The sequence below is a fragment of the Scyliorhinus canicula genome, chromosome 14 (assembly GCF_902713615.1).
Source record: "Scyliorhinus canicula chromosome 14, sScyCan1.1, whole genome shotgun sequence".
In the NCBI taxonomy this organism is placed as follows: Eukaryota; Metazoa; Chordata; class Chondrichthyes; order Carcharhiniformes; family Scyliorhinidae; genus Scyliorhinus; species Scyliorhinus canicula.
The window spans coordinates 111,329,458-111,401,546 of NC_052159.1; positions in this window are offsets into that span (position 1 = coordinate 111,329,458).

Consider the following 72,089-nt stretch of genomic DNA (forward strand, 5'->3'; position numbering starts at 1 on the left):
GAGTGCGGGATGCACCGAGCGGCAGCCCGGACCAAGCAGCGGGGCCTACCACCAAACCCCCCCCCCCCCCACCCCCAACCCCCTATCCCGGCAGCGTCCACCACGAGACAGGAACAAAGAGGGACTCTGTGGTGATATGATCTGCATACCTGTCTGCCATTGGGCCAGAACGTCGGCTTACCATTGGCCCTGGTTGGTCATGTGCTTCTCGACCGATTGGCCGAGAGGCTGAGTTAACCACGCCTCTATTAACGAGGTATAAATGGTCAGACGCCTGACGATCGTCCTTTCCACTGTAGACGATCGCAGAGCTGTGTTCTAGTCTATTAAAGCCGGACTTTGGTAAATCACTCACCTTGCGTACAATTGATGGTACATCAGACTCCCGACCAGAAACCTCTCTCTCTCTCTCGACCCTGGGTGAGTGAGGGAAAAGGAAGGAAAAAATAACAAAAACAAAACTTTGAAAAGAAAACTTTTAAAGAGAGTCCGGGGGGGGGGGGGGGGATTCTTTTTTCACTTTTTTATCTCACCGGAAAGGAATTCCATAAAAGAGGAAAAATAAAGTGGTAAAGGAGAGAAGGAAGGGGAAAAGAAAAAGGGAAGAAACAAAAAAAAATAAAGGGGGGGGAAAGAAAGGGGGGTAAAAGGAAAAAAAGAAAAAAAAAGAAAGGAAAGGGGGAAAAAAAAATGCCAGAAGGGAGCCAAAGCAGAGGGAGAAGGGGCACCAAAGGCAGACGGGGCAATGGGCGAGCCAGTTCAGACGAGCTAACCTGCGCATGAAGTGGCAGAACAGAAGTTTTGCCGCATCAAAAAGAACTGGGCAGACAGGTGCATTCTCCCTCTGGGCCAGGGGGGAACTGGAAATGGGAGGAAGCCTTTGCCGAGGCGCTGAGGGAACATCAGCAGGTAGACAAGACAGAAGCTAGGGCAGACATAGAGGCCGCAGTGCAGGCAGCAATGGCCAAGGCCCTGACGGAGGTGCAGCATGCCCTGGGCAGAGCAGAAGAGAAACTGGAAGCCAAAGAGGAGAAACTGGATGCCTAAGGAGCTGGAGAAAGCAGCGACTGACATGAGCGACCGGATCAAACTCTACAAAATTATGAGAGGTATGGACAGGGTGGGTAGCAACAAGCTTTTTCCAAGAGCGGGGGTGTCAATTACAAGGGGTCACGATTTTAAGGTGAGAGGGGGAAAGTTTAAGGGAGATGTGTGTGGAAAGTTTTGTTATGCAGAGGGTGGTGGGTGCCTGGAACGCTTTGCCAGCGGAGGTGGTAGAGGCGGGCATGATAGCATCATTTAAGATGCATCTAGACAGATATGTGAACGGGCGGGGAACAGAGGGAAGTAGATCCTTGGAAAATAGGCGACTGGTTTAGATAAAGGATCTGAATCGGCGCAGGCAGGGAGGGATGAAGGGCCTGTTCCTGTGCTGTAATTTTCTTTGTTTTTTTGTTCTTTGGATCACGGCCCTGGAGAGGGAGGCGGTGAGACTTGGCACAACACAGGGGAGCCTGAAGGGCAGAGTGGACGACCAGGAAAACCGCTCGAGAAGGCAAAATGTCAGAATAGTGGGCCTACCAGAGGGGGTCGAGGTTAGAAACCCCACGACATACGTGGACGAGATGCTGGGCAACTTAGTGGGGAGGAACACCTTTCCCAACCCACCAGAAATGGACAGAATACACCGGTCGCTGTGCCCGAAGCCCAAGGCAGGGGATCACTCAAGAGCAGTTATAGCTTGTGGTGAATGAGATTCGTACGGCATTATAAGTTACCAATGTCACTCTGTTCCCATTGTATATACATACCGATATTGTAAGTGCAGTTGCACTACCTGACCACCAAGGGAAGTAGCTCTTGGAGTACTCGAGAGTTTGTACTGGGCTCCCCCCTTGGCTCCGCCCAGAACTCCTCCCCCTGGAGCTGCTGTATAAAGATCCGTGCCACAGAGCCAGCCGACCAGTTCATCGAAAGTTCAACGGCGACAGGCTGGCTCTGTTGTCAGTATATTAAAACCGCTATTCTAATCCTACAAGCACGTGTCCGTAGAATTGATGGTTCCATCATAGCTAAACTGCACCGGTACCAAGACAGGGAAACAATCCTGCGCTGGGCCAGGAAAAACAGAACCTGCAAATGGGAAGGACATTCCATTAGAGTTTACGAGGACACTGGGGCAGACGTAGCCAGGAGATGGGCCGAATTTAATAGAGCGAAAGCAGCTCTTCACAAGAACAACGTGCGTTTTGGTAAACTGTACCCAGCGAAACTCAGGGTCACATATCAAGAAAGAGAATACTTCTTGACAGCCTCCGCTGAAGCAAACAAGTTTGTCGCGGAACGCGGGCTGGAAAACCAGCAGCTAGGGTAGAAATAAGAGGCCCCTGGCAAGGGGCAACAACACGCTGATGGCGAGGAGGGGACGGGTGAGGCAACACCAGGTCCCACCGCCCCCACCACGGCGAGCGCACCCTGAACAAAGAGCAAACCACTGCCTGAGGGACCGTTCCAGGTGGGAGACAAGGCCCCAGCACGAGGGAACGAGAGTAGCGGAGAAGGGAGAGCAAGCAAGAGGAGTGCATGGTAGGATGGGGGAAGAGTGGGCAGAAAACCGCAGAGGCCGGGCAGGGGAGAAGTGAGACAGTAACTCCCTAGAGGGGTGCCACCGCACTAGCAGGAAAGCTAGCGCCGGGGGCACGCAACAAAGCAGGGCCGCAGCACACCCCCAACAGGGGGGAAGGCGCCAGGCAGGGGATGGGGGGAACCACTCGACAGAGGCGGGAGTGCAAACGGGGATAGGAACAGGAGAAAGAGGGACAAAGGAGGGGTATACGGGAGAGCAGGGGAAAGGGAGAGACTGGGGCGGGGGACACAGGGAGGGAGAGACCAAGGAGGGGGTACACAGGGAAGGAGGGACAATCAAGGCTAGAAAAGGAATATGGCTACAAAGTGCCACAATCAAGGGCTCAAAACAAGGAATCGCTGCAATCACCCACCCAGTACAGTCTCTGGGCGAAGGGAGACCCCAGAGTGCAGGGGAGTACCTGTGTGGCAGACACACAGTGGCCGACCATGTCGGGTGCCCCCGGGAAAAAGGGAAACACTGGAGCGCAGGGACGCGTTTTCCCCACCACAAATAAGTCAATTCTGGTGTAGACGTTGTGTACTGGGGGAAAAGAAGTAGAATTCTTTCTCCCCTGGGTGGGCGAACCTCCAGGGGTCCACCGCTCCCATCAGCTCCGACCGCATGGAGAGTGCAGTGACAGCGGCCATCCTGGATGGCCCCCTAACAAAGGGAAACCCCGGAGGGCAGGGGCGAATCCACCAAGTAAGTATGGTGAATCCCACAGGAGCGAGGGGGCAGAAGCCCCCCACCAGGATAGTCACCTGGAACGTAAGGGGACTCAACAGCCCAGTGAAGAGATCCAGAGTCCTCACCCATCTCAGAAATATGAGGGCCGACATAATCTTCCTCCAAGAGACACACCTGAGAGAGCAGGACCATCTGTGGGTAAGAAAGGGCTGGCTGGGACAAATCTACCAATCCTAATCCGCAATTGTGATATCAGACCACCGTCCACACTACATGGATGTGAGGCTGGAGACAGGCAGGGCCCAACGCCCCACATGGAGGTTGGACGTTGCCCTACTAGCTGACAAGGCCTTCAACGAAAGGATATCGCGGGCCATAGCAGAGTACAAGGAGAACAACCAAAACTGGGAGGTCTCACCCTCCACGTCCTCGGAAGCGCTAAAGGCCATACTAAGAGGGGAAATCATCGCTTTCAAAGCGCAAAGAGATAGGGAGGAAAGGGCGGCTAGGCAGCAGCTCCATGCAGGCGGGGAAGGAGCCGGGACCAGACGGGTTCCTGGCGGACTTCTTCAAAACATTTGCGACAGCACTGGCCCCACACCTGCGGGAGATATTCACAGACTCGCTAGCCAGGGGCACACTGCCACCCATGCTAGCTCAGGCCTCAATCTCGCTGATACCTAAGAAAGACAAAGACCCAACGGAATGTGGGTCATACAGACCCATCTCACTGCTGAACGCAGATGCCAAAATACTGGCCAAAATCCTAGCCAAAAGGTTAGAAGACTGTGTACCTGAGGTTGTCGCAGAGGACATTGATGGACTTTGTCAAATGGAGACAGCTTACCTCGAACATCAGGCGCCTGCTGAACGTGATAATGACCCCCTCCGGGGAGAGAACACCAGAGGTGTTTGTCTCCCTAGATGCTGAAAGGGCCTTCGACAGAATCGAATGGAAATACCTCATAGAGGTACTGGAGCGGTTCGGGCTTGGAACAGGGTTCACCTCCTGGGTAAAACTCCTATACAACGTTCCCATGGCGAGCGTACGGAACAACAATACCAACTCCCGATACTTCCAGCTGCACAGGGGCACCAGACAAGGATGCCCACTGTCCCTGCTGCTGTTTGCTCTAGTGATCAAACCGCTAGCAATCGCGCTCAGAGCAGCAAAAAGCTGGAGGGGGATCCGAAGGGGAGGCAGAAAGTATAGAGTCTCACTCCATGCAGATGACCTGCTCCTCTACACTTTGGACCCATGGACGGAATCATTGCGCTCATGAAAGAGCTTGGCGCCTTCTCGGGCTACTAACTCAACATGAGCAAAAGCGAGATCTTCCCAGTACACCCACAAGTAGGGGGAGGGGGCAGCACTAACGGGACTGCAGTTTAAACAAGCCCAACACAAATTCACAAATTCCCCTACCTGGGGATCCAAATAGCCCAGGATTGGAAAAGGGACCCACAAGTGGAACTTCACCAGTCTGACAGAGGAAGTAAAAAAGGACCTGCAAAGATGGAACACACTCCCACGCTCCCTCGCGGGGAGAGAGAGTCCAGATGATCAAAATGAACGTACTGCCCAGGTACCTCTTCCTGCTTAAATCCATTCCGATCTACATCCCCAAGGCCTTTTTCAAAGTGCTGGACAAACTAATCATGGTGTTCGTATGGGGGGGGGGGGGAAGAATGCTAGGATCTCAAAGAAGGTCCAACAAAAAACAAAATCCAGCGGGGGGCTAGCCCACCCAAACCTACAATTCTACCACTGGGCGGCAACGGCCGAGCGAATAAGGGGATGGATCAAGGAGCCAGAAGCCGAGTGGGTATGTGCAGAAGAGGCCTCCTACATAGGGACCTCCCTCCGGGCCCTTGCCACGGCAGCACTCCCATCCCCACCCAGAAAACACTCCAGCAGCCCGGTGATAGCCAACCTCCAATCCTGGAACCAACTATGGCAGCAATTTGGCCTGACTAAAATGTCGGACAAAGCTCCCATCTGCAACAAGCATAGGTTCACGTCAGCACTGACTGACGCCACCTTCAAAAGGTGGAGGCAGGACGGGGGGACACTGACAGTCAGGGACCTACACATGGACGGCAGGATCGCAACACTGGAAGAACTGACAGAGACATTCCAGCCAGCCAGGGGGAACGAGCTAAGGTATCTACAGCTCAAAAACTTCCAACGAAAGGAGACAAGGACGTACCCACAACCACCACGACAGACACTACTGGAAGAACTACTGGATGCAAGCATTCTAGATAAAGAAAACTGTTGTGACATGGATGACCGACTGAGAGAAAGGGCCAATACCGTACTGGACGCAACAAGAAAGAAATGGGAGGAGGACCTGGGGATTGAGATAGGGTGGGGACTCTAGAACAAAGCACTACATAGGGTCAACTCCACCTCCACGTGCGTAAGGCTCAGCCTGACGCAGCTAAAAGTGGTACATAGAGCCCACTTAACAAGAAGCCAAATAAGTAGGGTCTTCCCGGAGGTGGACGATAGACGTGAACGGAGCCAAGGAGGCCCGGCCAACCACACCCACATGTTCTGGTCTTGCCCCAGACTTGTGGAGCACTGGACAGCCTTCATCGAGGCAATGTCCAAAGTGGTGGGGATGTGGGTGGAGCCATGCCCAAAAGTGGCGGTCTTCGGGGTTTCAGACCAGCCAGATCTATTCCTGGGGAGGAGGGCAGACGCCCTTGCCTTTGCCTCCCTGATCGCCCACCGTAGAATCCTGTTCGGCTGGCGGCCAGCAGCACCACCCAGAGCTGCAGACTGGCTGTCCGACCTCTCGGAATCTCTCCAAATGGAGAAAATTAAATTCGCCATCCGAGGGTCAGACGATGGCTTCGACAGAACGTGGGAGTCATTCACGTAATTGTTCCAGGAGCTGTTTGTGGCCAACGAACAAGTGGAAGAATAGCAAGGGGAAAGTAGCCAAAGCATGAGAGGGAGGGATAGACCGGGAGAGGTGGGGTGGGGGGAGACAATTAAACCTAAGAGGAAAGAAAGGGGAACCACAGGAGGGGGGGAGAGGGGGAGAGGGAAGAGTCAGGGAACAAGAGAGGAGAACCAGGGAGGTGGGGGGGAGGCAGCGAAATGAGAGCTGGAAGGAAGGCACAGGATACAATAACAAACTTGGCATCTCCAGGAGCAGGGAATGAGGAGAATAAAGACGAAAGACGGAGGAATGGCAGAAGCGGAGGTGAGCGCGAGGTGGCAGTGAGATCCGTCCGGGAGAAGCAAGCGACAACACCAAACCCATTCGAGTATTGCCCATTGTAATTGGTTCCCCAGCACCCAAATATATATTTACCTCCCCAGTCTCCACCCCCCCCCCTCCCCCCCACAAACAGTCGCCTACTTATGTGTTGTAAATAATTTTGCCTGGTGTACAGAGTTGCTGCTGTTGAGCTGGTGCACAATACACTACCAGTTATTCTATTTTATTTTTTATTGTATTTTTTTTATTATTTATTATTTTATTTTCTTTGGAAAGTGCCCTTCTCTTCTATATATGTGAATATATATATATGTTTCTTATCCTGTGCACATAACGGTAAATATACTTTGTTCAAAAACCAGATAAAAAACATTTATTAAAAAAATGAATAGACCATTAACTATTGTTAAACCTGTTTGTATGTTACTGTATTGAGGACAACACCCTTTCGGCCACCCATGCGTGTAGATGGTGCATTACCCTCTGAAGAGTTGCGTTCAGAATACAGGAGGGAGAGAGAGAGCCTAGTGGAGTGGTGCAACAACAACAATCTCTCCCTCAATGTCAGCAAAACTAAAGAGCTGGTCATCGACTTCAGGAAGCAAAGTACTGTACACACCCCTGTCACCATCAACGGGGCCGAGGTGGAGATGGTTAGCAGTTTCAAATTCCTAGGGGCGCGCATCTCCAAAAATCTGTCCTGGTCCACTCACGTCGACGCTATCACCAAGAAAGCACAACAGCGCCTATACTTCCTTAGGAAACTAAGAAAATTTGGCATGTCCACATTAACCCTTACCAACTTTTACAGATGCACCATAGAAAGCATCCTCTCGGGCTGCATCATACCTGGTATGGCAACTGCTCGGCCCAGGACTGCAAGAAACTTCGGAGAATCGTGAACACCTCCCAGTTCATCACAAGAAACTGCCTCCCATTGTTGCTCGTTCTGGTGAGTGCGCTTTACACTCAATTGGCTCTGTTTTATTACTTAGCTCTAGAGTGGCCAGGTATCCTTATGATACCACCACGAGGTTCAAATTCAAGTTCAGATCAATGACTCAATACACCAATTAGTAAGGTTCAAATCAAAACATGTTTATTAATACAGTTAATCGCTACTCATGCATAAAATACTAAAAGACTAGGCTATTCCTACCACTAACAGGCCAATACTTATCTGCATAAGGGAACCCGCTGGGTCAGAGAACAATGGCCTCTTGCTCGATCCTGAGTCTGCAGGCTTCCAGCTGGTATGGACTAAGGCGTCAGGAGCATCTATCGCGTAGCGTGCATTGACTGGACACTTACTTGATGGTGCAGCAGTTGGCCAGGCCTCCCCTTCTTACGGTCAGGTTCTTCGAGAGCTGCTAAGATGTTCTGGTGGGAGGGCCGGCTAAGAGAGCAAATTGAACTTGGGACCTGTCTTTTATAGGCCCCAGGGGCTTCGCGCCCTTTTGGGCGGACCCCGGGCTTACTTCCAATCGATTGGATCCCATACCAATCGATTGGTTTGAATTCCCCAATACTGGGGCTGCTTCCCGATCGCTGGGCGGTCCTTGGGTGCCCGTTTGCTTCTTTTGTCTAGGACTCCTGCTGGCGCCGAGGAGTCTAGCTTTACTTCGATCACCTTTGATTGTTACTATTGTGCCCGGGAATCCCTCATTAATATGCATGGCTGCTGGTTTCAGTGCTGTCTGCTTTATTTGCAGGCAGAATACACAGGAAAAGTCTGCAAACTGCTTGTTTCTCTGGGATTGTCCAATTTTCCCTGCGTTCCTTGTGTTTCTCCATTTTGAACTTGGGAAGTGGCCAACTCAGGTGGCTACACCATCCATTGACTTCATCTACACCTCCCGCTGCCTGGGGAAAGCGGGCAGCATAATCAAGGATCCCTCCCACCCGGCTTACTCGCTCTTCCAACTTCTTCAATCGGACAGGAGATACAGAAGTCTGAGAACACGCACGAACAGACTCAAAAACAGCTTCTTCCCCACTGTCACCAGACTCCTAAATTACCCTCTTATTGACTGACCTCATTAACACTACACCCTGTATGCTTCATCCGATGCCAGTGCTTATGTAGTTACATTGTACATCTTATGTTGCCCTATTATGATTTTCTTTTATTCCCTTTTCTTACCATGTACTTAATGATCTGTTGAACTGCTGACAGAAAAATACTTTTCATTGTACCTCGGTACACGTGACAATAAACAAATCCAATCCAAACCAATCCTTCTTCGTTTCTTGCCTTATTAACTGCAGTTTTTCATCTGATGCTGGAAAATTCTCCTTGCATAGCTGAGCCTGAGCTTCTATATCTCTTATGAATTCCATTGGTGTTTTCTCTGTTGCAATGGAATGTGATAAAGTGTCTGCAATTGTAAGCTCTTTCCCAGGTGCATAAATTAAGTCAAAATCATACCTTCGTAATTTCATCATTATACACTGGAGTCTGGGTGTCACGTCCTTTAGATTTTTTTCAATAATATGGACCAATGGCCTGTGATCCGTCTCCACAGTGAACGTTGGAAGTCCATAAACATAGTCATCGAATTTGAGTATTCCTGTCAATAATCTGAGATATTCCTTCTCAATTTGTGCGTATATGCGTTCAGTTGCTGTCAAAACTCTTCAAGCAACAGGAATCCAATCAGAATGTTCATCTTGCTGTAAGAGAATTCCATCCTGACTTGCATCAGTGGATATTTTAGTTTCTCTTTTCAGTTCGAAGAAAGGGAGTATTGGTGCAGTCATAAGTTGTTGTTTTAGATCTGTCCACTCCTTCTGATGACTCCGCGCCCATTCAAAAGTAGTTGATTTTCTGATTAAATTTTGCAATGCAGTGGTTCTTGATGACAGGTTTGATCTCAACTTGCCCAGAAAATTGACAAAACCCAGAAACCTCAGAACAGCTTTCTTGTCTTCTGGAGTTTTCATGTTTTGAATTGCTGCTCTCTTTGTATCATCAGGTTTGACACCTTGATAAGGAATGATGGTCTGCTGGGAATTTCAATGAGGATTGTGCTAATGTGCACTTTGCTTGATTCAATTTGAGTCTGAACTCGTTGATGCGTCCAAATAATTTTCTTAAGCGTTTGATGTGTTCTTCCTTGGTCATGGACCAAATTATGTCGTCAACGTACACCCTCACACCTTCAATTCCTTCTGTCATTTGTTCCATGATCCTGTGGAATATCTCAGATGCTGATATTATTCCAAACGGCATACGGCTGAAGCAAAATCTTCCAAAGGGAGTGTTGAAAGTACATAAAAATCTGCTCGAGTCATCAAGTTGCATTTGCCAAAATCCCTTTGAATTGTCGAGCGTTGAGAAGATGTGAACATTCGCCATCTCACTTGTGATTTCTTCGCGCTTTGGTATGGGATAGTGTTCCCTTCATATATTCATATTGAGATCTTCAGGATCAATGCAGATGCGAAGACTTTTTTTTACGGAAACCAATATGCTGACCCAGTCAGTCAGTTGTGTGACGCGAGATATAATACCTTGTAATTGAAGTCGGTCAAGTTCTAGTTTTAACCTTTCTCGCAAAGGAGCAGTAATTTTTAGAATTTTTAGAACAGTACAGCACAGAACAGGCCCTTCGGCCCTCGATGTTGTGCCGAGCAATGATCACCCTACTCAAACCCACGTATCCACCCTATACCCGTAACCCAACAACCCCCCCCTTAACCTTACTTTTTAGGACACTACGGGCAATTTAGCATGGCCAATCCACCTAACCCGCACATCTTTGGACTGTGGGAGGAAACCGGAGCACCCGGAGGAAACCCACGCACACACGGGGAGGACGTGCAGACTCTGCATAGACAGTGACCCTGCCTATTCTCCTAGGTGGATGAATAACTGGCTTGGCATCCTTCCTGAGTAAAATTTCATACTGGAACGGTAATGTGTCCATGCCTCTGAATACATCAGGGTATTGTTGTAAGATTTGCTGGATTTCTTCATCCATACTTGGTGTATCTTGAGTTGTTGTGTATATTCTTTGTACAAGCTGCAAGTCTTTGCATGCTTGTGCGCCTAACAATGAGGATTTTCATCAGTAACAATCTCAAATCATAGTGTCTTCTTTATTTGTCTGTTGGTGACTTTCAGATGGCATGTCCCTATTGAAGGGATCTGGTTGCCATTGTAGTTTTTCAGTTTACATGCGGCTGAAAGCATCTCAGGTTCTCCTGGAATCTTACTAAGATCCAGTCTTGACAGTAGATTTGCTGAAGCTCCTGTGTCAAGTTTAAACATTATGGGATAATTGTTAACTTGAACTACAGAATTCCATTCATTACTAGTGTTAATTGTATTGATTTGATGATGATTGCTTTTCGTTGCTTTAGGTTCCTCACATCTTTCTATGATTCCCACGAAAAATGTATTTTCGAGTGAAAACATTGTTTGCCTTGAGCTGGACATTTCCTTTTTAAATGGGCGGTTTCACATCAGTAACACGTCACGACGTCATCGTTGTGACGCACGAAACACTTCCACGCATGCGCAGACCGGTTTTCATCCATCTTACATTTTCTGATGAAGTGCGCATGTGCAAGGTTCGAGTGCGCGCATGCAAGATGGCTGCCGTCTGAAACATGCTTCTTTATCAATAGCATTTTAAAATACTCAACCTCGTGGTGGATCTTCGCGCCTTTTTCACGGTTTTAATATTTATTGTACTGGTTTTTATTTTGTTCATGGGCTAAACATTTTTCTATGGCTATTTGTAACATAAGATCTTGCTGTCTTAATAATCTCTCTCTTAAATTTTCATCATTTATGCTATACACAATTTGATCATGGATTAGCACATCATGCAGTGCTGCATAGTTACAAGATTGTGATAGTAATTTTAAATCGGTGACAAAGCTCGGAAATGATTCCTCAGTTTTCTACATTCTTTTGTTGAATCTGAATCTTTCAAAAATTTCATTTGCTTGAATTTTGCAGTGGTCATCAAATTTACGCCGAATTTGCTTTTATCCAGACCTTCAAATTATAGAAATGAATTATATATTTCAATTACATGCTGTCCTGCTATCCTGCTGTCCAGGGGCTGGTAAATCGCTGGCTTTTAAAGCAGACCAAGCAGGCCAAGCACGGTTCGATTCCCGTACCAGCCTCCCCGGGCAGGCGCCGGAATGTGGCGACTAGGGGCTTTTCACAGTAACTTCATTGAAGCCTACTCGTGACAATAAGCAATTTTCATTTCATTTCATTTTCCTGCCATTGATAAAAGCAATGCAATCTTCCTAGCACCAGTAGCGGTGGTTAAATCAGTAGCTTCTAGGTAAATTTTAAATTGTTGCTCAAACAATTTCCAATTAGAATTGCGATTACCGGTTGTCTTGAGTTGACGTGGAGCTTTTGCCTGGTCCATCGAGGTGTTTCTTTCTGCGACGGATCCAATTGCTGTGAAGCTGCCCCAGTTGAATAGCTGCTACTAATTTCTTCTTTTCTTGAATTTCCTAATCTATCTAGTTAGTTTTTTTGAAGCCAAGGCCTAGTACCATGTTATATTATGTATAGTAATATCTTGTTACTCATTTGCTTACTGCCAGAACGGTCAGATGGTTGATCTTCAGTAACACTCTTCAAATAAAGCAAATACTGTTTATTGAGTAATGGTTATAAATTAACTATGAGTTTGTTCACTCTTCTACAACTATAACTGAAGATTAGATAAATAAGATTCAGTATATATAATGTTTAACCACACCTACTCACTAAACTATATCTCTAACACTCTGTTCACTAGTCACTCCTGATATGAAGAGGCGAGAACCCCCCTTTGAGTGTAGCTTATATACATGTATCTGGTGCTGCCATCTAGTGGTTTACTAGCACTTACATACAGATGTTCACTCCTTACATACCTGCAGATACAGTAGTCCCCCTTTATAACGCGGGTGTTAGGGTCCAAGACAGCCACCCGCATTGCATCCGAGCCGCGGATATCCACGATGGGGGTTTTAAATTTATTTAAAAATCTATGCTAGCGCTTCCCATTGAGAGTCTACGGGGGGCGGGGGGAGAGGTCAGACCCCCGTAGACTCACAATGGGAAGCGCTAGCATAGATTTTTAAATAAATTTAAAACCCCCATCGTGGATCTAATTAAAACAGTGTCAATTTCAGCGGCCGGCTCACTTTGATCCGGAGAGGGAAGCTGCTCTCTCACTGAAACAATCAGCCGGCCGCTGAAATTGACACTGCCCGCTGCTCTCTCCCTCCAATCCAACTTTTAAGTTTTAATGTTTCTGATTGGAGGGAGAGAGCAGCCGGCAGTGTCAATTTCAGCGGCCGGCAATTGTTTCAGTGAGAGAGCAGCTTCCCTCTCCGGATCAAAGTGAGCTGGCCGCTGAAATTGACACTGCCGGCTGCTCTCTCCCTCCAATTAGAAACATTAAAACTTAAAAGTTGGATTGGAGGGAGAGAGCAGCGGGCAGTGCCAATTTCAGCGGCCGGCTCACTTTGATCCGGAGAGGGAAGTTGCTCTCTCACTGAAACAATCAGCCGGCCGCTGAAATTGACACTGACCGCTGCTCTCTCCCTCCAATCCAACTTTTAAGTTTTAATGTTTCTGATTGGAGGGAGAGAGCAGCGGGCAGAGTCAATTTCAGCGGCCGGCTGATTGTTTCAGTGAGAGAGCAGCTTCTCTCTCCGGATCAAAGTGAGCCGGCCGCTGAAATTGACACAACTGACAGTTGGGGTCCATAAGCCCCCCCCCCCCCCCCGCGGTATATCGCGAACCGCGGTATTGCGGAGCGCGGTATAACGGGGGACTACTGTATACAGATCACAACACACTGTACCTTGTGTTGCGCATTTTACTTGAGTGTATTACGCGTTTTATTGGAGTGTATTAACACGCCTCCGTTTAAAGGCCGTGAGCTTAACACTACTACAGCTCTGTGTATGTAATTCTGCTCGGAGTCGCCAGGTGCCGTATTTAGACACCTCACAAGTATATCAAGGTCAGGTTCAAAGTAATAAATCTGTACACCGATTAGTAAGTTCAAACGATTGATATTTATTATAACCAATATAATAAATACACATGCATACGCTAAAGACTAATACTTATTTCTACTATTAAACGACTAAATACTTATCTAAGTAGGAACCAGCAAGGTCAGGGGACAAGGCCTTTGTTCCTTTCTGGACTGCACCTTCTGTTCACTAATAGTCGGCAAGAGTATAAGCAATGCCTGGGTCACGTAGCGAGCGTTGTTTTGGCACTTACTGAACGATGGCTGATGCTCACCGGCCGGTGATGAAAGACAGGATCTGGAGGCTGGGGTCGGAGTCAGGATGCAACAGCCTAGGCCGGAGTCTGGAAGCAACAGACCGAATCATGTGCTTGACCTTCTTTTTGTAGGTCCTAGAGGTCCGTGCCCCTTGGGGCGGGCTCTTTCACCTGCCAGGTATCGATTGGGCCTTCTCCCAATCGATATTTTCCAAACCCCCCAATCTGAGGGTCGCTTCTCGATGGGTGGGGCGGTCTCTATGGTGCTTTGTGATGGATACTTATGATGCCGTTTTGTCTGGGCGTCCACTCAAAGTATCCATTCAAATCTAAATGTTTCTATTGTGTGGGCCTAGATCTGGATCACCTCATTACTATGCAAATCGTTGTTGCCATTTACACCGTTAGCTGAGATCCTGCACCTGGCCATAAACTGGTTTCTGTACGTGCAGAATGCTAATTAGCCTTCTGCAAACTGCTTGTCCTTGCTAAGACTGTTTTCTCCCTGCAGCCTTAGCAGTTCTCCATTTTTGTAGCCCAGTGTCCATCTTAGGTGGCTACACTTGGTAAATCTAAATCTAAAAATATCTAATCTAATCTCTCCCTCTTCCTTCGCATCTGTGCATCTCTCTCTTTTCCCCAGCATCTGTGTCTCTCTCCATCTTTCCCTGAATCTGTGCTTCTCTCCCTCTTCCCCTGCATCTGTGCCTCTCTCACTCTTCCTTCGCGTCTGTGCCTCTCTCTCTACTCACTCCACCTCGGCTCCCTCGCTCCCTCCACAGTTGCTCCCTCTCCCCTTCCCTCACTCTGAACATTCTCTTCCTCTTGCTCTCTTACTTCCCACCCTGGTCTCCGAACCTTTCCTCCCATACCACCTTCTCTTCTTACTTATCCAGCCCCTAACTCGCCCTTCTTCTTCTTACCCCTGCCTCCCAGAAGGAAAAAAAATCAGCAAATGGGAAAGTAAGAATACTGGTCTGAACTGAATTTTCCTTCTGGGCCCCTCTCCTCCTTACCTCCAGGTCCACGGTAGCACAGTGGTTAGCACTGTTGCTTCAGAGCTCCAGGGTCCCAGGTTCGATTCCCGGCTTGGGTCACTGTTTGCATGTTCTCCCTGTGTCTGCATGGGTTTTCTCTGGGTGCTCAGGTTTCTTCCCATAGTCCAAAGATGTGCAGGTTATAGAACATAGAACATAGAACAGTACAGCACAGAACAGGCCCTTCGGCCCTCGATGTTGTGCCGAGCCATGATCACCCTACTCAAACCCACGTATCCACCCTATACCCGTAACCCAACAACCCCCCCCCCCCCCCCCCCCCCCCCCCCCCCTTAACCTTACTTTTTAGGACACTACGGGCAATTTAGCATGGCCAATCCACCTAACCCGCACATCTTTGGACTGTGGGAGGAAACCGGAGCACCCGGAGGAAACCCACGCACACACGGGGAGGATGTGCAGACTCCGTACAGACAGTGACCCAGCCGGGAATCAAACCTGGGACCCTGGAGCTGTGAAGCATTTATGCTAACCACCGTGCTACCGTGCAGCAAGATCTTATGTTACAAACAGGTTAGGTGGATTGGCCATGCTAAATTGCCCTTAGTGTCCAAAATGTTTAGGGTGGGGTTACTGGATAACGGGGGTTGGGTGAAGGTGTGGTTTTAGGAAGGGTGCTCTTTCCAAGGGCCAATGCTGACTCGATGGGCTGAATGGCCTCCTTCTGCACTGTAAATTCTATGATTCTATGATCTGCTCCTTACCACCCCCATCATTTGCTCTTTGCCTCCCTTTTCATAATCTCATCCCCTCTTCCTCCCCTCCTTCTCTCCTCCTTCTTCAGCCCCTCCCCTCTCCCCCTTCCTGAGTCCCTCTCTCTTCTCAGCACACCTACTCTCCTCCCCTGTACCCTCTCTATTTTCTCTCCGCCTCCTCCCTTCTCTTTCCCCCTCTCACCCTTCCCTTCCCCCTATCTCCTGTCCTCTCTTCGCCCCCTCACTCCCTCCCCCTCTCTCTCTCTGACCTTCTCCCCTCTCCCACTTCTATGCTCCCTCTCCTTGTCCGTCTCTCCCTCCCTCACTTTCCCTTCCCCACTCCCTCTCCCTCCATCCTTCCCTCCATCTAACCCCTTTCTCACTCTCCCTCTCTCTACCCCCTCCATCTAATATAGAAAAATACAAACATCGAAAATAGGATCAGGAGTAGGCCATTCAGCCCTTTGAACCTGCTCCACCATGCCAGACATTTGAGACATTGAATGGCAGGCTCAATGACTCCTGTCTTCAGTAACCTCTCGAGTTCTACTTCCACTTTAGATTGAACAGCATAGGGTACTCTATGCACTTTCAAACACTTAGGCATGCTGTCTGATTTTCACTTTGACCCCAGTCATGGATCCATGTGACTCCTCGAATACCTTTGCATACTTTCTGAGAATTAGACAAAGATTGTCCAGGGAATCAACAAGTGGCTCACATAGGTCCAGTTTTGCTTAATCTTTCTTAACCAAGATCCCCCAAAGAACTCTGGAAAGTTTACTTCAACAATGCGAAGAGGCAACTCCACGTTCTGCTCATTAACTTCCACAGTCACCTTGGTAAAGCTCTTCAATGGTACAACCTCCTCGGTAAATGTCCTCAAGACGACATCAGATGTTTGCATTAGCAGATACTTCAATTTCTGTCAGTATATCGACTCAGGTATAAGTGATACTTAAGCGCCCGTATCCACATCTTAATAGTGTGCCCATTTAACTTTGGATAGACACAAAATCATTGCTGGTTTCCTTGCACTGCTAGAACACCAAGCTTAAACCTCTTAAGCTGAGTCTTCTGTTGGAACACTGAACTGGTGTATTACGCCCTTTAGACTTTGCTGTTTGTTTCTAGGTACACTTTTGGGCTGATGAAGGTTGGCATGACCAAATGCCTTGGCAATGTGACCTACTTTACCACAGTTTTTGCATTTGTGCTCTTTGCTCCAACAATCTCCAGCCATATGCCCCACTTGGTTGTAGTGATGCCATCATACGTTTTTAGTGGATCCGCTTCTCACAGACTCCATCTCCTGGACTTTATCTCAAACTCCAATCAACAAAGCTTCTCTCGTAGAAAGTTGCATAGTCATTGTGATTTTTATAGCAGATATTAGGGATTTTTAAAAATCCAATTTTTTTTCCAATTAAGGGGAAATTTAGCGTGGCCAATTTACCTACCCTGCACATCTTTTTGGGTGGGGGTGAAACTCATGTATACAGGGGAAGAATGTGCAAATTCTATATGGACGGTGATCCGGGGAGATATTGGGGTTAATGTACCTTCAGTCAACAATTCCTTTGCATGGATTCATTCCTGAGGCCACAAACTAATCGGTTGCGAAGTGTGTCGTCCAATGTCTCGCCAAATTTGTAGTACTTTGCTAGCTTTCGCAGTGACACAACAAATTGTGAAATGTTTCCTCTTCGTCCTTTGCACAATGTTGAAAGCAGAATCTTTCAGCTATTAATAGCAGAAGGGAGACATTAACTCCACATATGAATTGTTTCCAGGTTTAGCTGGGTATGTTAAATTCTCTAGTAATGTGAATTGTTTTCCTCCCAACTGAGCTGAGAAAGGTTGCAGTATACAGGTCTGCTGGTGTCTGATTGTTTTTAAGGAATGACTGAAACCTTTCCGCATAAGAATTCCATGTATCCTCCTCATCATCATACACATCCATGGCGCCTTTCCTTCCCGCCATTTTTGGACAGCAGCTCCCTGATCCGTGCTACTCAGCTTTCAGCCAGTCTTGCCTGCTGTTTATTTTCTCTCTGTCTAAAGCAGACAAACTCGCAGCGCACCACCAGACTAGCTGTTTCTGCGCCCCGCTATTGATTCCTGGGCAGTAGGTTGCAAAGTCGCCAACCCCTTAGGTTCACATTTCCTCAGCTGCTTTTAATGCCTCATGCACAATCTCCTCTGCTCTAACCACGACAGCGGTAAATGTGCTGAAAACTTCAATCCTCCATTTGAAGTAAGTCGCAGTTGTCCAAAACCTTTTTTGTTGAAAACCCTTTAACTTGCACTGGCGGCTGTCGAAATCAACTGGATGATTCTCAATGCCTCACTACAACTGTACAGTATCCAAATATTTACTTGAGAGTTGTTTTTACTTGCCTCAATAATGATTTTACCTTGGAAGTATACAATATTTCTCCCAACTCAGGGTGTTGTATGGGCCTGGACTTACATCGATGGTTCCTTCTCCTGGCTTACAAAACCGTCGTTGATTTTTCTTCAGTTTATTTTATGGCCAAGATCTCGTCTCCAGTTTCTCTTTTGTTATGTTCTTTGCTGTAGCCACAAAGCGAAAGAATCAGAGGTGATACATGTTGAGTTTGTATAACATGGTGTAAAGGGTTTATTGTGAGATTTTGCTCACAAAGTGTATAATGGTGAACTCGGCAGGTGTAATACCTCTGGTAATGTAAGGTGTTGTTCTATAGGAAATCAGGAAATGGGCCAGTTTGGTTTGCAGAGAGGCTGATGACTGTTTCTTCATGGGGTCTTTGAATGTTTGGATGCTTCTCTCAGTCATTGGTTCTCATGAAATGCTGAAACACTTCATTAGTCAACGCAGTCCCATTATCTGAGACCAGCACCTTGGGCAATCCATGAGTGATGAATATCTGTCGTAATTTCTCTGCTGTTGCTGATGAGTTTGTGGACCTCATTTTGTGTATGTACAGCCACTTGGAATACATATCAATTATGAGCAACAACTTGGAGCCCATGAATTGGCCCGCAGAAATCAATGTGATGTCGCACTCATGGTCAACCTAGCCACGCCCAAGGGTGTATTCGGGCCACAGACGGCATGTTTTACTGCATTTCACATTGGTCACACAGTTTGACCAGATTGTCTACGTTAGTATCCATTCCATAGTTGCTTGCAAGCATTTTCATGTTGTCACTCCAGGATGGGCACTGTGTAACTCTTCTAATAATAACTTCCTAGTGGGAATGGGAACGACCACCCTTGCTCCTCATAATAATACGCCATGTCACAACGTAGCTCGTCTTATCTCAGACCTGTTATTAGAATGGCAATAGTAGAGGACCATGTGATTGACTCGAGATAATATGGGGTCCTTCTGGGTCCAAAACTTGACTTGTCTTACTGACATGGGCAATATATCGTGAAAGTGTAGAGCAAGAACAATTTCCTGCCGTACTGGTGGAGGTGGTATACTATCGGGTTTAAACGTCCAAGTTTGACACTAGTGTCTGGCTTCTGTTGAAAGGTATACTCATAAACTGCTAACAACAGAGGCCAGCATTGGACCCCAGCTGAAGCTATGGGAGGGATGACCTTATCCTCCCTACCTAAGCCTAACAGGGATTTGTGGTCCGTAACTACTTATAGAACATAGAACATACAGTGCAGAAGGAGGCCATTCGGCCCATCGGGTCTGCACCAGCTCTTGGAAAGAGCACCCTACCCAAGCCCACACCTCCACCCTGTCCCCGCAACCCAGCAACCCCATCTAACCGAAAGGCAATTTAGCATGGCCAATCCACCCATCCTGCATGTCTTTGGACTGTGGGAGGAAACCAGAGTACCTGGAGAAAACCCACGCTGACACGGGGAGAACGTGCAGACTCCGCACAGACCCAGTGACCCAGCAGGGAATCGAATCCACTGTGAAGGCACAGTGCTATCCACTTGTGCTACCGTGCTGCTATTCACAAATGTATTGATGGAATTGCTTCACTCCAAAGATTATGTCTAGTCTCTCTTTTCAATTTGAGAGTCAGCTTGTTCAGCATCGGTCAGAGTCCTCATCGCACAGGCGATAGGCATTTCTGTACCATCTTCCATCTTATGCGATTAAACTGCTCCGGCTCCAGAAGAAGGCGCACCATAGGTAAGAATTATCTCTTTTGAGGATCAAATCGAACCAAGCGTCTAGATGACTGCAAAGCTAGATTTTTAAACAGTTCAAACGCTTCTTTTTGATGCTCTCTCCAATACAACCTGTGGTGCTTCTTAAGCAGTGCATGTAGGGGTGCCAACATTGCAGACAGAATAAATCTTCTGTAATAATTCACCATTCCTAAAAAAGGTTTCAATTCTGACAAATTTTTGTGAACCGGTACTTCCTTAATTGCTTTTATCTTCTCCTCCACAGGGTGCATCTCTTTGGTGTCGACTCAAAACCCGAAGTACGCCATTTCCAGAGCTTGGAACATATATTTTTTCCTTCTGTCTTACTCTAGCCTCCTTGAATCTTTTTCAACTTCTTCAAGATTTTCAAGTTGCTCATCTTCATACCCTCCTGTTATCGGTGAATTTTCTAGCTAGGCAACCACCTTGGGTAGGTTCTGCAAAAGGTTTCCATCATGTGCTCAAAAATTGCACATGCCAATGAAAATTAGGGCAGCTAGGTATACTGGTGTAGGCCTTTGTTGGTATTTATAGCAACAGATTCACTAGATGCCTTGAGTAACTCTATTTGTTGATAGCATGGCTCATATCAAGTTTAGTGTAAGTTAAACCTCCTGTTAATTTAGCATATAAATCTTCAATTCTTGGTATTGGGTATTGGTCCAGTTTTGCCATATGATTCATGGTTAGCTTATAGTCCCCACATATCCTCATAGCTTCATCTGGCTTAACCACCGCCATTATAAGAGGTGCCCATTCTGAAAACTGTCCAGGGTTGTCGATGCCTAATTCTTCTAACTCTTTGGGTTCAGACTGCCAGTGGCTTCCGGCCAAACATGGTGGACCATGCATGTTGCACACTTCCTAGTTCGAGGCCCCCCCCCCCCCCCCCCCCCCCACACACACACACACTTTTTGGCACTTTCCATTGCCTGGGTGACCTCTAATACCTTCTTTAAGGTAATCTCTGCCTCCAATAGTAATTTATTTTGTATTGCCATGTGTTTAACATCACAGGCTAGTCCGTCTCTCAACTTGTCATTGAGTGCAAACCCAAACTAGCATTGTTCAACCATTTGTTTTAGGCATGCCACAAACATTGCCTGCCCTTGGGCCCTTGTCATCAAATAAAATTTGTATCATTGTGGTATCAATGAGGATTTAGGATGATAATGTTCCTTAATTAATTCCACAGGCCCCTCAAAAGCTTTGGATTACGGGGGTTCTGAAGAAGTCAGACTCCTTATCAGGTAATAGGTCAGAGCCCTGCAGGTGTTCAATATACAGCACCCACTACTCTGTGTTTAAATTGAATGGCTCAGGTTTCCCAAAAATTGGTATTTTTCTTCAAAGTAAAATGGTTTCCACATTATGTCCGCTCTCCTGATTACTGGAGCAGTAGGAAAGGCACTCTGATTGATCCTCATCGCCAAATATAGTGGGCAGGATTCTCCGTTCCACCAGCCCTGCTTTCTGGCCTGGCGCACTCTGGCCGGCAGCAGGATTCTCCATTCACGCAGCCAGTCAATGGGGTTTCCCATTGTGGCAATCCCACACTATCAGGGAACCCGTAGGCTTGGGTGCGTTGCCAGCGAAGCGGAGGATTCCGCCGACGGAGAATCCTGCATAGTATCTGGAATGAATGCCGACCACAAAGTAGATTAACATACAAACAGTTTATTAAGGAAAACAAGTATTTACGAAGAGCAAGATAAAGGTCCCCATATCCCATGACTCCAGATTCCAAACAGCCAGGGGAAACCTGTGCTCAGTCCCAGGAGTCGCATGCTCTGGCTTGATTGGCCTAATGGGTCACATGACCCTCTGAACACTGGTCCCTTGAAGAAGCACGCTATCATTGGGGTGTTAGATGTTTGTAGATATTCAGAGGCTTAGTTGGGTGTGTTACTTTTAACTATTGGTGTCAGCTGTGACTCAATGGTAGAGGACTTTATTCGAGTCAGGGGCCTCACTCCAAGGGGATTATTGGAATGCCAGGCGGGATACTTCAGCCTCCTTGCAGTGTGTTTCTTGGTGGCGAAGGTTGGTGATCCATTTTCTGCTCCCGTCGCTGTCAATGGAATTTCCCGTTGAAGTCACCCCATGCCGCTGGGAAACCCATGTGGGGGGAGGGGGTGCGTTGCCGGCGGAACTAGAGAATTCTGCAGGCAGTAAATGGCCAGAAAATTCCGGTCACCGTCTTTCAGATAAGAAGTTAAACCAACCCCCTTTTGCCTTCTCAGGTGGACATAGAATATCCAAGGACACTATTTTGAAGAAGAGCAGGAAAATTCATCCTGATGACCTGGCCAATTGTAATTCTTAACCAACTTAAAACAGGTGGCAAAAATATGATTTGATGCGTCTTTGTAGAAATTGCTTTCAGGAACAGAAACCTGTTGTCCGTGAACAGCTTTTGATGAATTAACTTTATCAAACTGTTATTGAAGTACTAATCCGAGCAGTTGCCTGAGGCAATGCTTAACATTGAGGGTTCTGATTGCCTTTAATAACCACGTCCCAAAAGATCTGATTAGTAACTTGAAGCTTTAGAGCAATTGTTGTGGTAAAGTTGTTCATTAAATGTGCAGCTTGTCTGGGAGTTTGTCATTACATCTCAATGTTTTCCTAATTTACTTAAAGGTTCCTTCTAAAATTCATATAAATGCAATATTTAAAATGTTAATGCATTTAATATAATTTGAATTTTAATCATATATTGCATGGTAATTATAAAGTCCAGTCATGTCGTTTTACGGCATTTTAATAAACACAATAAAAATTTAGAGTAACAGATGCCTAACATCAATTATAAGACAGTGGTTTAATTGAAGGGTATAGATGATTTATATAAAAATAATGGATATGTGGGAATTATTACCAAGTTGCAGAAAAGCATTACGTGCTTTGTGTAGAGAATAATGATATAAATACAATACTAAATACCTGTCAGTGATTATGAGGCAGCATATAATTGAGGGATTCGGAATGAAAGTAAGCGTTCATTTTTAAAATTATCATCTGAATCATGAGGTTGGCTTACTGAAATCATCTGTTTTAATATTAACAAATCTTCCATGGTTTTGATCATGAAATGCCGTGGGATGTATTGCTTTAATTTTCTGAGGATGTTATCAAATGGCAGGAGAAATTTAACCCCTGACTCTCTGCCCTGATTCTGCCCACTGCCTGAAGCCAGTGAGGTCCTTCTTTAAGCACACAAGTTGGATGTTTTTAAAGTTTGTTCAAGCAGGAAAACAGCTGTGGTATACTCAACAGGCCAACACCGACCAGATTGTGATACCCGGGAGAAGAAGCTTCTCAAGGTACGTGTATTATTTACTTTTGTGGTTCAAATGAGTATCCCTCGTCGCAAACTAATTGTATCACTTGTCTACCATCCTCGCTTCGCAAACTGTTGTGTGTTCTTGCAGGATAAACAAATGGAAATGCTGAAGCACTTGGGGTTGAACGCAATTACCAGCAGAGGTTTATTAGATGAATATGAACTGTACAAAGGCTTCATCTAAGCTGAGGCAAAGCCACGAATGGCCGATGATGTCATGACTATCACATGACCAGACTTTTAAAGTGCAACAACCCAACAACAACAACCTACATCCTCCCTCTTTACTTCGAAGGTACACCACAACCAATAACTATAGTATTTTTACACAGTGATTAAAACATATATATATATATATATATATATATAGACATACAAAGGCAGGCAATAAATCATTCTCGCTGGAGTTCAGAAGAATGAGGGGGGATCTCATAGAGACTTAGAAAATTCTAACAGGACTAGACAGGGTAGATGCAGGGAAGATGTTACCAATGATGGGTGTGTCCAGAACCAGGGGTCACAGCCTGAGGATTCAGGGTAAACCATTTCGGACAGAGATAAGGAGAAATTTCTTCACACAAAGAGTGGTGAGCCTGTGGAATTCATTACCACAGGAAGTAGTTGATGCTAAAACTTTGAATATATTCAAGAGGCGGCTGGATACAGCACTTGGGGAGAATGGGATCAAAGGCTATGGGGAGAAAGCAGGATTAGGCTATTGAGTTGGATGATCAGCCATGATTGTGGTGAATTGCAGAGCAGGCTCAAAGGGCCAAAAGGCCTCCTCCTGCTCCTAACTTCCACGGATCTATATATTACGTAGTAGTAATACTGTTAATAGGAAAGACAATCTGGCGGGTGGCGTCTATTCCGCACTGGTTGCCTGCGCACTTCAGGGATTTGGCTGTTCTTGATCTTTAATGTGCTCCCAGGTTCTTCAGAGGATGACTCTACCCTGAAAGACGTTGCAGTCTCTTTTGCAGAAAGAATACTGGTAGCAGCAGAGGATTCTTCAACAATCTCTGCTTCAGCGGATTGATCAGAAGTCACAGTCTCAGAATCTGGTAGTATGGATGGTGTTTCATCCTGAGGTAATTCTGGTACTGGCACTTGACACATACAGATAACAATTGATCTGTGTGTCATCTTCATACTAACTCATCTTCATCTTCTCCTGTAGAGGAGATTGCACCAGCCTGAGCCAATACAGTTGCAGGAACCCACTTCTCGCTACTGTAGTAGTATAACTGTGGCAAAAACTTTCTCTCCTTGTTTAAACAAGCGTCTTCTCAAATTACTTTCTCTTTTCATGATTTACAACTGCCGATTCCGTTCTACTATTTTGGACATATCCTGCGGTTAGACTAGATCAAATGTAGTTCTTAGCTTCCTCTTCAGCAGCAGGACAGCAGGAGAACTAGTTGTATGTAAGGTGTTGTGATACGTCACCAAGAAATTGTTTAAGTGGCGATGTGATGAATCTTGCTCCTTCGAAGCTTTCAGTGTATGGACTGGACAAACCTTCTGGCTAAATCATTCGTGGATGGGTGGTAAGGTGGTGATTTTATATGTTGGATATCATTCATCTTTCAATACTCCTTAAACTCCTGGGCCATAAACGGTGGACCATTGTCACTCACAATTTGCTCTGGTTTCTCAAATCTGGTGATAATCCCATCAAGCTTTTTGATTGTTCAGCAGTTGTTTACTTCGTTAGGACCACTACAGGCATTTGGAATGCGCATCTACGACAACCATGAACATGTGCTCCCTGTACGGACCAGCAAAGTCAATGTGTAGATGTTGCCAAGGCATGTTACGCCATTCCCATGGGTGCAATGGGGAGAACGGGGTTGCATTCCTCACGCACATACATGACTATCACAGCCCAGCATATTCCTCCATCTGAGCATCAATTCCTTGCCACCAAAAGTAGTTCCATGCAAGTTCCTCAATTTGAACTATACCTGGGTGTCCTCCATGTAATTATTCCAAAATTCTTTGTTGCACGTTTGGAGGAATTATTACTTTCAGTCCCCCACAAAAGACATCCACCATGTACTGTCAACTCGGGCTTTCTGGAAATTGGTGGCTTTAATTCATGATACGATCCTGCTATCCTCCCTTTTATTCCCAATACCAGTACCTCCCCCATTATGGGCTCATTTCTGAAATATCATTGGACTTGAGCTGCAGTCATTAGAATGTGATCTATCCGTGCACAATAGAAGATATTTTCATTACTGGGTGATATCTGACCAGCAGGCAAAGATAAACTTGACAATGCATCAACATTGACATGACTCTCTGACTGAAGGTATTTGATCTCGTAGGAATGTGCAGATGATATTAAAGACCAGTTTTGAAATCTGCTGTCTGCTAACAAAAACCTTTATGTGGCCCAAATCTAGTTGTTGTAGGCCTCTGGTGCCTCAACAATGTGAAGTGCCTACCATGGAGGTATTGGTGTCATTTTATCAGACAAAAATAATACTCAGTGCCTCCTTCTCCAACTATGCATAGTTTGATTCAACATTTGTTCAGCTTTGTGACACAAAAGCTATTGGTCTTTTTTGCCCTGAAGGTAGTTAGTGTCACACCACTGCCCCAACTATGTACGTCAAAGCATCACAGACAGTTTGTAATGGCAACTTCAAGTTGAAATGTACCAAAACTTCTGACTTCTTCAGCGCTTGTTTAGCTTACTGATATGCTTTTTCGCGTTCTAGTATCTTGTTTTACGCACAACAAGGTATGTAACAGTTTAAATACCACTGATAGATTTGGGATAAATTTCCCATAATCGTTAATGAACCTTAGGAATGATCGTCACTGTGTTACATTCATTGGTCGTTGGATCTCCATCTTTTTAAGTGCCTTGTGTAAACCCTTACAATCGATGACATGGCCTAAATATTCTTTCATTGAAAGAAGTCCCACTTATCTCTCCTCACATGGAGATCATGCATCTGAAGGCTTTTCAATGTGGCTTATAAGTTATGTAAGTGTGTCTGTTCATTGGCACCACTAATTAGTATATCATCAAAGTAACACTGCACCTTTTGCAGACTCCAAAGTATCTGGTGCATGGACCGTTGAAATAAAACAGGTGCTGATCTTTCAAAAGATCATCACTTATAGCAGAAAAGGACTTTATGTGTGATAATGGCGAGCAGATATTGAGATTCAGCTGCAACATTCATTTGCAGGTAGTCCTGTGATAGGTCGATCTTGCTGAACTTCTGTCCTTGTGCTAGGCAAATCCTTCATCAATAGTATTGATCCACACACAGAACGGGATTCAGAGTTGTTTTGAAATCTCCGCAGATGCGTATAGTTCCATCCTGCTTCATTACAGGCACAATAGGATTTGCCCAGTCACTTGTAGTAACAGGTTCCAAGGCTCCTGTATCTTCAAATCTCATTAGTTCAGGTTCTACTTTAGACATTTGGCATTGGGTACTGTTTGAGCTTTGAGACTTTTAGGTTGGCTGATTTGCTTGATCTTTAATGACATTTGTACGCCTTTCATAGACCACAGTGTGTCCTCAAATACACTATTGTATTTCCAAAATGCTCCGTAGCTCAGTCTTTGAATCAACTCAGCTGTTCACGGAACTCCAGTTCAACTGTATCTTTTCTATCCAAGAGCGGCCAAAGAAAACTGGAAAATCTCCTTGGACAATATGAAATGGTAACTTGCCCACTTAGCTCTACTTTGACTATGATGTAATCTCTTAGAGACAATATTTCCTCAGTGTTGGTCTTCAGGATGACATATGCTGGCTTTAATAGAAGGTGATTCAATTTTTGTTCATCGGTGGCCTCAGGAATTAGTGAGATAGTATCGATTTCCATTTTTACAGGTTGTCCATTTTGTTTTGGAACTACCCAGAATCAATGTGATTTACCTTGAATTGAAAGTATTAATATCAATTCCTTGTCAGACTGATGTGCTGTGTCAACTTTGTTGTTATTCTTTCTTTCTTCCACACTGAATTTTCTTGGTGGAATCATTTTATTTCTTCCTTTACGTGTATTCTGTATTTTTCTTTGAATGTTCTTCTCTAGAGAAACTGCGTTACTTTAGCAAGCTCGTGCTGTGTGGCCAATTCTGCCATTATTTTTGCTTTAGCTAAGCTTGCTCCAGCAATCAGCCTGTGAATTGCTCGTTTTTGCACAGTGATGACATGCCTGTTGCTGGGTAGACTCCTTCTGGGCAGCAGCTAGTTTATGAATTCTCTGGCCTGCTCCAAGCTGAGTAGCCTCTTTAGCAGCAAGCTCATTGGAATGACTGTATCTGATGTTTCATTCCATCAGCAATCTCTGCTAAATGGCTTCACTCCTCAAACCACAAACCAAGCGATCTCTAGTTGTATCATCCGGCGATTCACCAAGTTCAAAATTCACCGTGAGGCACTTTAGGATCATAACAAACTGATATATATGTCTCTCTTCTAGCTGATTCCTCTGGTGAAACCAAAACCGTGCCACGATTATTAGTGGTTTAGGTGCATAATTGTCCTCTAGTACGTAACCAATTGTTGATAGTTTTTTGTCACTAGATTTCCCGGGTTGGACCAGATGTTGGAGTACATTTAAAGTCTTGCTGCCAATGGTACTGAGGAAAGCAGGAACCATAATATCTTCTGCAATTGTGTTGGCTAGGACATAGTGATTAAATATTTCTGTATATCAACCTTCCAATTTTCAGATCCTTCCTCAAATGGGCCCATGGTGCCAAATTTTCCCACCATTTTTAAGTGATAACAGGATCTGCTCACAACTTCCCTTATATAAATGGTCCAGTTAATAACATTGAATAAGCCAAATGTAGCAGCTTATAATGCAACATATTTTTTTCTCTATCCCACTCTACCTCCATGTCCTACTCTCAACAGCCTGAACCCCTCAGAGTGCCGATTTAAATTTAAGATATGGACATTTCTTTTTTAATTTGTGCCCAACAACATTACTGCTCTGATGACAGGTGTGATCGATGATCTACTGTTGATCTGTCTCAACGTCGACCGTCGAAAGCTTCAATTTTCTTTTCCCTTGGAAAATAATTTTCTTTCTGATCCTTTCCTCGTCGCCAATTTTCTTTTTAAATCCTGTTTTGTATTTGCAGGATGAAAGAATGAAATGCTGAAGGACGTGGGATTGAACACAATAATCAACGGAGGTTTATTAAATGGCTGTGAACTGCACAAAGGCTTGATCAAAGCCCACGCAGAAGCCGATGATGTCACAGACTATCAGGTGACTAAACTCTTAAGGTGACCAGACAACAACACAATAACAGCCTGCATATATAACACAAACACTTATTGTTCTATTCCCCACATGTACTTCGCGTCCAGCATAGGTATCTAAGCTGCCTGATTTTACCTTCAAGGTAACTACTTTCTGCTGATTTTTCGTAGCTTTGTTCTGGAGGTTGGTTAGTTGCATGTAAAAAGTTTTGGCCTCCATTGTTTGAGACGTGATGGTGTGCTTGTGCACCAGGAAAGGAGACTTCTATTCTCAAACAGAGGCAAGCAGGAGGAGCAGGAGATGATTTTGATAAAATAGCTGAATCTTAATGGTGCAGGGAGCAACAGCATAAGTATGTCTCTGCAAGACTTACTTCCAAAAAGGGAGAGGTACAGGGACCATAAAGGTCATATTCCTTTATCATGCCAAGACCATCCTAGCAGTAAATACCTGCTAAGCTGGCAGCATCCATGATGTCTTTACCATGAGGTAGTCTACTGTCTTTGGACCACCGCAATATTTCAGAGGCTGGATATTCTCTGTCCACAATTTACTGGCTATCCAGGTGAATCAGTCCTCTTCTATTGATCAGTCTGAATGCAAGGTGAATGCACTGCAGTTGTTAAAGGCAAACAGCCTGAAAAATACTGTTATATGAAGTCTGTCTGTGCCATCAGCCTTCATATAACAGTGTTTTCCAGGCTGTTTTCCTGAGTACAATGTTAAGTATTGTAGCCACCAAAGTTGGCCATTCCCTCAATACAAAATGGAGGAACGCAAAGCTTGCAGGGTAAAATGGACAAAGTTTGCAGCACAAGCAGGCTGCAACAAGCCACTGTGTATTCTGTCTGCTAAGTGAGAAGACAGCACCGAAATGAAAATTCTGCATACTAATGAGGCAATCTCCGGGACAGTTAGCATAGTAATAGAATGATCCCAGGGACAAAGGACACAAATAGGGAAGTGATTGCAACATTGTGTGGGAAGCCAGACACCCCGGCACCAGCGGGGTTCAAAGACAAAGCACCTGAAGGCCTGCCCAGTAGCCGAGGGACAGCCTCAGTATTGGGGGGATTCAAACAAATCGATTGGGAAGAGAACCAATCGATCCCCAGCAGATAGAGGGACCGCCCAAAAGGGCGCGAAGCCCTGGGACCTATGCAATACAGGTCCCAAACTCAGTTCGTTCTTCTTGACCAGCCCTCCTCTCTTGACCAGCCCTCTTGACCAGCCTTTACCGAAGAAGACCTTGAACGAGAGAGAGGAGAGGTTCGGACAACAGCCGCCAGCAAGTAAGTGTCTCACAACGATCGCTACCAGAGATAGACACTCCTGACCCCTTTTTAATCTGTACCAACCTGAAGTCTGCGGACCCAGTGCAGAGCAAGAGGCTATTGTCCCCTGATCCGGCAGTTCCTTATTCAGATAAGTATTGGTCTATTTAGTGGTAGGAATAGTTTAGTCATCTTAGCGTGTGCATGAGTAGTTTATAATTGTATTATAATAAACTCATTTGTTTGAACTTACTAATTGGTGTATGGTTTTATTGCTTTGAACTTGACCTTGAAACTTGTGGCGGTATCTTAACGATACCTGGCGACTCCAAAGCTAAGTAACGAAACAGAGCCAAATCGAGTGTTAAGCACACTCACCCAGAACGAGCAACAGTATCGTGAGTGAGCGACTAATGCAAATGCAGATGTTCTTTTGAGACTTCTCGTAGAGACTGATTCATTTCTAGCCAACAAGTTACCTGTGAAATATGTTGCATACATAACAGACATACCAGCGTCAGCCAGAAAAATTATTGAGAAAACTTGCAAGGATGCAGTACTCAGTAAAGGGTTCAATTATGTCATGAATGTCTGGTCTAAACAGTGCCATCATAAGAAATTGCAGGAGTATTTCACATGTGAAAATGAACAGAGTGTAGATCAAGGCTGTCTCCCATGTGGTTTAAGAGTCATTATTCCATCAAGGTTGAGAGAAAGATTGTGAGAGAAATTTCATCAAGAACATTTGGGGATAGTCCATTTAATAGCAGTGGCAAGACGCTATGTTAGGCATCCTAAAGTGGATGGACATGTTGAAGAACTGGTGATAAATTGTGAAGTGTCTTAGAATGAGAACTGACCCACATAAGATTCCTTTCATTTCATGATCAAACACAAAAGAAACATGGAAATGGGTTCATGTTTTTGGGGGTGGAAGGGAACGAATACCTTGTTTTGGTGGATAGATCATAGAATCATAGAATCCCTGCAGTGCAGAAGGTGGCCATTCGGCCCATCAAATCTACGTCGACCCTCCAAAAGAGCACCCCACCCAGGCCCAATCCCTGTTCCAGCCCTGCATCCTACCCATCCATAGCTGATCCACCTAACCTGCACATCTGTGGACTGTGGGAGGGAACCAGAGCACCCGAAGGAAACTCACGCAGACACAAGGAGAAAGTGCAAACTCCATACAGACAGTCACTTGAGGTCGAAATTGAACCTGGGTCCCTGGCACTGTGAGGCAACAGTGCTAATCACTGTGCAACCATCCTGCCATCTATCAAATGGATTAATGTTGAGTATATGCCGAGTCCCACAAGTACCAAACCTTACTGAGGTTTTAAGGGATTGATTTGCAATTTATTGGTTGCCAGATGTGTTGGTGTCAGATAATTGAGAACAGTTTATATCAGAAGAGTTTGTAATATTTCTGAGTAAGAATGGAGGCAAACAGATTCTAAGACCAGTACAACACACAGCAGAAGGATTGTGAAGAGATCTTTGCAGAAGTATTTGTTAGATGACAAGCTAGGCTGTAATAGCCATGTTTCTCTTGACACAGGCTAAACAATTTTCTGTTCTCTGACAGAATAACCTGCAGTCAGCAACAGGTTTCCTACCTAATTAATTAGATTTTAAACTCACTCCTACAAATTTTAATTTAAGTCGGCTGTCAATAGCAAACCAAGAGAAAAGACAAAATTATTTACCAAGCATGAAACAAAAGCCAGGTCCGAGGCCTCGATGACGACAGATGTTCCAGCATCGGACGCAGCTCACCATTATCCTCCAATAGGATCTTCTGGTACAATCAGAGTCAATGACCATTTATGTTACTTACTGCTGGGGAGTGGAGGGGTGGGGGTGGGGGATGGTGGTGGTGGCAGCAGGGGGTACCTTCAGCTGAAGTGGAATTTCTCACCAGCTGGAAGGGCTGGCAAATCCCACCCATAGAGTCTGTAGTGGTTCGAAGGTCCTGGTGAAATATCACCCAAGGTGATAAGGAGAATCTGTGATTGGCATTGCTGTGGTGACCAGGTGTATTCCCATATCCACTGAAGATTTGAGAGAGACTCTATCAGTGCCATGTACTTGTGACAGAAAATCTGGCAAAAGGAGAGCATAATAAATCTCCTACAGTCACAGGTCCTCCTGCAGTCTCAAGCGTAAGTCAGAAAGAAAGTTAAAGTCACAAAGATACTGAAAGTTTGCTGACAATATAGAATTAACCACATGAGCAAAGTGAGTCAGAGGGCACAATCTACTGGCAATGTTCAGCCCCTGAAGTGTGGCTGCTAGATGCCAGGAGAGGCCTCGCAGGACGTGATCTGGTTGCTGGGATCAGCATTTGGCAAATCTGCACATTAGGGTGAACCGCTAGTCTCACTCTAATATGTGCTCACATGATGTGCCTGAGGCTTTGGGATCTAGCCCCTTCACCCAAGAGACCTTAGGCGAGCGCCGTTCAGTTCAATTGGGCTCTTGTGGGGGGTCTCAGAGAGGATCGGAGCCCCCGATTGGTTCGTCTCTGGGCAGGGTAGCACTGATCGTTCTACCCTGGCACCTTGGCACTGGCAGCCTGGCACCCTTGCAGTACCACCTGAGCACCCTGGCAGTGCCTGGGGCAATACCAGTGTGCCAGGCTGGCATTTTGCCTGCGCATTTCACCGCAGCATTCAGTCCAGGCCATGGGCCTACCACTTGAGGGACAATGCCCAAAACATTCACCTCCATCCCATTTATCTCCTGGACGTCGCATTCTGCATTTTTCCTGGACAAGGAGATCTGAAGCACCTACTGAAAGGTCAGGGAGATTTTACGTTAAAGCTTTTTCTATGTTTCCATATCAGTTATACCGCAGACCAAATGATCACTGAGCATATCGGATAAGGCAGCACTATACTCACAAAACTTAATTATCTTTCATAACCGTGATTCGAACTCGATGACGGACTCACCGGAGAATCTTTCCATTGTATTAAATCAAGATCTTTGAACAATTACTGATGGAGCTGAGTTAAAGTGTTGCACCAAAAGTGCCACGAGTTGGTCGAACGATTGTGTACTTGGCGTTGCTGGGTACATGAGACTCCAGATCACCATGAACGTGGTCCTCCGCAGGCCAAAAACAGTATGACAGTCTGGCGCTTGTTGTTTTGCTTGTTGTTGGTCCAGATGAAGTAACGCATCCTTTCTGTGTATTAGTTCCAGTCTACAACACCAGCGTCAGATGCATCTAACCATCCAAACAGAGGTATGTTGAACGAAGTAAATCCATACCTGCTCCAGAAAACCGGGGAGGTAGTTCAGTGGAGTAGGTTGCAGTGTCGACAGCAAGCCAGGTTAATCCTCATCGCCAATTTATTAAGGACACAGGGAGTCCACACCGGGTAAAATACAGAAACATAATTTTATTTATGCACGATATTTACACTACCTGGTAGATCCCCACCGGGTTCCTGTTTTGGTCAGTGCCTTACTGGCCGACTTTTATAAAGATGTAAATAATGATCCCCTGCCCCGTGTGGGGGAGCTCATACTCTGCAAGGACCACAGAAAGAAAATCGTTCCCACCCCTTAGGCCCCGTGCAGGCTTTTACAAATACCAGCAGAGATGTTGAGAGAGCAGTGTCAAGCTAATGGAAGTTGAAGAAGATACCCAGACAGAAAGGGGAATAAGCAAGATAGGTCAATTGAAAGTCTGCTCTTGTTCTTTTCAATATTTCTTATCAAATGTGGTATTTTCTTAAACACATATTGGTGCAAAGTGAAAAACAATTTTGTTTTACAGATAAAATGCTCTGGTAATATTCAAAATTTATGTTTTGCTTGTGTTTGAAGTAGAAACAAATAAATAATCCTGCCCATTAAACTTTCAGTTTTATTCATGTTCCCTTAGTCAAATTGTTCTCAGGAAAATGATTAATACATGGGTTTTTTCAAGTGGGGAGGTGGTATGGCATTTTTCAAGATCTGAGCACTTTGTTATATTACCCTCTCTCCTCCTCCAAAACACATCCTACATAATAGTCCTCGATAACAGGGCCCTGCAAGGCTGCATACACAAATTACTTAGCCCCTACTATACTCCCTATATGCACACGACTGTGTGGCAAAATATGGCTCCAACTCCGTCTAACCATAGTGGGTCGGATCTCGAACAATGATGAGTCAGAGTACATAAGGGAAGATAGAGAACCTTGTGCCATGGTGTAATGACAATAATCTCTCCCTCGACATCAGCAAAACTAAGGAGCTGGTCATTGACTTCAGAAAGCAAAGTATTGTACACATCCCTGTCTGCATCAATGGTGCTGAGGTAGATGTAATAATAATCATCATAATAATAATAATCTTTATTAATGTCACAAGTAGGTTTACATTAACACTGCAATGAAGTTACTGTGAAAAAGGATATGATTGACAGCTTGAAATTCCTAGGCGTACACATCACCAATAATCTGTCCTGGTCCACCCACGTTGATGCTACAAACGAGAAAGCACGACAGTGCCTATACTTCCTCAAGAAACTAAGAAAATTTGGCATGTCCACATTGACTCTTGCCGATTTTTATAAATGCACCATAGAAAGCATCCTATCTTGCTGCATCACAGCCTGATATGGCAACTGCTCGGCCCAAGATCTTAAAAAACTAGAGTCGTGAACACATCCCACTCCATCACACAAACCTGCCTCCCACCCATTGTCTCTGTCTGCACCTCCTTGAGAAAATGGGTGGCAGAGTCAAAGACCCCTCCGACCCTGGTTATTCCCTCTTCCAACTTCTTCCATCGGGCAGGAGATACAAAAATCTGAGAACACACACGAACAGATTCGAAAACAGCTTCTTCCCCGCTGTTACCAAACTCCTGAATGACCTTTTATGGACTGAATTGATCTCTTCAAACATCTTCTCTGCTGTGCAGTGCTACACTCCGTATGTTTCACCCGATGCCTTGCCTATGTATTTACATTGTATATTTATCGTATGTCCTCTGTTTTTTTCATGTATGGAACGATCAGTCTGGATTATACCCAGAACAATACTTGTCACTGCACGTCGGTACATATGACAATAAATCAAATCCAATCCACCTAGTGACATGGCGCAATGACAACAATTCCTCCCTCAACGTCAGCAAAACTAAAGAGCGAGTCATGACTTCAGGAAGTGAAGTATCTTACACCCTCCTATCTGCATCAATGGTGCCGAAGTGGAGGTGGTTGACAACTTCAAATTACGAGGTGTACACATCACCAACAATCTATCCTGATCCACCCACATCGAAGCTACAACCAAAGAAGCATAACAGCACTCCTATTTCCTCAGGAAACTAAGGAAATTCTTCATGTCAACATTGACACTTACCAACATTTACAGAGGCACCATAGAAAGCATCCTACCTGGCTGCATCACAACTTGGTATGGCAACTGCTCGGCCGAAAACTGTAAGAAACTACAGAGAATGAACACAGCCCAGACCATTATGCGAGCCAACCTCCCACCCATTGACTCTGTCTACACCTCCCGCTGCCTTGGGAAAGTGGGCAGCATAATCAATGACTCCTCCCAACTGGGGCATTCTCTATTCTAACCTCTTGCATCGGGCAGAAGATACAAAAGTCTGAGAACACACACTAACAGATTTAAAAACAGCTTCTTCCTCGCTGTTACCAGACATCTGAATGACCCTCTTCTGGACTGAACGGATCTTTCTAAGCATCTTCTCTACTGTTGTAGCACTATAATCCATATGCTTCACCCAATGTCTATGTCTATGTATTTACATTATGTATTTGAAAAAAAAGAAAAAAAAGAAAATCGCTTATTGTCACGAGTAGGCTTCAATGAAGTTACTGTGAAAAGCCCCTAGTCACCACATTCCGGCGCCTGTCCGGGGAGGCTGGTATGGGAATCGAACCGTGCTGCTGGCCTGCTTGGTCTGCTTTAAAAGCCAGCCCCTATTTATGATACGTCCTTCGTTTTTTCATGTATGGAACGATCTGCCTGGACTGTATGCACAATAATATTGTTCACTGTACCTCAGTACATGTGACAATAAATCTAAATCTAAATCTGCTGTCCTCTCTGTTGGAGTGGTGTAAATAAAGTTACTTCAACAATGGCAACCTGCAACTGAATTTGTGTTTTGAGCTACACATTCCATGTGATATAACATTTTTAACCAGCCAAAAATAATACTTGGGTTTTGATGGAACCATCAATTCACTAGACACGTGCTTTAAGATATGAACAGTGGTTTTAATCTACTTACAACAGAGCCAGCCTGTTCCGTGTTGAACTCTGGATGAACTGAACGACTGGCTCTGAGCATTGGCATTTATACAGCAGTCCAGGGGGAGGAGTTGTGGGCGGAGCCAAGGGTGGAGCCCTGTACAAACTCCTAAGCATTCCCAGCGCTACTCCCCTAGTGGTCTGTCAACGCAACTGCGCTTACAAATGTATGGTCTCATGTATATACAATACAGTGTGAATTACGGAGTTACATTCACCACAGGTTTTATTAATACGAATCAACATTATTGCCCCTACATCATCTAAAGCACAGTGACAGTAAACATAAACCTCTGGTCTTGATTGATTCTTCTAATGAGAACCGCAAACAAGCATAGGAGCCTGTTTACCGACAGAAAGTTTCACACTTGTCAGCCACTGATGGAACACATTTGATTCTAGCCTATGGAGAATTAAATATCTAGATCACTGATTGCAGTCGCTGCAAGTACTTCGGCCAGCTTCCGTTTCCTGTATGAGAGCATTTACTACACAAGCCAAGTTCTTCAAATTAATTTAAGGTCAAGAAAAGTTGAAAATTCAACCACAGCTGATGTGAAAGGTCCTTTTTATAGCGACTGCTTTTTGCGCGGCATTGCATCAAATTGCTGCATTATTTATAGGCTTTTAAATACTGCTGTTCATTTTCGAGATCAAAACCTGTCAGTTTTGCATTCAGCCACTGTGCGGATGTAATAATGAAGGAAAAAACCTGTAATTTTCATCCTGTGAGATTGTTCGTCTATCATTTTTAATTACAGCATTAACTGTTCGTTTGTGCAGTCTGCTTGTTAGTGGAAGCTGATTTGAATGCTGAATTCTAATAAAATCATCATATTTCATTCAGGTAACATCACTTCCTGGAGGCAGGATAGATTTCTGAGTTTAAGCAGAATCAAATCTGATCACACAGGGTAGCAGGGGACAAAATATGACTTTTTAAACATGTCATATTGGCACGTATCTAACTTTAGACAGCGGGTGAGCAGTCACACCTGCTGAGAGTGCATCTCAGAAATTCTAGATTGCACCAAGTACAATTAACTGACCATTTAAAATGATGGAGAAAGTGGCGAATAGCAAAAGATGCCAACATTTACACAATGCGTCCTCAGCACCAAGGCTCTCTGCCGCTAATGCGTACGAGGACGATCCGCTCTCGAGGTAAATACAGAATTGCTAAAATAATCAGCATGATCTCATATTTTAATACAGATTTGCTTTAAATGACTGAGGCTAGGTTATTCAGAAGCCAGCATTCTTTCTTCAGGTCTTCATTCTGCACCATTGATTGGATCAAATATAGAACAATCCTCTACTCCGCAACTTGTTCTATGTGGTGTTTTATAAGCCTGTAAGAAGCAGTGAAATATCGTTTAGTACTATTGATCTTTGCTCAGTTTGCAGCATCTGTGTCAGGTGGTTGCAGGCTCACGCTTATTTGTTCCAATTGTTTTCGTGGGTATTAAAGTTCCCCGGGGATTTTTCAAAGAAGGTCAGGAAGTTCGACTGAAACATGCTTTTACAAGAATCCCTCAATGTCTCTGTTGCTTTTGAGCTCCTTGGAGTGTGTGGTAGATTTTCAACTTGGTGCCCACATGTAAAATTAGCACAGCAAATCAACCATCCATTATATAAACAGTACAACTTTATTTTTAGCCATTTCTTTCCTAGTTTTACACTCAGGCAGTGTAAAATCTGCATCGCTGATTTGACTTTGAGTTCCTGTATGTGCTAGTCAAGCAGCCAAAAGTCAAACTAAGATTATTGTCATCTTCATTTTAAGGAAAATCTCTTATTTTGTCCATAAAATGAATAAACTGAGTTGATTTTTCAATAATATTTGAGAAAATCTTTAATTGCTTCTTATGAACCATGGACTCAATGAGATTCAGTACTTGGCTGTGGGTTCTTTGAGACAAGAAGAGTCCATATGCAGAGATTTCTAATGCAGTGAAACTCCTGGACCAGTGAAACTCCTGGTGCAGTGAAACTCCTGATGCAGTGAAACTCCTGATGCAGTGAGATTCCTGATACAGTGAAGTTCCTGATGCAGAGAGACTCCTGATGCAGTGAAACTCCTGGTGCAGTGAGATTCCTGATGCAGAGAGACTCCAGGTCCAGTGAAACTCCTGGTCCAGTGAAACTCCTGGTGCAGTGAGATTCCTGATACAGTGAAGCTCCTGATGCAGAGAGACTCCTGGTGCAGTGAAACTCCTGGTCCAGTGAAACTCCTGGTGCAGTGAGATTCCTGATGCAGAGAGACTCCAGGTCCAGTGAAACCCCTGGTCCAGTGAAACTCCTGGTGCAGTGAGATTCCTGATACAGTGAAGCTCCTGATGCAGAGAGATTCCTGGTGCAGAGTGACTCCTGATGCAGAGAGACTCCTAATGCAGAGACTCCTGATGCAGAGAGACTCCTGATGCAGAGAGACTCTTGATGCAGAGACTCCCAATGCAGAGAGACTCTTGATGCAGAGAGACTCCTTATGCAGAGAGACTCCTGATTCAGAGAGACTCTTGATGCAGAGACTCCCAATGCAGAGAGACTCCTGATGCAGAAAGACTCCTAATGCAGAGAGACTCCTGATGCAGAGTGACTCCTTATGTAGAGAGACTCCCAATGCAGAGAGACTCCTGATGCAGAGAGACTCTTGATGCAGAGAGACTCCTGATGCAGAGAGACTCCTGATGCAGAGAGGTTCCTAATGCAGAGAGACTCCTGATGCAGAGTGACTCCTTATGCAGAGAGACTCCTGATGCAGAGAGACTCCTAATGCAGAGAGATTCCTAATGCAGAGACTCCTGATGCAGAGAGACTCCTGATGCAGAGAGACTTCTGATGCAGTGAGAATCCTGATACAGTGAAGCTCCTGATGCAGAGAGACTCCTGATGCAGAGAGACTCCTGATGCAGAGTGACTCCTGGTGCAGTGAGATTCCTGATGCAGAGTGACTCCTGGTGCAGTGAGACTCCTGATTCAGAGTGACTCCTGGTGCAATGAGATTCCTGATTCAGAAAGAGTCCTGATGCAGAGACTCCTGACGCAGAGATTCCTGATATAGAGAGACTCCTGGTGTTGTGAGAATTCTGATACAGTTAGGGTCCTGATGCAGAGAGACTCCTGATGCAGAGAGACTCCTAATGCAGAGAGACTCCTGATGCAGAGAGACTTCTGATGCAAAGAGACTCCTGGTGTAGTGAGAATCCTGATACAGTGAAGCTCCTAATGCAGAGTGACTCCTGGTGCAGTGAGATTCGTAATGCTGAGAGAGTCCTGCTGCTGAGAGACTCCTGATACAGGGAGACTCGTGCTGTAGTGAGAATCCTGATACAGTAAAGCTCCTGATGCAAAGAGACTCCTAGTTCAGTGGGACTCCTGATGCAGAGTGACTCCTGGTGCAGTGAGACTCCTGATGCAGAGTGACTCCTGGTGCAGTGAGACTCCTGATGCAGAGTGACTCCTGGTGCAGTGAGACTCCTGATGCAGAGTGACTCCTGGTGCAGTGAGACTCCTGATGCAGAGTGACTCCTGGTGCAGTGAGATTCCTGATGCTGAGAGACTCCTGATGCAGAGACTCCTGGTGCAGTGAGATTCCTGATGCTGAGAGACTCCTGATGCAGTGAGAATCCTGACGCCGAGAGCTTCCTGATTGATGTACCATCAATTGAACGTGAGACGAGTTGCTGAACAAAAGTATGGCTTTAATATACTAGATGTTAAGCCCTGCGGTCGATTACAGTAGAAGGACGACCGCCGGGAATACTGGGTATTTATACCCTGCCCTGGAGGCAGGGTTATCTCAGCCTCTCGACCAATCGGGGAGCCGTCACATGACTGGTCTCAACCAACCGGTCGAGAGGCACATGACCGAACAGGGCCAATGGTAAGCCGGTGTTCTGCACCAATGGCAGGCAGCTATGCTAATCATACTACCACATTCACCCCTTGCAGAGAAAGAAGCCGGGGGGGGCGAGGGGAGGGTGTCAACGAGAGCTGGGGGGGGGGGGGGGGGGGTGGAGAACTGGTGGTATGAGTAGTAAGGAGAAAAAACATGTATCCTTGGCTTCCCACTGGCCCAGACATTTAGCAACAGTACATAGTCTCCATACAAGGTCCATGGTGGTGTTCAAGTTAAATGAACTCGATCAGCATTTTTGTTGCCCGTGCCGTCCTCGCAGACCGCCGCAGGGGAGTTGGTGACGTTGGTTCAGCCGATGGTGGTGGTTCAGCTGATGTCCTGGACTCCGGGAGCGATTGTCCTTGAACTGTCTCCGTACCTCGGGCTGGTGGTGGAGATGCCATGGATGGGGAAGGGGTGGCCTGGGTGGGGCGCTGGGGGAAAAGGGGCAGGGGGGGGTCTGTGGTGAAGGGGGGGAAGGCCGCACGTCGGCGGGTGCCAGGTCCCGGAGGGAGACCGTGTCCTGCCGACCGTCGGGGTACTCCACGTACGCATACTGCGGGTTAGCGTGGAGTAACTGGACTTGTTCCACCAACGGGTCGGGCTTGTGCACCCGCACATGCTTCCGGAGCAAGATGGGTCCGGGGGCGGTCAGCCAGGCCGGGAGAGGGGATCCTGAGGACGACTTCCTGGGGAAAACTAGAAGACGTTCATTAGGTGTTTGATTAGTTGTTGTACAGAGGAGGGAGCGGGTGGAATGTAGGGCATCGGGGATGACCTCTTGCCATCGGGAAATAGGGAGACCTCTGGACCGGAGGGCCAGTAGGATGGTCTTCCAGGTGGTACCATTCTCCCGCTCGACCTGTCCGTTACCCCGGGGGTTATAGCTGGTCGTCCTGCTAGAGGCAGTGCCCCTGCTGAGCAGGAATTGACGCAGCTCGTTGCTCATAAAGGAGGACCCCTGATCGCTATGTATGTACGCGGGGTAGCCGAACAGGGAGAAGATGGAGAGGAGGGCCTTAATGATGGTCGATGTGGTCATGTCGGGACAGGGAATGGCGAAGGGGAAGCGGGAGTATTCATCGATCACCGTCATTAAGTAAATGTTGCGGTTGCTAGAGGGAAGGGGCCCCTTGAAGTCTATGCTGAGATGTTCAAAGGGACGGGATGCTTTGATCAGATGCACGCGCTCGGGGCGGTAGAAGTGCGGTTTGCACTCTGCGCAGATGTGGCAGTCACGGGTTACTGTCCTGACTTCCTCGATGGAGTAGGGCAGGTTGCGGGTCTTTATGAAATGATAGAAGCGGGTCACCCCTGGATGGCAGAGGACCGCGTGGAGGGAGAGGAGGCGGTCTATCTGCGCGCTGGTGCAGGTACCGCGGGACAGGGCATCAGAAGGCTCATTGAGCTTCCCAGGACGATACAAGATATCGTAGTTGTACGTGGACAACTCGATCCGCCACCGCAAGATCTTGTCGTTCTTAATCTTGCCCCTCTGTGCATTATCGAACATGAAGGCTACTGACCGTTGGTCTGTGAGGAGGGAAAACTTCCTGCCGGCCAAATAGTGCCTCCAATGTCGCACAGCTTCGAATAATGGCCTGGGCTTCCTTTTCCACTGAGGAGTGGCGGAGTTCGGAAGCCTGGAGGGTTCTGGAGAAGAAGGCCAGGGGTCTGTCCACTTGGTTCAGGGTGGCCGCCAGAGCTACTTCTGATGCGTTGCCCTCGACCTGGAAGGGGAGGGACTCGTCGATGGCATGCATCGTGGCCTTTGCAATGTCCGCTTTGATGCGACTAAAGGCCTGGCAGGCCTCTGTCGACGGCGGGAAGGTCGTGGACTGAATGAGGGGACGGGCCTTGTCGGCGCAATTGGGAACCCATTGGGCGTAGTAAGCGAAGAAACCCAGGCAGCGTTTGAGGGATTTGAGGGTATTGGGGAGAGGGAGTTCCATCAGGGGGAGCATGCGTTCGGGGTTGGGGCCTATCACTCCGTTACGCACTACGTAGCCGAGGATGGCTAGACGGTTGGTGCTAAACACGCACTTATCCTTATTGAAAATTAGGTTAAGGAGTTTTGCGGTTTGGAGGAATTTTCGGAGGTTGGTGTCATGGTCCAGCTGGTTGTGGCCGCAGATGGTGACATTAATGAGATACGGGAAGGTAGCCCGTAATCCGTACTTGTCGACCATTCGGTCCATCTCCCGTTGGAAGACCGAGACCCCATTTGTGACACCGAATGGAACCCTGAGGAAGTGGTAGAGGCGCTCGTCTGCCTCGAACGCGGTGTACTTGCGGTCACTCGCGCGGATGGGGAGCTGGTGATAAGCGGACTTGAGGTCCACCGTGGAGAAAACTTTGTATTTCGCAATCTTGTTTACCATGGCGGAAATACAGGGGAGAGGATACGCGTCCAGTTGCGTAAACCGGTTGATGGTCTGGCTGTAGTCGATTTTTCTCCCCAGTCCGGACCACCAGCACTTGGGCTCGCCAGGGACTGTTGCTGGCCTCGATGACCCCTTCCTTCAGTAACCTATGGACCTCGGACCTGATGAAGGTCCGGTCCTGGGCGCTGTACCGTCTGCTCGGGGTCGCGATGGGTTTGCAATCGGGGGGTGAGATTAGCAAACAAGGAGGGGTGGTCTACTTTGAGGGACGCGAGGCTGCAGACAGTGAGGGGGGGTATAGGGCCGCCGAATTTGAAGGTCAAGCTCTGCAGGTTGCACTGGAAGTCCAGTCCTAGGAGTGCCGGTGCGCAAAGGTCGGGGAGGATAAGGAATTTATAATTTTTAAAAACCTTCCCCTGGACCGTGAGGTCCGTTATGCAGCACGCAGTGATGCGGACGGAGTGCGAACCTGAGGCTAACCCGACTTTGTGTTTTACAGGGTGGACAGGGAGCGCACAGCGTCTTACCGTGTCAGGGTGTACGAAGCTTTCTGTGCTCCCGGAGTCCAGCAGGCAGTCCGTCTCATGCCCGTTGAGGTGGATTTGCGTCGTCGTCTTGGCGAGCATGCGTGGACGTGACTGGTCGAGCTGAATGGCCGCGAGCCGTGAAGAAGATCCATAGTCGTTGTCGTCGGCCGAGTTGGTGCTGGCAGGACCTTGTGTGCTAGTCCAGGATGGTGGCGCACAGGACCTGCACATGGGGTCGGGGCCCCAAGATGGCGGCGCCCAGGACCCGCATGTGGAGTCAGGGCCCCAAGGTGGCGGCACCCGGGACCCGCACGTGGCGTCCGGGGCCCAAGGTGGCGGCGCCCGCAGGACCCTCGTGGTTGCTGGGGCGGGGTTAGCAGTGCCGGCAGGCCGATCGGAATGGCTGAGAGCGGGGGCAGAGAGGCGCGCAGGCTGGACGCAGGGGCCCGGGGGCGGGAGGGGGGGAGATTGACGCGGAGCGCTGGAAGGGCCCGGAAGGGCCCGGAGGAGGAGATGCCCGGTCACTGTGCGGCACAGCAGCGACCAATTTGGCCTGGCAGACCGTCGAAAAATGGCCCTTCTTCCCGCAGCTCTTACAAAGGGTGGAGCGGGCCGGGCAGCGTGGGCGGGGGTGTCTAGCAAACACACAGAAATAGCAGCAGGGCCCCGCGGACTTGTCGGGGCATCCCGCGGCGCATGCCTGAGCGGGGTCGGGAGCGGCGGATGGTGGTGGGGAAGCGTGCCAGGAGGCCCAGGGCGCTGCAGGGCGACATAGGCGCGGGCGTTTAAGTCGGCGACCTCCAGGGAGGTGGAGAGAGTCCGTGCCTCAGTTAGGCTGAGGTCGTCTTTTTCCAGCAGCCACTGGCAAATTGCGGCGGATTGCATCCCAGCCACGTAAGCATCTCTGATTAAAAGTTCCATGTGCTCAGTGGCTGAAACTTGGAGGCAGGCGCAATTCCTCCCCAGGACAGCGAGGGCCCGGTAAAAATCATCTAAGGATTCACCGGGGAACTGTTGTCTGTTAGCCAGCAGATGTCGTGCGTACACTCGGTTTACCGGCTTAAGAAATTGTCCTTTTTGCGTATCCATGGCCACGTCATATTCCTTTTCTTCCTCTATCATCGCTTGTGCCGCCATGCCCACACTGGAATGGAGAATATGAAGTTTCTGTGCAATGGTGGGGGGGCTGCGTGCGGTCGCCAGATAGCTATCGAAACACGCCAGCCAATGCTTGAAGATTGCCGATGCGTTCGGAGTTTGCGGGCTGAGGCGGAGGCAGTCGGGCTTGATCCGGAGCTCCATCTTCAAATTCTAGTATATTAAATTGATGTACCATCAATTGAACGCGAGACGAGTTGCTGAACAAAAGTATGGCTTTAATATACTAGATGTGAAGGCCTGCGGTCGATTACAGTAGAAGGACGACCGCCGGGAGTACTGGGTATTTATACTCCGTCCTGGAGGCAGGGTTAACTCAGCCTCTCGACCACTCGGGGAGCCGTCACATGACTGGTCTCAACCAACCGGTCGAGAGGCACATGACCGACCAGGGCCAATGGTAAGCCGGTGTTCTGCACCAATGGCAGGCAGGATATAAAGAGACTCCTGGTGCAGTGAGAATCCTGGTGCAGTGAGACTCCTGATTCAGTGAAACTCCTGATGCAGAGTGACTCCTGATGCAGTGAAACTCCTGATGCAGTGAGAATCCTGGTGCAGAGAGACTCCTGATGCAGTGAAACTCTTGGTGCAGAGAGACTCCTGGTGCAGTCGGACTCCTGATGCAGAGAGACTCCTGATGCAGTGAAACTCCTGATGCAGAGAGACTCCTGATGCAGAGAGACTCCTGATGCAGTGAGACTCCTGATGCAGAGTGACTCGTCGTGCAGAGTGACTCCTGACGCAGAGAGAATCCTGATGCAGAGAGCTTCCTGATATAGAGAGACTCCTGGTGCAGTGAGAATCCTGATACAGTGAAGCTCCTGATGCAGAGAGACTCCTGATGCAGAGTGACTCCTGGTGCAGTGAGATTCCTGATGCTGAGAGACTCCTGATATAGAGAGACTCCTGGTGTTGTGAGAATCCTGATACAGTGAAGCTCCTGATGCAGAGAGGCTCCTGGTGCAGTGAGATTCCTGATGCCGAAAGAGCCTGATGCAGAGACTCCTGATGCAGATAGATTCCTGATATAGAGAGACTCCTGGTGTTGTGAGAATCATGATACAGTGAAGCTCCTGATGCAGAGTGGCTCCTGGTGCAGTGAGACTCCTGATGCAGAGAGACTCCTGATGCTGAGAGACTCCTGATGCAGAGAGACTCCTGATGCTGAGAGACTCCTGATGCAGAGAGACTCCTGATGCAGAGAGACTCCTGATGCTGAGAGACTCCTGATGCAGAGAGACTCCTGATGCAGAGAGATTCCTGATGCAGAGAGACTCCTGATGCAGAGAGACTCATGATGCAGAGAGACTCCTGATGCTGAGAGACTCCTGATGCAGAGAGACTCCTGGTACAATGAGACTTTTGGTGCAGAGAGGCTCCTGGTACAATGAGACACCTGGAGCAGCGAGAAACCTGGACAGTGAGATTCCTGATGCAGAGGGACTCCTGATGCAGAGAGACTCCTGATGCAGAGAGATTCCTGATGCAGAGAGATTCCTGATGCAGAGAGACTCCTGATGCAGAGAGACTCCTGATGCTGAGAGACTCCTGATGCAGAGAGACTCCTAATGCAGAGAGACTCCTGATGCTGAGAGACTCCTGATGCAGAGAGATTCCTGATGCAGAGAGATTCCTGATGCAGAGAGACTCCTGATGCAGAGAGATTCCTGATGCAGAGAGATTCCTGATGCAGAGAGACTCCTGATGCAGAGAGACTCCTGATGCAGAGAGACTCCTGATGCTGAGAGACTCTCCTGATGCAGAGAGACTCCTGGTACAATGAGACTCCTGGAGAAGCGAGAAACCTGGACAGTGAGACTTCTGATGCAATTAGACGTCAGATGCAGACAGATTATTGATGCAGAGAGGCTCCTGGTGCAGAGAGACTCCTGATGCTGAGAGAATCCTTTGTTGACCGTCTCCTGTCGTCATGCGTCTCTGTGCACTGTGTGTGTGAGCTGGTGAGCAGGAGGAGTGGGAGTGGAGGTGGTGGGGGCGGGATGGGCGTGTTCCTGCGGGAGGGTGGCTGGAGTCGGGATGGGTTTTCGGTGTGAGTAGTCAGGGTGCTGGTGGTGGGGGGTAGGGGGGGGGGGAGGAGGGAGCGTGGGGTTGTATTTCATCGGGGTGGTGCAGTCAGGGGCAGGGAGGGTAGTGTCTGGAGATGTGGCTGGTCAGGGGGGTTGTCCATATGGTGGTGGTGGTGGGTGGGGGAGGGGGGAGAAAATGTAGTCAGAAGTGGGGAGGGTAGTCAGGAGGATGATGGATATCCGAGGAGTGTGGTGTAGTCAGGGGGATAGGTCAGGGCTGGGAAGGGTAGCCATGGGTGTGTGTGTTTGGAAGATGTGGAGGGTAGTTGTTGGAGGGAGGTTGGGTAATCAGGTGTTAGTCGAGTGGAGAGCAGTCTGCCGTCCAAAGTTTGGTTGAGGGTTTGTCATGTTGTCCCCAGGTGGGGGATTCACCATCCTTTGTGGGCTAGTTATAATTACCTAGAAGTTATAAGTGGTTTTCATTCTTCTAACATTTTCTAGGTAACTATTCATGTCAGACAATCCGAACCCTCTGAAGTCTGCAGTTTATATTACAGTTTCAGACGTTCCCAGTGCAGGGCAGTTGCACAATGGACGTTTGAACTTCTCAGGAAATTGCCATGAAATCTTTACATGTAGACTTCTGTGGAGGGTGGCAGAGGGGCTCCCAACAGATCTTTGGGTACCTCGCAAGGAGAATATTCTGAAGTTATTGGTCTTTCTTGATAACAACTTGGTGCATAGGTGCTCACTTTGCTAGCTGTATTGGATAGTAACAGATTGATCACAGCTCTCTTTTTCCTGAGTGGGTGAACATTCTCTTGAGGTCAAGATGGCAGTAACGGTTCCTGCCAGTTTGGCATTTACACTCAGCTTCTCTACCTCTCCTGTGTTATCCTTCTTCCCAATTTACAGGCATGTATATTACCTGTTTAGTTTGCTGATTCCATTGTTACCATCCTCTGTTCACTCGTTTACAAAGTAAAGCTATCTGGTTTCGAAGTAGAATGAGTTTCCATTAAAACAGAGATTTTATTTTTGGAAGATCCTTAAGCCATTTGATTAAGCAAATACATTTCCTGTGTTGATTGGTTGGGGCAATATCATCTGGAGCAGGTCATATTTGGAGATGAGAGTAGTGGACATGGAAAAAGGTGAATTTTACAAGCTAATCTTTGAGAATCAAGCAGTATAAAAGCAAAATTTTCTCTCAAGTATTTAAATAGATGGAATATTATCCAAGGATTTAAGAAGCCTGAAGAACGAATAACAGAACTTGACTTTATAGAGCACCTATCGACAAGCTAAAGCATTTCACAGCCAATGACGTATTTTCTGAAGTGTAGTCATTTCTATAATACGGGGAAATATGGCACACAAAATGTACAGACCAAGATACCACAAACAGTATGGAGATAAATGATCAGATAATCAGTTTTGTGATGTTGTTAGTTGGGAGTTGAATGGCAGCAAACTCCCCCGATCATTTTTGAATAGTGTCATGTTATACATAACAGACAAGTGGGACCTAATTTTACATTTCAATTGAAAACCAACATCTCTGTCCGTATTGAACTCCTTCAGTACTATATTGAATTGTTAACCAAGTTTATGTACTTCAGTCTCAAGTTACAGAAATAGATTAGCACGGGGCAGATGGCAGATGCAATTTAATGTGGAGAACTATGTAATAATACAGCACGGGGAGAAAAATAACTCCTGGGAACAAATGTTCAGTGGAAAGATGTTGATGGGTGCAGATGAACAAAGAAACCCGGGGCACAAATGCAAAGTTGCCCGAACATATGACTGCAGGTAGATGAACCATTAAAATTAGGAAGTTGCGTTTATTAAAAGGGGTTTTGTAGTAAATCACAATGTTGAGGTTTATAAGATGGCTGTGTTTTTGGACTATGCATTAAATTTAAGGCAAAATGAAGGGAGTCATGTGACCTGTCCTGACAGCAAACCTGTATGATTTGACCGTGATTTAAGGGAGCCCAATTGTTTTATTGGGAAGATAATGTAAAGTGTTTGCACTTTAAGACACTGGTCATAGGCTGTGTGCTAACAGCACATAACCTATGAATCTCCAAAGTCCCAGAAAAGTGTTGAGAATGTCCAATGGTAAACAGTTGTGCTTTAAACTGTTCATTTGGTTTCAAGATGAAAGAGATTTGGTTTCTCAAGTATTGCTAATCAGCTTCTCTACTTGGATTCAAGTCGCTACAGTAATGGGTTTTGACAAAGAAGGTGTACAGAAAAGTCATTGTGATAGTGAGTTACAGACGTTCCTAAAATATCATTGACTATCACAGTAAGGCTAGTCTTCCATGGCCTGGGAGAGAGAGAGAGCAGCGCGAGGACAAAAGTCTTGATGGTCACTATGCAGATTGTGAGTGGAGGTTAATGTTTAGACTGAAAATACCAACATTTTGGGCAGTGAAAACAAGGCTGGAAGACTCGCATAGCTTGTGCTAGAGGGAGGATCTCTAGAAATACACCACTGTGGAAGACTGTTCTGGGTTTAGAAGGTACCAGATTAAGAAAGGAAAAAAAAACACACAAGTAAATCCTTGTGAGGTAAGAAACCCTTTGGATTGACACTGGGAGAATTGAATGTCTACCTAAAGGACAATGTAACTTATACCTGATGGTGGATTTTTTTGCTTGTGTCAGAAGTTCTGTTCTGTAGTTTAAATTATAAGTCGCCCAAAAAGATGGTGTTCCGTTAGTGTTGCATTTGGTCTATTGTTGAATAAATATCTCAAAGTATGAAATCCTGTCATGTTATCCTTTCAGATGTAAGCTGGAAGCTTGGATATTTCTTTTTAGGATCATAGGAACAGGAATAGGTCATTCAGCCCCTTGAGCCTGTTCCGCGACCATTCAATAAGATTATGGCTGATTTGTGGCCTGACTCCATATGCTTGTTTTTGGCCAATATCATTTAATACCTTTGCTTAACAAAACATTATCCCGTTTCAGATTTTAAATGAACAATTGCTCTTGCATCAATTGTCTTCTGTGGAAGTGAGTTCCAAACCTCCACCATCTTTTATGTGTACCACAATGCTTCCTGACATCTCTCTCTGAAATGGTTGGACCCTAATTTTTAGACTCTAGTTTCAGAATTTCCAAACTGTCGAAACAGTTTGGGCAGGATTCTCCTGTTCACCAGCCGCGTTTTCCTGCATGGTGCACCCCTGCTGGCAATGGGATTCTCCGTCCCCCCAGCCGGCCATGTGGGGTTTCCCATTGTGACCACCCCCGCGTTGCTATTTATCTTTATCTACCCTTTTGTTTCCTGTTAATATCTTGAAAGTTTTGACAAGATCACCCCATAACCTTCTCAATTCCAAATAAAACAGGCTTAATTTGTGTAATCTGCCCTCATAACTTAACCCCTGAAGTCCAGGTATCATTCTTGTAAACCTACGCTGCACTCTCTCCAAGGCCAAAATAACCTTCCTCAGGTATGGTGCCCAGAGCTCTCACAGTTCTCCAAGTGGGGTCTAACCAGTGTTTTGTAAAGCTGCAGCATAACTTCTGCGTCCTTGTACTCCAGTCCTCTAGATATAAAGGCCTGCATTCCATTAATATTCTTAAAGTACCCTGATCTATTCTTTTTTGGTCCAAAATGGATAACCTCACACTTGCTTTCATTGAAATCTATCTGCCACAATTTTGCCCATTCATCTGGCCCATCAATATCCCATTGTAATTTTATGTTGTCATCTACACTGTCTACAATGTCACCTAACTTTGTGTCATCACCTATTTTGTATATATGAATTTCTATGCCATTATCCAAGTCGTTAATGAATAATATGAATAACTGAGGCACTAACAGATCCCTGTGGGACACCACTAGTTATATCTTGCCAGTTTTAGTACCTACCCATTATCCCTACTTTCTGTTGCCTGCCACTCAACCACTTTTTATGTTATCGGTCTCTATGGGGATCGTAACAAGTACAATAATAATCAAGTGATGATAAAATTGTGCCAAATATTAGTTTAGCCACATGAAATGAAAATGGCTTATTGTCACGAGTAGGCTTCAATGAAGTTACTGTGAAAAGCCCCTAATCACCACATTCCGGCGCCTGTCCGGGGAGGCTGGTACAGGAATCGAACCGTGCTGCTGGCCTGCTTGGTCTGCTTTAAAAGCCAACGATTTAGCCCAGTGAGCTAAACCAGCCTCTTTGAAACTGTGTACAATTTCAGGAGCCATATTATATAGAGGAGATTAAAACCACTGAAGGTTTACTGTGTATATTCATCAGGATGTTGCCAGGGATGTGCAATTATAGATATGTGGAAATGTTTGAGACACTGAGGCAAATCTTAATGAAAGCAGAGAAAACTGAGAGATTTAACGTGAGGTGTGAATCAGGAAAGACTATTTCCTGTATTTCCTGCCAAAGGGCATCTCTTGTTTATTTATGTTAAAGGTAATTTGCCACTTATGGCTACAGGTTTCCTGATGTTTTCTTGCATCAGGTTGCACTGTACAGTTTTGTATCAGCTGTACATAATATTATGTTACTGACTGTTTTTAATCTTCCTCCAATTAGAATAACTACCCTTTACCCATTTTCGTTGTTTTCTATTTTAGCTAATTTTCTATCCACTCAGTCATTTGATCCTCAGCTCCATTTGCCGTAATGTTTGCCTTGAGCCTACCATATTGTAGTTTATCAAGCGGGGGAAGAACTGAGGGAGGTCAATATTAGTAGAGAAATAATGCGGGGAAATTTGATGGGATTGAAGGTGGTTAAATCCCCAGGGCCTGATAATCTGCATCCCAGAGTGCTTAAGGCGGTGGCTCTGGAAGTAGTGAATGCATCTGTGGCCATCTTCCGGGATTCTATAGACTCTGGAACAGTCCCTGTAGATTGGAGGGTGGCTAATGTCACTCCAATATTCAAAAAGGGAGGTAAAGAGAAAACAGGGAATTATAGAACTGTATGCCTAACATTGGTAGTGGGGAAAATTCTTGAATCCATTATCAAGGACTTTATAGCGGAACATTTACAAAGCAGTGGCAGGATCAGTCAGAGTCAGCATGGATTTATAAAGGGGAAATCATGCTTGACAAATCTGTTGCAATTCCTTAAAGAGATAACTCGTACAGTTGACAAGGGAGAGCCAGTCGGTTTTAGGGCTGTTTAGCACACTGAGCTAAACCACTGGCTTTGAAAGCAGACCAAGGCAGGCCAGCAGCACGGTTTGATTCCCGTAACCGCCTCCCCGAACAGGCGTTGGAATGTGGCGACTAGGGGCTTTTCACAGTAACTTCATTGAAGCCTACTCGTGACAATAAGCGATTTTCATTTCATGTGGTATATTTGGACTTTCAGAAAGTGTTTGACAAAGTCCCGTATAAGAAATTATTGTGCAAGATTATAGCTCATGGGATTGGGGAAGTGTATTGAGGTGGATAGAAAACTGGTCGGCAGAGCGGAAAAAAAGAGTAGGAATTAATGGGTCCTTTTCAAATTGGCAGGCAGTAACTATGGGGTGCCACAGTGATCAGTGCTGGGACCTCAGCAATTCACAATATATATTAATGATTTGGATGAGGGAACAAAATATAACATCTCAAACTTTGCAGATGATACCAAGTTGGCTTGGAGGGTAAACTGTGATTAGGGTGCAGAGATCCTACAGCATGATCTGGACAGTTTTGGGCGAGTGTGCAAATCATTGGCAGATGCAGTATAATTTGGATGAGTGTGAGGTTATTCACTTTTGAAGCAAAAACAGGAAGGCAGATTACTACCTGAATGGTTGTAAATTGAGAGAGGGGAGTGTGCAGTGGAACCTGGGTGTGCACCAGTCACTGAAGGTAAGCATGCAGGTGCAGCAGACAGTAACGAAGGCTAATGGTATGATGGCCTTCAGTGAGAGAGGTTTTGAGTACAGGATACAGGGGGCGGGATCCCCCGTCCCCCCGCCAGGCCGGAGAATGGGTGGTGGGGGGGGGAAGTGAATCCTGCCCCGATGCCAGCTGCCAGATTCTCCGGCGCTGGTTTTTCTGTGGAGGCGGGAATCGCGTTGCACCAGTCGAGGGCCGTTGGCAGCGGCCACCCCGGAGATTCTCCGTCCCACGATGGGCCGAGTGGCCGCCCGTTTTCGGCGGGTCCCACCGGCATAAATAAAAACAGGTCCATACTGGCGGGACCTGACTCTGCGGATGGCCTGCGGAGTCCTCCTGGGGGTGTGGGGGGGATCTGACCCGGGTGGGGCCCCCATGGTGGCCTGGCCCGCGATCGGGGCCCACCGATCTGCGGGCGGGCCTGTGCCGTGGGGGCACTCTTTCCCTCCGCGCCGGCCACTGTAACGGTCCGCCATGGCCGGCATGGAGAAGAACCCCTCTGCGCATGCGCTGGGATGATGCCAGCACACGCTGGCACTCCCGTGCATGCGCCAACGTGCTCCGGCCGGCAGAGGCCCTTCGGCACCGGTTGGCACGGTGCCAAGTCCCTCGGCGCCGGCCTAGACCCTGAAGGTGCGGAGGATTCTGCACCTTCCAGGAGTGGTTCACGCCACTCCTCGGCGCCGGTATGGCCCGCCCCGCCGGTTAGGGGAGAATCCCGCCCAGGGTCTTGGTGCAGCCACACCTGGATTACAGTGTGCAGTTTTGATCTGCTTTTCTGAGGAAGGATGTTCTTGCTCTCGAGTGAGTGCAGCAAAGGCTTACCAGACTAATTCCAGGGATGGCGGGACTGCCATATGAGGAGAGATTGACTAGGTTAGAATTGTTCTCGCTGGAGTTCAGAAGAATGAGGGGGGACCTCATAGAGACTTATAAAATTCTAAAAAGACTGGACAGGGTAGATGCAGGGAAGATGTTATCAATGATAGGTGGATCCAGATCCAGGGTTGCAGTCTGAGGATTCAGAGTAAACCATTTCGGACAGAGATGAGGAGAAATTTCTTCACCCAAAGGGTGGTGAGCCTGTGGAATTTATTACCACAGGAAGAATTGATGCTGAAACATTGAATATATTCAAAAGCCAGCTAGATTTGGCACTTGGGGTGAATGGGATCAATGGTTAGGGGGAGAAAGCAGGATTAGGCTATTGAGTTGGATGATCAACCATGATTGTGATAGATGGCGGAGCAGGCTCAAAGGGCCATAAGGCCTCCTCCTGCTCCTATCTACTATGTATGTATCTATGTATCTACAGTCCTTGTAAAAAATCCAAGTAGATACTGTCTACCTTTGTCTACTCTTTCTGTTACTTTAAAGAATTTTATCAGGTTTATTAAATCTTTCCAAATCTATACTTTATTATTATTCTTTGTCACAGGGTCCTGCCCTATCACTTATTTATTATACCTTCCCTTTATCTTTCCTATCACTGATGTTAGCTCTCTGGTCTAACATTCACAGGTTTCATTCCATCTCCCTTTTTATATATGTGAATAATATTAGCTGTCCAACTGTTCTATCAGTGCTTTGTTACTGTTCTCTCTTCTATATTTTTTTTCAATTCAAACAAATGTTTTTGCGACATCTTCCCTCATTTGTTTGAATTTTTGTGGGTACATTTGTGGGTACAGAAGCAGTTGAGGCTCCTTCATTACATGTTTTTAAGGTAAAGATAGATAGTTTTTTGAAGAATAAAGGGATTAAGGGTTATGGTGTTCGGGCCGGAAAGTAGAGCTGAGTCCACAAAAGATCAGCCATGATCTAATTGAATGGCGGAGCAGGCTTGAGGGGCCAGATGGCCTACTCCTGCTCCTAGTTCTTATGTTCTTATGTTCTTATGTTCTTATCTAGAATTGGGGTTTTATTCTCCTTAACTTTAGTCAATCGCTTTTTCTATTACTTTAGTGAGGTGTCCATTTTGGTATCTTCAGTAAAAGTTGAGGTGAAGCAGTTATTCGATACTTGTACCATTTCTGTCCTGAACTGTGGGCTTATCTCGTTTAGTGCCCTTTCTCTACTTCAATTTTCCCTTTTTCATTTCTGGGTCTATAGAATCCTTTGATATTTCTTTTTATATTCAAAGATAATTCAATGTTATAATTTCTCTTTCTGATGGCTTTTTAACTTCTCTCCTCAGCTCATTGTATTCCCTTTGGTCTTCCTCACTAAGTACTTTTTCGTTAGATTCAAATTCCTTTTTAGTTTTTTTTAATCCACCATGCACCATGCTCCAAATGTTTGGCTGATTAGCTTGCTTGCTTTTTCATGGAATACTTTGCTCTTGATCTCCATTGAATATCCTTTTAAAGATTTCCTACTGTTTTTCTGTCTCTCTGCCACGATGATGATGGATCTTCGACAACTTAAGACTTTCTCCCACCTGTCATATCTACCCCTCAACAGGTCACTTTGTAGAGTCAGGGGAATTGCGGATGAACAGATGGTCATTCACAGCTGAACATGGGTCGCCGCCCCTGGTGATGAAGGAAGGAGTGAGGGCAGTTCATATTGTTTTTTAAAATTGTCCAACTTTCAAGCAGGTCAATTTTGCTACGACCAATAATTGCTTTGGAGTAGGTTTGTTTAAATTTGTATTTTTTTCCTCCAATGCTCTTTGCAATGAAGCACACACTGAAGGATACAGCTGCAAGCCTATGCACCCAGTGATCGTAATTTTGACTTTGTGCGCTAATGTAAAATCTGGTGATATCAATCAATGTCAACAAAAATGAAAATCAGGAGACAAACAGCATGGGTGACTGATTCGCGATTGCCAGTTAGACATTACCACCAAAATGCATAATTGGCTCTAGCGTTTAGAACATAGAACATAGAACATAGAACAGTACAGCACAGAACAGGCCCTTCGGCCCTCAATGTTGTGCCGAGCCATGATCACCCCATTTAAACCCACGTAACCCGCATACCCGTAACCCAACAATCCCCCCATTAACCTTACACTACGGGCAATTTAGCATGGCCAATCCACCTAACCCGCACATCTTTGGACTGTGGGAGGAAACCGGAGCACCCGGAGGAAACCCACGCACACACGGGGAGGACGTGCAGACTCCACACAGACAGTGACCCAGCCGGGAATCAAACCTGGGACCCTGGAGCTGTGAAGCATTGATGCTAACCACCATGCTACCGTGAGGCCCCTGAGTGAATGGGAGTGAATGCAAAACAAACGTAAGGCTGGCATTTATATGGCACCTTTCATGACCTCAGGGCATCTCAAAGCGTTACGCAGGCAATTGAGCACTTTCAAAATGTAACCACTGTTATAATGTTGGAAATTCAGCATCCAATCGATACATGGTGCAATCCCACAAACAGTAATCAGATAGTGGCCAGATAAGTTTCTTTTTAGCAATGATGGTTGAGGGATAAACATTGACCGAGGCACCAGGAAGAACTTCCTTGCTGTACTTTGAAATCATGCAGAAGGATCTTTTTTGTGCACATCTGAGGGCCAACAACTCAATGTCTCATCCAAAAGATGGCATTTCAGATCAGCACCGGGGTGTCAGCTCAGTTTATGAATTCAAAGCTCTGGGTGGAACTTGAAACAATGACCTTCTGAGGTAGAAGTGCTGTTATTGACCCATGACTAATGTAGAAAAATATATCATGTAAGCTATTCCCCTCCTTTCTGTGGTGTCATAATACAGCTGTCCATTTGTGGAAAGGATATTAGAGGGTCTGAAGTGTTTCGTTTTCTATTTATTTGTTTTCAGTTGCCAGTAAAAAGCTGAACATACTTGTAGGATCTTGCTCCCAATGAAGGTCAAGATCTGTTAATTAGCCGTTCACTGAGTCCCATCCATCATAGTTTGTTCTCTCTAAACGTTTGGCTGATGCTCAATGGATGTGTTTTTACTGATTTTTTTGCTGTCTTGGGGAGAAGGCTGACTTTGCAGAAAAATATGGGATATGATTTGTGGTTTGAGCTCATTGCTCTGGTTTTTGTGATTGAAATTGGAATGGATAGGCTGCGCGGGGAACAAAGCATTTATTCTGTACATAATACACAAGCAAAATTCAGTCTGCGCACATGACTGACAGAACAATAATGAGAAGGTATTCTGGGATGTTCAAAGCAGTCCTCAGTGTCACCTTTGCCAGCAATGTTAATGAGATGTCAATTAGTATTATGTTTACAGCCAAGATAGATACAGCTAATTAAAAAGTGAAAGTTTTGGGTGGTCCAGTGATGCTCCAATATGCAATGCTGCGGGGGTAGAAAATATGGTTTGGGTGTTGGTATTGGCCCTGTGGTCAGTTCCCAATTTAACATGGAATTTGGGGGATTGGAGGGATCTTAGAGGGCATATCAACTGTGGCTGCTCTTGCACACCTTCTGGAATCCGGTTACAGGCTAAAACATTGGCAAGAACCTGGGAGCAGATTCTCTGTCCAGCATGTCAGCCAGAGAATGGCATGGACGCAGGAAAGAAATTGCCAGCTGGCTCACTCGGTAAGGGAATGGTAGGAACGTAAATGCCTCACTAACTTGATGAAGTTTTTTGAGGAAGTGACGTAGGAAGGGCAGTGGATGCTGTCTACATGGACTTCAGTAAAGACTTTGACAAGGTCCCGCATGGCAGACTGGTGCAAAAGGTGAAGTCAAATGGGATCAGAGGTGAGCTGGAAAGAGGGATACAGAACTGGCTAGGTCATAGAAGGCAGAGAGTAGCAATGGAAGGGTGCTTTTCTGAATGGAAGGCTGTAACTCGTGGTATTCTGCAGGGATCTGTGATGGGACTTTGTTGTTCGTAGTGTATATAAATGATTTTGAGGAAAATGTAGCTGGTCTGATTCATAAGTTTGCGGACGGCACAAAGATTGATGAAATTGCGGATAGTGAAGAAGATTGTCAGAAGATACAGCAGGATATAGATTGGTCAGATATTAGGGCGGAGAAATTACAGATAAAGTTTAATCCAGGCAAATGTGAGGTAATGCATTTTGGAAGATTTAATATAGATGGGAATTATACAATAAATGGCAGAACGCTAAAGAGTATTGACAGGCAGAGAGGTCTGGATGTACAGGTCCACAGATCAATGAAAGTCACAACGCAGGTTGATAAGGTAGTCAAGAAGGCATACGGCATGCTTGCCTTCATCAGTCAGGGCACATTTGGTATACTGCGTACAATTCTGGTCGCCCGCTACCAGAAGAATATGGATGCTTTGGAGAGGGTACAGAAGTGGTTTACCACAATGTTGCCTGGTCTGGAGGGTATTAGGCATAAGGAGAGGTTGGATAAACTCAGATTGTTTTCACTGGAATGAAGGATGTTTAGGGGCAACGCTATTCAATGTTAATTGGTCCACTTAATGAGGCCCCACGGACTTCTCGCCGCAAATAACGGCAGCCAGCTGATTTGACGGCTCTGCGTTCGCCAGCCACCGCTAAGAAGGTCGAACAGCACTTAAGCAGCACTTGCTCAGCCAACCGCAGAGAGCTTGCAACAATGGCACCCAGGAGACCGGCCCAAGATTCAGGGATGCAGATCTCGGAGGATCCTGGACTCAGTGGAGGCTAGGAGAGATGTCCTCTTCCCCCAAGAGCCCTGGAGGGTCAACCATAGGACAGCCCGTGCTGCCTGGGACAGGGTGGCAACGGCTGTGAGTGCCGGGAGTGTGACCAGGAGGATGGGCCTCCTGTGCCGGAAAGACCTCAATGATCTACACCGGGCAGCATGAGTGAATGGACACCAATGAACCCTCCCGCCCCACCCAGAGACTTTTCTGCCTCCATGCGAGCATCCAGCCCCCAAATCTCCATGCGATCCCAACCCTCCCTGCATTCTCTTGTCCCTTCAACGTCCCACCACTGTGAGCCACGTCTGTGGCTAATGATGCCCTCTCTGTGTCTCCTAAGGTAAAGCTCTCCCACAACCGTCGGGAAGAGGCCCAGACTGGCGGTGGTGTGTTACAATAAGAATCCTTACCACCTTCGAGGAGCACTCCCTGGTGATGATGGGGGTGGTCGAGGACAGAGCGGTCACCAACATGGGGGCTGGTGGACGCTGCATGGGTGAGGAACCACCGGGGACAACCCGGAGGACTTGCCAGCTTTACTGACTGACCCATCCCTCCCACTGACCACATGTCCATTCTCCTACAAGTCCTCCAGCTGATGGCACCGGCCCATCCCTGGTGGCCCCCTATCAAGCCTCCCAGGAGATCACCTTTGAGGAAGACATGATTGAGGTGTTACAACTGTCAACCCCACCCTCCACCGTGCAGATACACACAGCTCAGTGAGAAAGGTTAGTGGTCAGGCTTCTGGGGCACAATCTGGTTAGCACCACATTGCTAATGATGCACATCAGGTGGAGGCAGGAACTTCCAGGCAAGACATCAGTTGGAGGTCTGTTGGATCCCAGGACCCACCTGGGTCCCAGATTGAAGCTGAGTCTGTGGAACAGGTTATCCTGCAGCTAATGGAGATGTTAGGGAGTGGTTGGAATATTCAGAGGGAGATGTTAGAGACACTCCAGCAGGTCCATAGCGACTTGGAGGAGTCCCAGAGGTTATGGATGCAGGACATGTTGTCGGCAATGCGTGGCACCGAGGTCAACACTGCTAGGGTGGCAACCACAGTGGAGAGCTGGTGTACAATGTCAACACCAATAGTGAAATGTCCAAGGCGTGGCACAGTCGGTGACAGCCATGGCTGAGGGTGTCGACAGACTGTTCGACTCGATGGGCGACCTGACCCAATACCGGGCTGACCTTGATGAGGTTCTGCGGGACATGTCCCGCACTCAGATGGGATTGGCCAAGGCACTGTGGAATTTGTCCCAGTCGCAGGTCAGTACTGCCAAGGTGCTGCAAAGCATGTCCTAGTAACTGAGGAGCATCGCCATGGGCAACGACACAATGGTGCAGACCATCGAGAACCGCCAGTGTTGGCAGAGCCAGATGATGCAGGGGCAGCAGGGGCTCAAACCAGGGATCCCTACATCCCCAGGTGAACCCCAGGGCTCTATGGGCACCGAGAGGGAGGCGGGGGCCCTTGGTGGAATGGTGATGGTGGCCACAAGCTCCCCTGATCAGATTGCATCTCACAGGCAGCAGATGGGACAGGGTGGCACGGCTGTGCATTTGCCGCCGGCAAGTGAGCTGTGGCCCTCCTGCCCGAGAGGACGCTCACCAGAGGGGATCGAAGGCCACGGGGCACGGTAAGCAGCTGTGATTTGCATCCTGAGGACACACCTAGACATAGTGGTAGAGCTAGGAGAGCCAAGCACACCGATGATCACTGAGGGCACTGGGGGAGGGGGTGGTACCATCGGGAGAGTGGGGAATTGTTACATACCTTGTGCACTACGAGTATGATTCCTCTGTCATTTTCTTCCTCAATGTTGCTAACCTCCGAACCCTTAACCCATCTCTCCAGGCATCCCCCTCCCTCCCTGTGGTACTCACCCACCCTCTGGCCTTGGACATGTCCCAAGAGCTGTGTCCCATCCCCTGGGTGTTCAGATGTTGGTTGCTGCACGTGTGGTGTTGCCTCCTGCAGTGTTCAAGCACAGTGTCCAGCATCAAGGTGTAATTTGGATGCTAGGCAATGAGCTGCACATGCTACATGGCCCACCCTCCCATGGAAATTCCGTGGTTTGTGTGAAGTGCTCATTTAACCACGATTGCCAATTCCCAATAAGCAATAGCCTTCAGCCGCACGGCCAGAGGCCTCGGCAATCGATGGGGGTTATGGGTGGTCGGTGGGGCAGATGGGCAGGGTCAAGGGTTCTCATGGTTATGCCATGCACAGTTGCCCCCCTTGTGCCTCTCCCCCCCCCCCCCCCCCCCCGCAATGGCTGCTGATCCCCAGCAGAGGGTCCCCCACCCCTCACCAAGCACTGGCCGGCAAGCCCAGCACCCCCGGTCTCTTTGCCTGTGAGCAAAGATGGCTACTCACCTACTCGGCTCCTCACAGAAGCCCTTCCTCCAGGTTTACATTTTTCAAAAGGAGTAATGATCGGCACCAGCATGAGCACTTGCTGGGGAGGCCGCTGAATGCCTGGAAGCCATTGGCTATGGGGTGGCTCTTGTCAATTGTATGGAAATGGAGCTTAAGTGGTGACAATTGGTTTCTCGCCACACTACGGCGAGATTCCTATTTCGCCTCTGGGAGCGGACCGATTGCATCGCAAACTGTTCGGCACCTGGCGCGGTTGTCGTTTTTGGCTTCTCCCACTAGTCACCAGTCTCGTTTTGCTTGAACGAGAGCATAACAAGGCCACAGAATCACAGCCTATGGCTTTAGGTTTAGTTTAAGCTATACCATGGCGGGATTGCACCTTGCCATCCATGTAACCAATGGAAATGAAATTATAGCATTATCGATACTGGGAGGCCAATCCGCAAGATTGGTTTCACATCTGTCTGCCACATTGAAAATTAACCCCATTGTGTTTCAATTATAATATAATTTTTTGGGCTGGATCTCATATGATTTATTCTAGGAATTGTTCTGGGGGGTAATTATAACATTGGATTATGCTTTAAAATTGACAATATCAGATTAGCTGCTCTTGAAGTCATCAGAAGAAAGAATCTGGTGGGGTATATAACGTGTGGCTGATTCACTATCGCCCATTTTAGTCATTGTCCAATGTTAAAATGACTTTGTATAACGTCAGAGTATTGTGACTGCCAGACTAGATTGGAATTCCGACCTGAAAACTTTGACGTTTCCGTAATTCATTGATATTATGAAGAAAGAGACAGACAGCTACTGAGATGCTGATGTAAACATGGCAACAAAGGGGATTTTCAAATGTTGTCGTAAATCCCTTAATAATAATCTTTCAAATAAAAAAAACAGACAGGAACTTTGTGTTATTGCTCTAACATGCAAGCGTTTCACAGATAAATCTGTAACAAACAGCCATGTAGGGACTTTTCAATCAACCACCAAAAAGACACAAGTAGGGAATATCATTTGATACTCTTTGTTCCAGGTTTTACTGTGGTGTTTATCAGACAGTGGGTTACACTGAGGCTCATGTCCTCACAGTGAATGAGGGGAAATAAAAGCAATCATCCCGTGGTCGTACCACGTTGAATAAAGCACACAGGAATTTGTACTTTGTTAATTAAAACAGTCAGAGTTTTGAACTGCTGCCCATTCTGATGCAGCTGGAGGGTTTGATTCATTTTCTCATTTAGTGTAAATTAGACAGAATTCTTTGAACCATCAAGCTAACTCACCTCGGGAAATCAATTTCAGCAGGCAGTTAGATCCAGCGAAAATCCTGGCAAATGTACAAAAGATTTTGCATCTTTAAATAAACTGAATTTTATTGGAACAAATGTTTGCGTGAAATTACTTGACTGATTTCTATGTTATAATTTGATTTCACCGCACAATACAAGATGTCACGAAACATTTTCACTTTATTTGCCCAACTCTTTCAGTTTTATCCAACCACTGAAAACTTTATTCAGCTGAGATTCCCTTCAACTTTCCCAGTCACTATTCCATTATGTAGATAAGAAAGGACTAAGTACAATAATTATATTGCTGTTTATAGAGATTAGAATTTGAAACTGCAATTACTGCTGAATAATGCACCCTTTCATCATTTGAAACCTCTCTTTATTACAGTAACATTTCATTTTTTTTGCTAGGAGTGTTTCATGCTCATTTTGTAAATTAATCAAAAATTAACTGTTTGAGGGATTATGGATTATGAGGGAGAATGTCGGGAGGCCGAATTCTCTGTTGCCCGATGCCGATATTGTAATCAGCGAGTGGGCAGAGACTCCCTTCCAACGCCTAAATCGGGGTGGGGGGGGTTTGGGTGGTGGCACCAGTTTGATAGTTTGATGCTGGTTTTCAAGTCTCCGTTCCCTCCAATGGTGTCATGGCGCCGTGCGCCGCATGTCGTTGAAACGGTGTTGGGGCGTCATCAGGAGCTCCTCCCTCGATGCTCCGCCCCCAATGGGCCGAGTCCCCGACCATGCGGTTGACGTGTGGCCTGAGCAGTCGGGACCCCGGCGTGGCGGCCATGGACTGTGTCCAGTACCGTCACACTCGGCCAGGAGTCATGTTGCTGACCGGGGGGCTTCTGCGACGTCTGGGGGAACTGGTAGGAGGTGGCCAGGGAAGGGGCAGGGGGTGGCCTGCGGGGCCATATTTGGTGGGTCGGGTCCGCACACGACCGGTGCCATGTTGTACGGCGCGACTGCAGGTCCTCTTCGTGCGCATGTGCAGCCACTGACCTGGCCATTCTCTGGCCGTTTTTGGTGCGGCAGCCGGGAGTTTTGCCCTCCGCCCCTGCCAGCCCCCCACCGGTCACGGAACCGCTGATGGTTCGGTGCCGATTTTGGCGCCGTAAAACGCCCGGGAATTCTCCTTTTCAGCCGGCACTTAGTCGCTGAAACGGAGAATCAAGCCCGCGTTCTCTACTTTTCATTTTCAATAAGAAGTCTTACAACACCAAGTTAAAGTCCAACAGGTTTGTTTCAAACAGTAGCTTTCGGAGCGCAGCTCCTTCCTCAGGTGAATTCCCGTGGAGCTGTGCTCCGAAAGCTAGTGTCTTTCGGGATTGTGGGAGGAAACTGGAGTGCACGGAGGAAACCCACGTAGACACGGGGAGAATGTGCAGACTCTGCACAGATAGTGAGCCTAACCGAGATTTGAACCTGGGTCCCTGGCGCTGCGAAGCAATTGTGCTAACCAATGTGCCACCGTGCCACCCCACTCTTAACCATCTGCAAAGTGATGGAAGATGTCGTCAATAGCGCTATCAATTATCACTTACACAGCAATAATCTGCTCACTGATGTTCAGTTTAGGTTCCACCAGGACCACTCAGCTCCTGACTGCATTACAACGTGGTCCAAACAGGGGCAAAAGAGCTGAACTCAAGTGGTGAGGTGCAAGTGACTGCCCTCGACGTCAAGGCAGCATTTGACTGTGACACCAAGGAGCCCGAGCCAAACTGAAGTCAATAGTAATCAGGAGGAAATCTCCACCTAGCACAAAGGAAGATGGTTGTGGTGATTGGGGGTCAATCACCTTCCTCTCAGGGCATCACTGCAGGAATTCCCCAGGGTAGTGTCCTTGACCATTTCCAACTACTTTGTTTGACCTTCCTTCCATCATAAGAACAGAAGTGGGGACGTTCGCTGATGTTGGCAGTGTTCAGTACTATTCACAACTCCTCAGATACTGAAGTACTTCGTACCCAGAAAGACCTGGACACTATTCAGGCTTGCTCTGCTAAGTGGCAAGCAAGTATAATTCATGCCATGCAAGTGCCAGAAAATTACCATCTCCAACAGTAGGGAATCTAACCATCTACCCTTGATATTCAGAGGGCAGGTAAGCTATGAACCACAGTGATACTTTAAATAAAATGTCATTGATTTTCGAATTTGATTGCGACAACCTTGCAATAAGGCAAAAGAATAAAAAATATACAAACACAAAAATGAAATGACAAAAGGGAAAACAGAGTAATCAGGTATGAGTACAAAGGAAACTTAGAAACAGCTACGAGGCCTGTTAATATTGGGCCCCCAGTAATCAGTTACCACAATCGTACTGTTTGACGGCTTACATGTGGCCCCATGGTATTAAAACATACCACAGGTGTGTTTGCGGCCACCCAGGCGTACACGGTTGTTGTTGCCATGGTCGCACCCATGGGTACTCTTTCCTTTGGTTCCTCTGCCCTGCTAGGTGGCGTCCTCCATCCTCCCTTTTCCTATTTCTACCCCTCTCACCCTTCTCCCTTCTCTTCTTCCTTTGTCTATTTTGGTCCCCGTCCCTGCTCCCCCTCAACCCCTCCTTTACTGGTTGTTGGTCACGAGCAGCTTCTTGAACAGGTTGGTAAATTATTTCTGTGTATTGCGGAAGCCTTCCTCCGATCCTCTGATGGTGAATATCATCTCTTCCAATTTGAGGAATTGCGCTAAGTCGGACAGCCAGTCTGCAGCCTTGGGTAGTGCTGCTGAACTCCAACTTAGAAGGAGTCTCCAGCAGGGAGCCCCCTCTGCCCCTCCCCACAGAAAGAGTTCTGGCAGTTCCAAAACCCCGAAGACCATAACTAGTGGGAATGGCTCCACCCTCACTCCCACAGCCTTGGACATGGCCTCATAAAATGTGGTCCAGTGCCGACAAGTCTGAGACAAGGTCAGAACATGTGGGTGTGGTTAGCTGGGCCTCCCTGGCACCATTCACGTTTGTCCTCCACCTCCAGGAAGAACCCACTCATTCATGTTCTGGTCAAGTCCGCCCTTTAGCTGCGATAGGCTTAGCCTGGCGCATGAGGAGGTGGAGTTTGCTCTGTGCAGTGCTTTGATCCACAGTCCTCCCCCTATCTCCATGCCTAGCTCTTCCTTCCATTTTTTTCATCCAGCGGTGCCTTTACCTCCTCTAGCAGTCAGCCATACATGTCTGCACAGCTACCGTCCCCGAGTGCGTCCGATGTCAGATGTTTGTCCAGTCGGGTGTGTCTGGGTTGCTGAGGGAAAATTACTGTCTCCTTGCGAGGAAAGTTCCTTAGTTGCATGCACAGGAGCCCATTCCCTTTCAGGAGCTGGAACTTGTCCGTTAGTTCCCCAAAGTCGTTACTCTGCCATCTACGTATAGGTTCTCTACTATTAGCACCTCTTCGTCCTATCTCAACCGTTTAAAGGAGGCGTCTATTGTTGCAGGGTTGAATTTATGGTTTCTGCAGATGGGGCCAATAGTGGACATTCCACCAGATGAAAATGGTGCCTGAGTTGATTCCCTGTCGTCAGAGTGCCGACTACCACAGGGCACCTTGAGTAGTTGGTTGGGGGAAATGGGAGTGAGGCCGTTGCTAGTGCTCGGAGGGATGTCTTCATGCATGAGGTCTCCTCTGTTCTGACACATTCCACCTCCGGCTCCTTGATCCATCCCTGTATCCTTTCTGAGTTGGCCACCCAGTGGTAGAACAGAAGGTTTGGAAGGGCCAACCCTCATATGTTCCTCCTTCTTTGCGGAGGAGTTTTATGTATCATAAAAATCCAAGTTTTATGTATCCTGGGATTCTTCCCTCCCCCCCCCCCCCCCCATACAAATGCCATGATTAGGTTGTCTACTTTGGTGAAGAAGGCCTTGGGGATAAAGATTGGAAGGAATCTGAATAGGAAGCGGAATCTTGACAGCATGTTCATTTTGATTGTCTACACTCTCCACGCAAGGGAGAGCGGAAGTGGGTCCCACCTCCACAGGTCTCTCCTAACCTCTTGCATTAGACTTGATAGGTTCTATCCGTGGACACGTGTCCAGTTGTGGTCTATCTGGATCCTCAGGTATCGGAACTTGGTTTGGGCCAGCTTAAACAGCAGCTTCCCCAGATCGATTCCCCCCCTGTGGGTTCACCGGGAAGACTTTGCTCTTGCTCAGGTTAAGTTTGTCACCTGAGAAGGCTCCGAACTCCTTGAGGAGTTCCATTATTCCTCCCATGCTGGCTAGAGAGTTTGAGACATCGAGGAGCATGTCATCAGCATAGAGTGAGACTCTATGCTCTCTGTCTCCCGTCTTGATGCCTCTGCACCCCTCCACACCCCTTCACTGCTCTCAGGGCAATAGCCAGTTTCTCGATTGCCTGGGCAAATAGCAGCAGAGACAATGGGCATCCCTGCCTGCCCCTCTGTGCAACCAGAAATATTCAGAAATGGTTACGTTTGTCTGTACGCTCACCAGGGAAGCTCTGTATTGTAGTTTCACCCACGAGGTGAACCCCGGCCCAAACCTAAACCATTCCAGTACTCCATGACTCTGTCGAACGCCTTCTCTGCGTCTAGGGATATGATCACTTCTAGTGACCCATCTCCGGGTGGGGTATGTGCCACATCAGCCGGTAACTACGCCACCTCTTTCTGGGTCTGTGCCATGTTGTCCAGTGCCTGGGCAATGCTGCTGATGCCCTCAGCCATGGCCCGCTGTGACTGGGCCACAGTCTGGAGTGCCCCTGCAATGTCTGAGTGGCTCTGGTTCATGGCTGCCTGTGATATGGCAGCCCTGTCCAGGGCCTCGGCCACCGCCTGTACAGAGTGCCCTCGAACTTAGACATTCTGACCCATGGCAAAAACCTTCACCCCCAAGGACTCCACAATGGAGGCCACCCATGCAGTGTTGGTCTGGTACCTCCTCCAATTGCACCTGCAGGCGTTTGATGGTTGCTGTCACTATTTCAGGTTCTGAGACTGTACCTCAACTATCGGTGGGACCGCCCTTTCCAGACGCCTGAAAACCATCTGATGGGCAGCTAGGTCCTGGGTCGATCGGCCCTCCGACCGACCGCACCCTCGGGGGTTCCTAACTCTAACTGATGTACTGCTGCACATGTGTGGTGTGCAGATAGTGCCCCAGGAGCCTCTTCATTAACATGCCAACCAAGGTGAGTGTCTCTGAGATGGTGGAGCATGCCAAAGACAGCTGTGACGGGATGTCAGTGTTGTCGCCGGACTGGTGCTCCAGTGTGTCTGAGGTTCTGTGTCGAGGGCTCCCGTTGCAGTCCGTATCCTCCTCCTGCTCACTGCTCTCGTCCTGGGGTTCTGTTTGGGATCGGTGGTGGGGAGAACCACAGGAGCCTTCCTCATTGCCAGGAGGGGATGGTGACACACGTGCCATGCAGAATTGCAACTCAGCAGGGTCTCACTTGCTTGCCCGCTGCCGACCTCCGTCTCAGTGACTGTACTCACCCTGGGCCCTCCCATTAAGCCCAGTGCCTGCTGCTCTGCTGCACTGAAGGCCGCAAGCCTGGCGGTCCCCCTCTGGTTCTTTCCCTCTCAACGGCAGTTGTGGGTCAACTATTCTTTGGAGTGATGGGGGAGACAGGAAACGCACAGTGCCAGAGAATCGGACGCATGCAGCAGGGGTGTGGATAGCTGGTGGTCTTTGTGGCCAAGGCACCTTGCCATGGTGGCTAGTTTGGGCGCTGGCAGGTGGTGCAGAGTGGGAGTTAGGTCGCCTTCTGGGTGAGGATGGGGTGAGGAGTGGGTTTACAGGTATGTGGGCCGGAGATTAGTGCCAGGGGCACAGTGCTACCCACTCACCGTGGCCGCCTTGAGGATGTGCATTCTCTTACAGCACAGCTGGTCAGTCCTGTAGGTATTCCCCATGGCTCTCATGGCCTCTCCCTCCTGCGCCCATGCCTGGTGCACAGCGGTGTCTGGCAACCTCCGTTCCACCCCGGGGTACAGGTTGGCACACTTCTCCTCCACGGCATCCAGCAGTGTCTCCAGTTCCACGTCGGTGAAACAGGGTGCCGCTCTTTCTGGCTGGGATGAGTGTGTGTGGGGAGTGGAGTGCTTTTCTGTGGCTGCAGCTTGTCAGCCTCTCGAGTGTCAATCCCGACTCCGGCGAATCACGCACTGTTTGTCATTGGAATCGGTTGTGTTCTACATGGCGCCATTGCTAGTCCATTAACGGTTGATGAATTGCTCTGGAAACAGCACAATTTTCCTGTTGTAGAACACCACCGATTCAGTCCAGACTTCAACACTTAGTTTCTGAAATGCTGAATCCCGCTGATGGAGTTTCGCTATGATCGCCCGCAATCTTTCCCCTGGTTTGGGCCTTGGTTGGAGTGACCTGTGGGCCTGGTCTACCTCTGGGGGCTTGACAAAGCCTTCCCCTCGAACTAGCTTCCCGAGCATCCTCGCGACTTATTCTGTTGGGTTTTTGCCCTCTTTGCCCTCAGGTAGCTTGAAAATCCTTCGGTTCTGGAGGAGAGATCTGTTTTTTTGATCTTCCATCTTTCTCTTGAGCACTTTCTGCGTTGTTACCAACCTTTCCACCTTGGCCTTGAGTGAGCTGATCCGATCGCTCTGGTCGGTGGCTGCTTTCTCTAGGTTCCACACCGTTGCTTCCAGGGTCTCCAGCCTCCACTCCGCTCTTTCCAATGCCTCTTTGATGGGGGCCAAAGCGGTTTCTGTGGCTGTCCTCCCTGTCTTTATAGAGCCCCTGTATTTTTTGGAGCTCTGTTGAAAGAAGCTCCATCCACTGCTCCGTTAGTGGGTGGACTGGCGTTTGCATTAGTGATGCTGCTCAATCCACTCAGCTCTGCACTGCTTCGCTCCACATGCCTCCTCACTCTGAGGTCTGGATCTTCTTCTCCTGACTTTTACTATCACTATTTTTCCAGCTCCGTGGCTGGTTCAAAGGCATTTCCTTGAATGGTTGTTAATTTGGGATGAAGGTGTTTTTTTTTGTTACTTTGGTATCCGATTTAAAAGGGTTAAAAGGGCCTAAATTGAAATTCCCAAGGGAGAGCCCCCTTCCGTGTGCCCGCTCAGCACATTACCACCACCGGAAATCCACAAGTGATTTTTTATCCTAAAGCTGTATAATTACGATCATTGAGGCTCCCAAGAAAAAGAGAGGCAGCTTCATCTCATTACCATTTGCTAGACTAACTAAGCAGAGCGAGCATGAGGGTTTGCATGAATTGCTGTCTTCTCCATGGTGCGGTTGCTATTTATTGCATGCACATTGCCTTGCATGTGCTTCATCTGAACTTGGCCATTTTCATGAACCACAAAGGATTCCACTCTTTCAATTTGCGACGTATATGAAACCACAGGTAAATGAATGCCAGTTATGCTGGCCATAATTATGAACAGTTTCTGTGCTAGCTGTATATGTTCCAACATGACAAGTCAAAGGTTGGCCACTGAGTAAGCAGGGTTATCCACTCATGATATGGCTAAACACACTGTTACAGAACCAACAACCGCGTGTGTAGCAGGCATACACTCAGCCATGTTGCCATAAGGAAAATTATAGAATACATCATTCTCCTCAAGAATGGTTCTGTTATCTGGATGGTTCTGGTGGAGCACTATGGTCCTCAGCTGAGCAGGTATCAAGATGTGTGGTATTATACTGTACAACCTGACCATTATGAGGTTACTTTCTTTGCTACCATCTATCAGGTAAGAAGCAGAGGAACAGGAAGAAGAGGAGGAGGAAGTGGAGGTGGTGGAAGTGCAACAGGGCAAGTTGGGAACGAGGAGAAAGAGTAGCTGCAATGTGGGCAAACTCATATGCCTGGGAACCATGCACAAAAATAATGAGCCCAACCAGTAACCACAATGACATAACCCTCTTCATCAACACTCCCATGTATCACAAAAGTACCAGAACATGCAGATTTCAATTCAAATTTATATCTATAATTATGATGTGATGAATACAAAAATAAACTAATCACCTTTTTGTATTTCCTTTGTGTGTCTTCTATGTGCCTTTGCCTCTCCTAGAGTTCTTATGAGGTGCATTTGTGGTGGCTGCACATGGGAGAGTGGTAGGCCTCCAATCGAGGGGGTTGTGGATGGCCTTTGAGGGCAGTGTTGAGCAACTCTGGGCCTTAGAAGAACCGACCAGACTGTACCATTTCAGTCTCAACTGCAACAGTCTGGGTTGACTGTCTGACGGCAAGAGTAAGGACCCTGGCTGATTGGCAGACGTGGATTCAGAAATGTTGTCATTCTGAAAGAAGACGGGAGTTTCAACAACAACAATAACTTGCCATTAAGTCGCACTTCTAATACAATAAAAACTCCAAAGTCGCTTGACTGAAATATTATCCTACTAAATTTAACACTGAGCAACGTGGGACGATATGAGAGCAGATGCCCGAAAACTTGATCAAAGAGGTGAGTGCCATAGAGGAAGAAGAAGAGATGGAAAGATTTAGGAAAGGTATTTCAGAGCTTAAGGCAGGGGAGTCTATGGCTATGGAGATGCATGCAACTCTTTAACATTGTTTTTGCAGTTCTCAACATATTCCAGTTGGATTGCATTAAGATGAATATAAAAATGTCAAGAATATTAAGCAATATTTTTATTGTGGGAGTAAAAAGCCAATCTTCATTCTGTATTTTATGGCTTCAAGTGACTATTTCAAAAGAAAAAAAATCATCCTCTAACTAAACCTGTTGAAGTGGCACAGTTGCAACAGGCGAATAAAAAATATTGCCTTTAGTTTGAAGACCACATTACCAGAAGGATGTGGATGCCTTGGAGAGGATGCAGAGGAGGTTCACCAGGATGTTGCCTGGTATGGAGGGTGCTAGCTATGAAGAAAGGTTGAGTAGATTAGGATTGTTTTCGTTGGAAAGATGGAGGTTGAGGGGGGACCTGATTGAGGTCTACAAAATTATGAGAGGTATGGACAGGGTGGATAGCAACAAGCTTTTCCCAAGAGTGGGGGTGTCAGTTACAAGGGGTCACGATTTCAAGGTGGGAGGGGGAAAGTTTAAGGGAGATGTGCGTGGAAAGTTTTTTACGCAGAGGGTGGTGGGTGCCTGGAACGCTTTACCAGCGAAGGTGGTAGAGGCGGGCACGATAGCATCATTTAAGAAGCATCTAGACAGGTATATGAATGGGCAGGAACAGAGGGAAGTAGACCTTGGAAAATAGGAGACAGGTTTAGATAAAGGATCTGGATCGGCGCAGGCTGGGAGGGCTGTAGGGCCTGTTCCTGTGCTGTAATTTTCTTTGTTCTTTGTTCTTTGACCAGGTTTTATGGTTGTGAACATGACTGAAATGAAAAATTATTATGAATGTTCTATTGGAAGCTTTATTTTATCACAAAAATCTACAGCCAAAAAAATGGTCTTAATTCTATATTTCCTAAATTACAATTAGATTTAGAGATGATTTTACAGACAAAACTATTGTGAAAAAGTCAAAAGATAATTCAGAGTTACGTCTATTTGAGATTCTTTCCTATTCAAATGTAAATCAATGCATGTATTTGATGCATTAGAAAGGCAAACAATGCATTCTACCAGGGACACTTGACATTTGCCAAATTATCATTCGCTGCTCCCAAGAATTTTTATTTTGGGAATTTCTAAAAACAAATGGCTGCTGATCCCTAGCTGAGCATCTTAGCAGCTGAAGGCAAAGCTGCCAATGGTGGATTGATTAAAATTGGGGGTGCTCAAGTGGTCACAACTGGACAAATGCAGATATCATGGAGTGTTTTGAGGATGTTTGAACAATAAGGGCAAGGTCAGGAATTTGAAAAAAATGAGGGAGAATGTTAAACTAAATGGCTGACTGAAGTGGGAGTCAATGTGGGTCAATGAGCACAGGGGTGGTGGATGAATGAGATTTGGAGTTAGGACACAAGGAATAGATTTTTGGATGACCTCACGTTTACTCAGGGGAAAATATGGGAGACTGACCAAAACTGCTTTGGAATTTACAGGTCTAAAGGTAACAACTGTACGAATGAGGGCTTTAGCAGTGAATACATAGAAGGCTGGGATAGGGCTCGACAATGTTACAGAGGAGAAATAAACAGCCTTAATGATGGTGCGAAGAAGTGGTCCGAAATTAAACTCAGCGTTGAATACAACACCAAGTTTGCCAATGTCTGCTTCAATCTCAGATAATAACCAGGTAGAGGGATGGAGTCAGAAGCTAGAGAGCAGAGATTGTGGCAGGAACTTAAGATAATGTCGTGGCTTTAATCTTTCCAATATTAAGTTTCAGGCATTTTCTGCCCCTCCAGGATGTTGGACATACAGTCAAATTATTTAGAAACAGTGGAGAGTTTGAAATGTGTGCAGATCAAGTCGAGCTGGATATCATCCATGTATATGTGCTCTGGAAGATGTCATTGAGGGGAGTGTGTGGATGAAAAAGAGGAGAGGGAAGGATAAATCTATGGGTTGAACAGGGATAATTATGTTGGAACAGAAAGTAAAGCATGCGAATTGTAGAGGTGAGTGCTAATTGATAGGTTAGTGGTGGGGCCTTAGTGAATTGAGAGTGAATAAGACGAGCAATGCAGTTAGTAGGTGGGCCAGTTGAACAAACTAACCTTGACAGTGATGGTTAAAATTCTACCAGCACTGAATCCGTGACTGAATCGTAGAATATAGTGCAGAAGGAGGCCATTCAGCACATCAGTTTTGCACCAACCCTCTGAAACAACACTCCACCCAGGCCCACTGACCCACCCATGCCCGTAACCCTGCAGCCCCAATTAACCTGTGGACACTAAGGGGCAAATCAGCATGGTAAATCTAATTTATCTGCACATCTTTGGACTGTGGGAGTAAACAGGAGCACCAAGAGGAAACCAATGCAGATACTCGGAGAATGTGCAGACTCCACACAGTCGCCCAGCGTCGGAATCAACAACCGGATCTCTGGTGCTGTGAATCAGCAGTGTTAACTACTGTGCCACCCCAAGATTTTGCAG